The sequence below is a fragment of the Brassica napus genome, chromosome C3 (genome assembly GCF_020379485.1).
Source record: "Brassica napus cultivar Da-Ae chromosome C3, Da-Ae, whole genome shotgun sequence".
NCBI classification, from domain to species: domain Eukaryota; kingdom Viridiplantae; phylum Streptophyta; class Magnoliopsida; order Brassicales; family Brassicaceae; genus Brassica; species Brassica napus.
Genome location: NC_063446.1, coordinates 16858219 through 16930307, shown reverse-complemented (window position 1 = coordinate 16930307; position 72089 = coordinate 16858219). Strand labels below are relative to the sequence as shown.

General features: G+C 31.4%; 2 protein-coding genes and 3 long non-coding RNA genes across 6 annotated transcripts; 2 read left to right on the top strand and 3 right to left on the bottom strand.

The window, feature by feature from the left end:
• The first annotated feature begins 12134 nt into the window (after nt 1-12134).
• On the top strand, nt 12135-14801 carry LOC111206103 (ruBisCO large subunit-binding protein subunit alpha, chloroplastic-like). The gene is made up of 7 exons (XM_048752762.1): nt 12135-12342; nt 12569-12749; nt 12818-12939; nt 13025-13232; nt 13313-13765; nt 13853-14304; nt 14376-14801. The coding sequence occupies exons 1-7, from the start codon at nt 12286-12288 to the stop codon at nt 14661-14663; spliced, it is 1761 nt and encodes a 586-aa protein (XP_048608719.1). The 5' UTR covers nt 12135-12285; the 3' UTR covers nt 14664-14801.
• On the bottom strand, nt 14605-26716 carry LOC125584384. Of its 2 annotated transcripts, XR_007321338.1 has the most exons (4): nt 24610-26716; nt 17439-17497; nt 17286-17338; nt 14605-14971 (listed from the first exon to the last, which is right to left on the bottom strand). It is a non-coding gene; the product is annotated as an uncharacterized LOC125584384 (long non-coding RNA). The 2 variants fall into 2 exon arrangements; XR_007321337.1 differs by having other exon boundaries at nt 17286-17497.
• A 662-nt stretch (nt 26717-27378) lies between these two features.
• On the bottom strand, nt 27379-31220 carry LOC125584383. The gene is made up of 2 exons (XR_007321336.1): nt 27893-31220; nt 27379-27816 (listed from the first exon to the last, which is right to left on the bottom strand). It is a non-coding gene; the product is annotated as an uncharacterized LOC125584383 (long non-coding RNA).
• Nucleotides 31221-51458: 20238 nt separating this feature from the next.
• Nucleotides 51459-53243, top strand: LOC125584382. Its single transcript, XR_007321335.1, has 2 exons — nt 51459-52605; nt 52691-53243. It is a non-coding gene; the product is annotated as an uncharacterized LOC125584382 (long non-coding RNA).
• A 9739-nt stretch (nt 53244-62982) lies between these two features.
• Nucleotides 62983-63588, bottom strand: LOC125584380 (auxin-responsive protein SAUR50-like). The gene has a single exon (XM_048752761.1). It carries the CDS (start codon nt 63421-63423, stop codon nt 63049-63051), a length of 375 nt encoding a protein of 124 aa, XP_048608718.1. The 5' UTR covers nt 63424-63588; the 3' UTR covers nt 62983-63048.
• Between the last annotated feature and the right edge of the window lie 8501 nt (nt 63589-72089).

Here is a 72089-nt window from a genome sequence, read left to right as displayed (position 1 = left end):
CATAATTAAAATATAAATGAATTTAAAACATAAAACATTATAAATACAAACTAGTTTTATTCTTATATGAATGGTTTATAGATTTTTGATAGTTTTAATGTTTTTTAGCAGCCTAATAACTCTGAAATATAATCCGGCTACGTGACCGGTTCATGGTCGAACCAATTATTACACCCAACCCGGTTATGTAACCTGTTCATGGTCGAACCTGGTTCAACCATCAGGTCATTGATTTGAAAACATCTTATAATTATAAAGATGGTGTATTAAAAGATTATGGACAAAATATCTCTATAAACTACTAACTGTATAAAATAATAAAATTTTGAAATCTTAATAGCCTAATGGATAATTAGACTTATTTATTATATAATTATCATTGACATATTTCTTATTTAATGAATTTATTATACAGTTACAAGATAATTCTTATATATATATTGTGTTGCTATCTAAAACTAAGATTTTCAGTCATTAAAAAATAATGATGGTATTTGATTAATAAAACATGTAATAATAAATATTCTTAATATGATCATGTCTACGTGCGCGGACAAAACACTTAATTTTATTGGTATACTGTGAGTGTATAACTTTTCAGTTAAACCGCCAAGTTTCTCTCCAACCCGTTTATGATATTCTTAATGTATGTATATATATAAAATTTATTATATAATTACAAACAATTTAATATGTATAATATTAGATTTGTATATATATATTAGATAATTGATATAAATTAATATAATAAAATTGTCAGAAATAAAAAACATATTTAAAAAAAATTATTATGGGTATGGGGTTGTTATTTGGAAATAATATTTTCTATTATAATTTTTAAAAAATTAAGATATAAACAATTTATAGTAAATATTAATCAAGAAAAAACATTTGAATAAATATATTCTCTAAAATATTTTTAATATGAGAGTGTTTTTACAATTTTCACACAAAATAAGCATATATATATTTTGATGAAAAACTTTGTCATCTATAAATAATTTGATTTTTTGTTCAAAATTTTTGAAAATATAAATAATAACTTATTATGCTGATTTTTAAATTAATAAAATATGACATAATAAGTATTCGTAAAAATATATATTCGCATGTGCAAACAAAACACATAGAGTTGTTAATACCGTTTATACCCTTAATGAATAATGTAGGTAAATTAACCAAAAAAAAAGAATTTAAAATTTATTTGATTAGATAAGTGATTATAATTAATAATAATGAAAATTATCCAAAATCTAAAAAACATATTAAAAATAGAAAGATAATTCATATATATAATGTTTTTATCTAAAAATATCTTTTAATAAAAAAAAGTTAAGCTCTCACGTCGAAAGTTCGAGTGATTAATATCGTTTATATCCTTAAGAAATAAAATATATAAATTAGCCAAAAAAAAAAAAAGAATTTAAAATTTATTAGATTAGTTAAGTTACTAAAATTAATAATAACAATAAAAATTGAATATATTTTAAAATAAAAAAGTGATTCCTATACATATTGTGTTGTTATCCAAAAATATCTTTTAATTGAAAAATTAAAAACAGAAAACACATAGTTAAATATTAATCAATTGTAATAATTTATCATTATAGTATGTTCATTAGTAATGCATATATTAGTAAGTAATTATAAAATGTTTACTACATGGGCGGACAAAACACCTAGTTGTGCAACTATTTTTTGTGCAAGAAAATATCCACTCTTAGAGTTGAATATACAAAATACAATTTAAAAAAGTTAACCAATAATCACAAAACGTTAGTATTAACTAGAATGTGATAGAAATAATATCCGGTTCGAAAACTTGGTCCAAGGTCGTTTAGGCCCCTAAGGAGACAATGGACTTACAAAGGTCTGAAGCTCATGTCGAACTCAAGAAACAGCCCATGTAGAGCTGATACTTTCAAACTACAGTATAATAGAGATTAAAGCACTGAAGATGACCTGAAGTTACATAGTCCTTGCTGGAGACCGCGTTGTCATTATGATCCACTCTTGAAGACCTATAAAAGAAAAAACATGTGTCAAGAAGAAGGGGATTTGAATTCTTCTAAGCAATTTCTATTCTTTCGATACATATATACGCTTTGGTTCTTAGATACCCTTTGTATTTATACTTGAATTCTACTTATATTATCAATTTGATACCTTTTTATACGAAATAATCAATACTAGGTAGAGATCCGCGCCTTGCGCGGGGTAAGAGTGTCGGGTAAATAATTTTATTTAGTAAACATTGTTGTGCTAATTAGTTTGAAAAAAAATACATTACTAACATGTATAATATGTTCATTGTTTGAGCTTTGTGGATTGTTCCTTTGTTGTTTTTATCTGTGTTAATTACTTTCTATTCAAATTAATGAAACTCATGTGTTCAAAAAACATGTATAATATGTGATGTTCAACCCATAAGCATTTTTTTGTAACGTTCAATCATTAATATATTGTACGTTGTTAAAATAAAAATTATTATATTCTCGTGCAAACTCGTCGCTCTTAAACGATATGGACCTGGCCTGGTGACACATGTAATGGGCAGAAGAAATGATTGGCTCTTTTGATATGAAGAAGAAATTATTAGTCCCAACCAATATTAAACCCTAAATTTCTTATAAATTTAGGGTTGTCAATTACTCCAGAATTTATTAAGCTGGCGAATATATCTATTATACAATAAAATTCGAATTTGCAATATCTGCTCATTAAATGGTTATCTACGGATTTTGATCTATGATGGCAATAAACATCTATCTATATATATAAAGAAATGTTTGCCTCTCTCCCGTGAAACCACGTCATCAAGTCGTGCGTTATGGGAGTGACACGTGTCCCATTTTATATTTGGAGCTAAAATAAATGAATGCAGTCAGGGGTAATCGAACCCAACACCTCTAGCACTGATAATTTCTTTTAGAACCACTAGGCTGAAGTCACTTTTTATAAATATGTGGCCGCGAAAATACTTATTATCGTGTCGGCTGGAAGCCCATGCTTCTTCTGCTTGTGGCCAGGGCCGACACTGAACTGACGTCAAGATGAAGATCGTGAAGTTAAAAACTTTGCTCCAAACAGTTTTGCAATGTTTCCAACTTTTATAACTTGACGCATATAATATATATCAAAATACATTTGTTGTACACGTTTTTATTAGTTTTGCTTCTAAAAGAAGATATTTACAGTTATAAATGTTTTGTGCCAGTGAAGTAATGGTTGAAAAACCTCTATACATATGTCATTTTAAAATAACACCCAACTTCTATATATAGTCAATACATATGTCCATGTTATATTATAGACTAAATATTTTCTCTTTTAAAAATATAGAAAACAGTTTTTTTTTGTTTACAAGCAAATGTTGTAGAGCAAGTATGCATTATACAAAATAATATATATTTAAAATTCATACGCAAAAACATAAAAGTTGTTATAGGCCTCTTTCTGACACATGCACACTCCACTATGAATAAGAATTAAAAAGAAAAAACAGTATTGTCATCAAACTTTATCACAAATCCACATTTGTACATCTATAATTATGAGTAGGACAATTAGTTAATTTGATACAATACCAAAGTAAGAATAATCGAAAAACAACTATACCACCGCATACTAATAAATAACACATAACAAATAACCAAATTTTTGAATCTTAAAACAAATTTCAACTTGAACATTTAGTGAATATCAAATTAACTAATATCCCGCGACCCTAGTATTTCATATATTTGCGTGATAGATAATGTTGCTTGCGCTGGAAGTACTCGAAAAATTAACTGCTTACAGAAATAGAAATGGAAAATCGGACAATATGCCCAATCATATATTAAATGTGCAATAAATATGCTAATAAAGTTTCTAAATGCAACATAAAGTGAAATTAAATGTATTTTCCTTACAATGAATATATAAATATAATGATAGATATGTATTTTCTTCATTAGACATTTACAAACTTGAATAACACTTCATTTCAATTTTTTTTGCGGGCATTAGCGATTTAGATATTTTAATTAGATATTTAGGTATTTTTGCTCCTCTCGTATTATTTTCTTTTAGAGTACTAACAAAATCGACGATTCAATTGATGGTACGATTCAATTGATAAACCGACACAATATTAACGTATATGACATTCTCCATGTTTTAATTGTTTTGTAGGACATGCATCTACACAAACGAAATTGTATGATCCATAATACATTCATAGATGCCTATTGTAATCCACTGAAACAACAAACGTATAAATTGTATGATCCATAATAGATCCCTTCATTTGAATCTGTAATGCACTCCAAAAAAAACATCGAGATGAGATGACTGCTAAACACCAAGAAATTTTGATCCATAATAGATCCCTTCATTTGATTAAAATCAACCTATATTTCGAACCCACCATCATACACTTTAGTATAACAAATTGAATCTCAGTGAAGTAACGTGATTATCACATTGTGTAAACCACAGCCCATATCTGTTTTTAAAATGTTCGGTTACATTGGGTTTAATTACATTGGGTTTAATACAAACCGTAAAAAAAACACAATGAACCAATATTAATTACAGATTTCGTCGACTTATATGTATACATTAAAACACTAATACACTAATGGTTTTTAATAGGCATTCTTTATATTTCTCTAGTCATATTGGTCCACTGAAAAAAAGGTTGTGAGAAGAGCTGTGGTGACGACACATCAGCATTAAAACTTAAGTTACAACTTAAAAATGTTTCACAAATAATATATAGGGGATATGTACTTTGACACATTTCTTCTTATACAAAAAACTGAAACCCTAAACTAATTTCTAAGTGGATTTTGATAAAAAGGAAAGAGATTCAACAAAAAAAAAACCTATGAATGTTCCAACGTGAAAACAAAGACCACAATAACTGAACAAGACACATCTAGTGAAACCACAACCAGCGTGAACAACCCTCAGGACTGAATACCATGATTCAACCTGGATGGGACACCGTTCATCCAGACCCCTCATCTTGATTCAAGTGCAAACTGTTCCTCACCTCTCGACGTCCCAAACAACACGATCACCTTCGAAGAATACGAGACTGTCGGCATCGACAAACCTCATAGCGATCCACTCATGATCGATCTTGTAATAAAAGATCTCGAAGTCGCAAGAGTCCTCGTAGATACGGGAAGCACCATCGATATATCCGAAATCACACTAACGCGAAGGTCATTAACTGGCTTCTCCGGCATAACGTCAATTACTCTCGGATCGATCAGACTCCCGGCCATGGCCAAACAAGTCATCGCTGTCGTCGACCATCCAGCCATCTACAACGTGATCATGGGGACACCCTGGATAAAATCCATGAAGGCGGTCTCATAGACCTATCACTTTAGCATCAAGTTCCCAACCCCGAATGGAACTGCCGCAATTTGCGGATCCCAGAAACAGTCACGACTTTGCTTCCTAGCCGAACATAATCTGAGGCGAATCACGACTACTTCAGTGGTGAAAACCAAATGCAAGAAGATAACTCAGCCATCCGCTGAAAACGCTTAGAAAAAGATGACTCATGGTCGTCTACTCAAGCAACAGATAAAATTGGTCACAAATCTTCATCAGTTCAATATATAATCCCCATTATTCTTAATTTCCAATGCTCGTAAATCATTTGTAGCATCTATCAAAAAGGGTTTATGAACATCGATCAGTTATGTAGATGTCATCATATTCTCCTTTTTAGGATCTCATATGTGTTTTGAGGAAAACTCGCTGGGCCTAGTCTTCCTCTTGGATACCAATCTTACTATACTAAAAGCACAATATAGTGAGCAATTAAGCTATCCACGTAGGGAAAAAAAATCAGCCTATCATACATTACGATTTTGCCACGTCATCAGAGCGTCTAATTACAGTGTAGCTAGGCCCAAACGTGTTGGGCGTAACCTAAATGAAGTGATCCACTCCCAGTCAAACCCAAACCCAGCTCCTGGTCCAACTTTGATGAAAGGGATCGCGGACTCTTCATCTTCATTTTCGTCGTATACGATTCATGTGATATACGATCATACGAAGAGTCTTCAAGAGATAATTATAAATAGATATCGATGGATTTGAACCAAAATCAAAAGTCGGCTACCTTCTTCCGACGGATCTGAAGCATCCATTCGTCTTCCACTGATTCCTCATCAAATCGCTCATACATCTCTCTTTTTCACGGTATATTCTTAAAAGACTGCTTCTGATTTGATTTTGCTCTTAATATTTTGTCTCCTATTTTGTTTTCATCAAGATTATTGAATCCAGGTTGTTCTCTGGTGTGGCTAGAGCTGTTACTACTATCGCAGCAGGCACTGTCACGTCTTTGCGCTCTGGGAAGGATGAACAGATGGCTAAAACGATGTGGTGATTACTTCTGCCGGCAAACTTTGCGGATACTCACTGCCGGTGTAACCACAGGTTTAGCAACTTAAAAATCTATATTTTGGGCATTTTAAGTTTTGACGGATATTTGATTTTGATAAAAAAAATCAATCATTTGATTTTATGTGAGACATGCTTACAATATTATCGTTGTTGCTATTTCTTTTATACTGATCAAAAATATCATAACAGAATCTTGGATTAACTCAAGATTGATACTTTATGAAGAGTCAAGATGTTTGGATTTTTGGTGCATATATAGGTTTAAGAGGAGTGGTGACATTGAGGACTAATAAAGAAAGTTTGGAACATTGCATCAGTGATTCCACTGGATAAAATGACTCACTGCTCTGAAAGATGAACCAACGTTAATATGGTACCAGTGGAGGCTCGAGTAGTAGTCACAATGGCAAACTTATGGTAGCAGAGAATGGCTCGCAAGAGGCTGTAAACTTCTCAAACGTACTCGCCAAGGTAACAAAGATAATATATTTTTTTTTAGTTACATTTTTGTTCTTGAATATTTGCCTATTGCTTTGTTACTTTTGCAAGTGATCTCCATTTGAAAAATAGCCATGTTTACACCAACAAGATGAATCAGTTGCAAGATCGTTGATTTGATGAATAAGGTATAAGAGGCCAAATTATTTATGAACAGTGGGTAATCTCTAGCTAGCTTCACATGGATGTGAACTTTGTTATCAAACACATAGTAATATTCCAAATGGCGGGATAAGAGGACAAATCAGAAGCAAAAATAAAGCTGATAAAAAGCATTCTTTATGACAATGATGATGAAAATGAAGTGTTATGGGATCCACATTTGTCTCTTACTCAAGCTTCTTCGTTGAGAATCACGAAATGGAAGACTGTAAAAGGTATACCTTGGCATTGTTATCTAGGCTTTTATAGTGTTAGTTTATTTTGTGATAAAGAGATTTTTTGTTTGTATCCTCTATATATATAGATGTACACATGGGTTTCTGACTAAGTTTGCAACGTCTCAGGAACAAAAAAATTGCCGGTGATGAGGTTCATTATTAGGATATGAAAATTTGATTCTCACTCTATGTTTTCTTCCATGTTTATAGATTAATAGGCGTGAAGCAGCTCTCAAGTATCTTAAAGATTTCAAGTGGAATAGAGTTGAATAATCTAAAAAGTTCACGTTTGAGCTTTTCTTTGTAGCCTATTGCGCTGAAGAACAATGAAATTTCCGATGACGAGGTTCCTTATTAGGATATGTTTTTTTTAAATGTTATTCTCTTTATTGATGTTTTCCCATGCTTATAGCTAAATAAGCAAGAAAAAGGAGCTCTCAGATGCAACCATCGCTATCAATTTCACCACCTCACCCAGTTTGGTAAAATGATTGAAGACTGTTAATCCGGTACCGCTTTAGCTCTTCAGCCTCTGGAGCTACAAACAACTCATGTCATTTGCAAATACGAGATGATGATGGAAATAGAGAAGGTTATTAAGAGATGATGATGGAAATAGAGAAGGTTATTAAGAGATATAAACAGATTTTCATACTCCAGAACAAAAAGAAGCCAACAGAAACTACACTAACTCAAACTTCCCCTCGGAGTTTTATCTCCATTCTCTGCATTATTATTGAAGCCAATATTTTTAATACAATGGAGTATTCTTTTAATCGGGATACCTCCAGTTTTTGCTATAATAGTTTTGAAACTCACAAGGTCGTCAACAATGGTCAATATGATGCACAAATACTTGAATCTATAGCCAACATTGACAATTTTAGCTGTAGAATCGAGAGATATTGCGTTGTAGACCCGCCATAAATACAAAAAGGTATAGATGGTTTAAAAGATCAATCAAGTTATATACTCCTCAAACCACTCCTACCATCTAAAAGGATCTTACTGATTCCTCTGTCTTATTTTGGTCAAGTTTAAATTGTAATAAAAGCAGCACAAGCAACACAAACAAGATCAAGGAAATGAAAATTTAAGCGTATGAACAAAATATAACATTGAGGAAGCTCGAATGACGTAGCGACGGCAGTGACAAGGAAGAAAAATTTTCTCTGTATAATCCTTACTGTGTTTTATATTTAAATTTGTTAATCAGACTAAACTGAACGAAAAAGCCGACTAATAGTAATGGTGATGAATCATCACTGATGATTGTGTAAAACAACAAACAACTAATACTGATAAATAAAGGTTCTAGCGGTTGGTTTTTCTTCTACATTTACTTTTAAAATTATTTAACATAAATAATAATTTAGGATATATTCTCAAACCAAACTTAAAACATTAACCTTCCCATAAAACGATATTAGTCTAATGAAAAATTAATAACTGTTTTAAAAATAATAAAATATAAAAAAGGTAAAAACAAATGTATTATAATTCATTATGATCTTCTCTTTTTCACAACTTATCAAATAAGAACTAACCAAAAAACACTGAATCTCAAGAAATTTTACGTCTTTGGATCAATGCACTCAAAATAGAAAATAAATAATATGCAACCACATTTACAAATCGTACATGATCAAAAAGTATTAGAAAAATTAACTTAGCAAAATAAAGAAAATAAAAAGCTATACTAACATAAAGGTCCACGCATTCCTTTTTAATCATGATTTAAAGATAAACATTACAAAATACATACGCTATATAAAACTACATTAGAAAATGATAAAATTACAAGATAAATCAATTGAAAACTGTTTAAAAGTACATATGCATCAAAATATAAGGACGCATTTTATTAGTCAAATAAACACAATACAAACTATTAGAAGAACTAAAAAGAAATAATGTGAACATAAATACTGACATAAAATAAAACAAATAATTATCAAACAGATATTTTTTTAAAAAAAAAGCTAAATCTAAAACATATTTATAATTATTTATGTATAAACTATTAAAACATCTTTCATGGTGAAAGAAATGAAAACAACACCAATCTTATAGACGCATCAACGTTTAAAATGTTCTACGTTTTAAATAACGGCCCAAAAAAACTACTAATGATGGATGTGCAGGTGATGAGTTGACGAAGGTGATGAGTTGACGAAGTCAACGACTCCGAAGGTGTTAGAGCACCCACAACCATAAGTCCTTAGCAGAAAATCCTTAACAACACTTTTTAGAATATTTCATTATTTTTTTCATTTTTTGTCCAAATTTTTTTTTAAAAAAGAGTGGCCAATCGTGGATTCCCACACGGCAGTGGAACCCACGCACAGTGAAGAGATTATCAGAAATGGGATCCGTAAATAAAGACTGGAAGAGTCAATTGTAGCATAATCTTTAATAAAATGAGGGACCCACTAAATATTTTAATATTACTTTGCTAAGGATTTTGGCATAAAATCCGCTGTTGCGGTTGGTCTTACAAACCGTCGAAGTATCGTCGCCTAGAGTAACGCTTATGCTTGCTATTGAGGCGGATTAATTGAGTAATTGAAAGACATATTTTATGTTAGTCAGTCATAGATAATCAGTTTTTTTGGAAAAGAAAAAAAAGATAATCAGTTAATGATAAATACGGTGAACTAACTTAGAACATGTTTATTATAGGCCTCTTAAGTTAGATTTTTTAGCGTAATATAAAATATGGTTTCTTAGCTTTTAACTAAAAAAGCTGAGAGACCCAACCTAAAAAACCTGCAACATAAGAGACCTGCAATAAACATGCTCTTAGGTCCCCCTTGAGCATGTATTTAATACTATAAACAAACGAACCTTTCAAGTTGTAACTGAGATAGTTAGGAAGAAACCAGGGGCGGACGCAGCATCATAATTAGATGGGGGCACATGACATTTTTCCAGTATGTCTAGTTCTAGAGTTGCAGGGCATTTCTTAATCTGGTACTAATTATTGAAAAAAAAAATTAGATGGGGGCACGTGCCCCCGTACGTTATTACCTGCGTCCGCCACTGGAAGAAACTAGGAGTCATACCAATAGTTGATCCGAGTAAAACAATGGCTGCTAGACGTCAATGTTGTAAACTTCTACATCATTTTATACCATCCACTACCGGCAATACACTGATTCTGTTAAATGGTGAAGAAGTTCTTCTTTAAGAAAAGAAAGTCCCAACCACCACTACTTATACACTACCGTTCCTCCTCAAGGAAAACAAAATAATTTTCCGGCTTCCTCCACTAGCTCACGGTCACACAAAAAAACACACAAAAGTGCAGAGTTTAAAAGTCCTTCACACAATGCCTTTAATTGCATGCCCTCAACCCTCATACCAATGCCACCATTTTACATTACCAAAAAATATCAGATCACACCATCTCACCTTTCAAATAAACTCATACGTTCAAATACATATGAAGTCTAGGTCAATTAACAAAACACCTCCTAACATATACATTAACACTTTTGCATACCCCGCTCGAAGTAAAATTTGAAAGGGGCCGGTCAGTAGCTAACCCGCCCGTAGGGCGGGCCAAACCCTAGTTGTAATAAGGAAAATATAAGCAAACACAAAATTATATGAGATATGGCAATGTACATCTTCACTTTATTCAATAAAAATTCGTTAGACAATGTTACAACAAGACATTGCTTAATGAAATTACTCGACACACATAACTTCTTTAGTTCGACACCCATCTTATCTTTATTTATACTTTCTTACAAATTCGTTAGACAATATTACAACAAGACCTTATTGCTTTATGTAACAAGATGACATAAGAATGACATTTAAACTATGACTCAGATACAAGCTGTCACGACTTCTATTGATCTTTAGAAACTTCATGTGTATAAAATAGTTAAGAAGTGAGTTAACTTTAATCGATAAACTTTGGATTATCAGAATTCTGAGCATTATGATATTTGTAAATGCTGCCACAAATAGAATTCACGAAATACAAATGGTATTATCCACCATTATGATTTTGGTTTTCTTTTCTCTATAAAAATGAAAAAAATAACTATAGGTAGCATTTTTCAAAGGATCATTGATCAGTAGATTTGTAACTTTGTATTTGAAGACATAGAGTGTTATTGGTAATTTTGGAGTAAATGGAAGGAAAATAAAAAGGTGAAAAATAGTAAAAAAGTTAAAATGAGAGAGAGAGAAAAATGGAGTAAATGGGAGAAAAATAAAGTAAGTTAAGTTTTACTCATGTGTATACTAGTGTAACATTTTACTCTATTTTAACAGTAGTGAGAGTAAATAAATAAAAGTATTTGAATTATTATTCATATTAATTATTGTCATATGGGTCCTAGCCTCAGTCTAATTATTGCCAGGGGCTGGGGAGCGGGATGAAACGACTGCCTAAGAGCCCTCTTTTTCAAAAGGAAAGTTCAGCAAAAAATTATTAACAAATGAGCCTCCAATTTCTTAATTTATTATAATTGTGCCCTCAATTTTTTTAATTTTTTTACAAATAATTTTTTTTAGCTTAGGGTCCTCGGAATATAAAATTGTACTGGATGGTTAATACAATATGCTTGCAAGTTATTCGCTTCATTGAACTTTCAGTCGTTGGTAAACGTAACTCTTTTAAAAAACTTACAAGTGTTGATTAAATATCTCAGAGTTTAAAGAAAAAGACAACCAACATCTAAGTTTGTTGATGGGAATTCACAGAGTCGAAAGAGGCCTTCTCGAATGAAATAATAGGACTGGTTTTGAGTTTTGGGCCACAAACAGTGAAACAAAACAGGCCGTTGAAAAAAAAAAAACAGAAGTAGGTGAAAAGCCTTTTTCAAATCAACGATTCTCTTTACGAAATACAAAGAATCTTCTTGATCCTTTCTCCATATATCTAAACCCTAACCCTTTCTTCCTAGCTTTCGTTCTACACTTAAAACCATTTCCTTATCCACAAGGTTTCTCCTTCGCTCCGGTCTGAATAATGGCGTCCACAAACGCTCTCTCTTCCGCCTCGTCCGTACTCTGCTCCTCTCGACAGGTGAAGGGCGTTTGTCTGAGATTAGCCCATTTACGTTCTATCTTACTTTACTTGTTTTGCTAGTCTGTTTTTGATTTGAATTTTACTTAATTATCTATTCAGTTTCTGGGTTGGTGTAAAAATGGTTCCTTTCTCAATTCAGTTGAGACTTGAGATTGATAGAAGAAGATCGAATCTGGTTGTAACGGGTATTCATTCATTCGATTTCTTGTGGGTGTGTGTGCAGGGAAAGCTGAGTGGTGTAAATCAGCAGAAAGGTCAAAGAGTAAGCTACAGTAAAGCTAACAGACGTTTCAGTGTCAGAGCAAATGTAAAGGAAATCTCTTTCGACCAGAGCTCAAGAGCTGCTCTTCAAGCTGGTATCGACAAGCTTGCTGATGCTGTTGGTCTCACTCTTGGCCCTAGAGGTATCATTACAATCTCAATGTCTGTTGTATCTCTCTTTTGTCTTAACCTTGTGGTCTTTTTCATCAAGGGAGAAATGTTGTGTTGGATGAATTTGGAAGCCCCAAGGTTGTGAATGATGGAGTCACCATTGCTAGGGCTATTGAGTTACCTGATGCTATGGAGAATGCTGGTGCAGCGCTTATCCGTGAGGTTAGTGTGCTTTTTTTTTTTATAACTTTTTGTTGTTATTTCTGTTAATGGTGATTGATTTGGTGCGTTTGTTGTGTGGAGAAAGGTTGCTAGTAAGACTAATGACTCAGCTGGTGATGGGACAACAACTGCATCTGTCCTTGCTAGGGAAATAATCAAACACGGATTATTGAGTGTCACTTCTGGTGCCAATCCTGTGTCCCTCAAGAGGGGAATCGACAAGACTGTTCAAGCTTTGATCGAAGAGCTTGAGAAGAAAGCTAGACCTGTCAAAGGTGGTAGTGACATCCAAGGTACTAACTTTTTCCTTCTTAGTCCAATGCTGATTGTGAAAACTGTTTGTTAACATTGTGCTTTTTTGTTTTTTTTCCAGCCGTGGCTACAATCTCTGCTGGAAATGATGAGCTTGTGGGAACAATGATTGCTGATGCCATTGACAAAGTTGGACCTGATGGTGTTTTGTCCATTGAATCTTCTTCCTCTTTTGAGACTACGGTCGAAGTTGAAGAAGGAATGGAGATTGACAGAGGTTACATCTCACCTCAGTTTGTGACAAACCCTGAGAAACTACTAGTTGAGTTTGAGAATGCGCGGGTGTTGATCACTGATCAGAAGATCACTGCAATCAAAGACATCATCCCCATCTTGGAGAAGACCACTCAGCTTCGAGCTCCATTGCTGATTATTGCAGAGGATGTTACAGGTGAGGCCTTAGCAACCCTTGTCGTGAACAAACTCCGTGGTGTCCTCAATGTTGTCGCCGTGAAGGCTCCTGGATTTGGAGAAAGAAGAAAGGCTATGCTTCAGGATATCTCTATCTTGACAGGTACATGCAGATAGATGCATACAGCTTTTGTGTTCCCTCTGTGTTGTGTTCTGAACTTTGTCTCCTCTTTGTTTGTATGTTCTTCAGGAGCTGAGTACCAAGCCCTTGACATGGGCTTGCTGGTCGAGAACACAACAATAGATCAGTTGGGTATTGCTCGTAAAGTCACCATAAGCAAAGATTCGACTACACTTATCGCAGATGCAGCTTCCAAGGACGAGTTACAAGCTCGTATCTCTCAGCTCAAGAAAGAACTATTCGAGACTGATTCTGTCTACGACTCAGAGAAGCTCGCTGAGAGAATAGCTAAACTCTCCGGTGGTGTTGCTGTCATCAAAGTGGGAGCAGCGACTGAAACTGAGCTCGAGGACCGTAAGCTTCGTATTGAGGACGCAAAGAACGCTACATTTGCTGCTATCGAAGAAGGTATAGTTCCTGGTGGTGGCGCAACTTTGGTGCATCTCTCCACTGTGATTCCTGCCATTAAAGAGAAGCTGGAGGATGCTGATGAACGTTTGGGAGCTGACATAGTGCAGAAGGTAAAGATTCCAAAGTTTTAACGATCATTTGAGATTTTTGATCTTATGAGGGTTTGTGTTTTTATATTCAGGCTTTGGTGGCACCAGCTGCGCTTATTGCGCAGAACGCTGGAATCGAAGGAGAAGTGGTAGTGGAAAAGATTATGTTCAGTGAATGGGAGATAGGGTACAACGCCATGACTGATACCTATGAGAATCTGCTGGAAGCTGGAGTGATTGATCCAGCTAAAGTCACGAGATGTGCGCTTCAGAACGCTGCATCGGTTGCAGGGATGGTACTGACCACTCAGGCCATTGTTGTTGACAAACCCAAACCTAAGGCTCCTGCTGCTGCTCCTCCTCAGGGTCTCATGGTCTAATGAAAACACATTATAATCTTATGGTCATATATGTTGTCCCCAGTGATCTCACAATGTTCTTTTTTTTTCTTACTTTCTTCTATGGGGATTTGAGTAGATTGTTTAGCGGCAACAAGAAATAAATTATCTTTTTGATTATTTTGATTGCAAAATAAAACTTGGAATGTTTCTGCATTCAAAATACTATTTCTGTGTTTAGGTGATAAGACGCAACAAGACTTTAGGTTTGATGCCACTTCTTGGACTACCCCTAATCAATCAAAAACTGTAGCATCAAGAACTATTCCTCCACTCTAAAGCTTCTTATCCTGCATTGTCAAAACAAACCTCTCAGCTTTTCTTTAACCTTTCCTTTAACTAGTGAAACTATCTATCTGAATCTTGTAAGATCAAGCGTGTTACTCGAGAACCAAATCCAACTTTATGGAATTCCATCTCTTGGCATGGTAATATATCATCCACTTAAATGTAACGATAGGCTTTAATCTACATCTCAAGAATTTTATTTTCTAACTGTTGTTTATAAAAAATAATACATCAACTTATAATTGGCTATGCAAAACTATGATTACCAAAAAAATCTTTAAATAGTAAATGACAAAGGTGTGTTAATTTGAACATGGTCGTGATTTTCCTTTTTAATTCCAGAAATTAGTAAAATGAGTATTTAATTCTTTAACTAGTTGCAGTCCACATGTTTATCTTATATCTATCTATATTATTATTTCTCTATACTATTTTTTGCTTTGATTTTTTCGCATTCGAGTTCTAAAGTTGAAAGTTAAAACGGTTAAAGTCAATGTTATCCTTAATGAATCATTTATTATAATGATCATAAATTAGTTTAATCCAATAGATCTATATTATTATTTATATTCATTTACTATCGTTCATAAGTTATTATAATCAATACTATTTTATTATTTTTGTATTATATATAATAGAGCGATTTTATTCAGAAGAATATAATCAGAAAATAATAGTATAGATAGATTATTTCATGTTATCATACAGTTCTTTTCAATGGTGATGGTGATCGTATTACATGGTTATCATATAATTGATTTGAAGACATCTTATAAATTATAAAGATGGTGTATTAAAAGATTATGGACAAAAATATCTCTATAATACTAACTGTATAAAATAATAAAATTTTGAAATCTAAATAGCCTAATGGATAATTATATTTATTTATTATATAATTATCATTGACATATTTCTTATTTAATGAATTTATTATACAATTACAAGATAATTCTTATATATGTATTGTGTTGCTATCTAAAACTAAGATTTTCAATCATTAAAAAATAATGATGGTATTTGAATTAATAAAACATGTAATAATAAATATGCTTAATATGATCATGTCTACAAGCGCGGGCAAAACACTTAATTTTGGTATACTGCGAGTGTTTAACTTTTCAGTTAAAATGCCAAGTTTCTGCCAAGTTTCAACTGGTTGGAGAGAAACTTGGCGTTTTATATCTATAATATTAGATATATATATATATATATATATATATTAGATAATTGATATAAATTAATATAATAAAATTGTCAGAAATAAAAAACATATTTAAAAAAACAATTCTTATGGGTATGGGGTTGTTATTTGGAAATAATATTTTCTATTATAATTTTTTTAAAAAATTAAGATATAAACAATTTATTACAAAAATATTAATCAAGCAAAAAATTTTGAATAAAGATATTCTCTAAAATATTTTTAATATGTGAGTGTTTTTAAAATTTTCACACAACAATAAGCATATATATATTTTGATGAAAAACTTTGTCATCTATAAATAATTTGATTTTTTGTTCAAACTTTTTGAAAATATAAATAATAACTTATTATGCTGATTTTTAAATTAATAAGATATGACATAATAAGTATTCGTAAAAACATTATACTCGCATGTGCAAACAAAACACATTGAGAGGTTAATACCGTTTATACTCTTAATGAATAATGTAGGTAAATTAACCAAAAAAAGAATTTAAAATTTATTTGATTAGATAAGTGATTATAATTAATAATAATAAAATTATCCAAAATCTAAAAAACATAATTAAAAATAGAAAGATAATTCATATATATAATGTTTTTATCTAAAAATATCTTTTAATAAAAAAATTAAGCTCTCACGTCGAAAGTTCGAGTGATTAATATTGTTTATAACCTTTAGGAATAAAATATATAAATTAGCCAAAATATAAAAAAAAGAATTTAAAATTTAGTAGATTAGTTAAGTTACTAAAATTAATAATAATAAAAAAATTTAAATATATTTTAAAATAAAAAAGTGATTCCTATACATATTGTGTTGTTATCCAAAATATCTTTTAATAGAAAAATTACAAAACAGAAAACACATAGTTAAATATTAATCAACTGTAATAATTTATCATTATAGTATGTTAATTAGTAATGTATATATTAGTAAGTAATTATAAAATGTTTACTACATGGGCGGACAAAACACCTAGTTGTGCAACTATTCTTTTGTGCAAGAAAATGTCCACTCTTAGAGTTGAATATACAAAATACAATTTAAAGAAGTTAACCAATATCACAAAACATTAGTATTAACTAGAATGCGATAGAAATAATACCCGGTTCGAGAACTTGGTCCAAGGTCCTTTAGGCCCGTAAGGAGACAATGGGCCTACAAAGATCCGAAGCTCATGTCGAACTCAAGTAACAGCCCATGTAGAGCTGATACTTTCAAATTACAATATAACAGAGATTAAAGCATTGAAGATGACCTTAAGTTACATAGTCCTTGCTGGAGACCGCGTTGTCATTACGATCCACTCCTGAAGACCTATAAAAGAAAAACATGTGTCAAGAAGAAGGGGTTTTGAATTCTTCTAAGCAATTTCTATTTTTTCGATACATATATACGCTTTGGTTCTTAGATACCCTTTGTATTTATACTTGAATTCTACTTATATTATCAATTTGATACCTTTTTATATGAAATAATCAATATATGTACTTTGACACATTTCTTCTTATACAAAAAACTGAAACCCTAAACTAATTTCTAAGTGGATTTTGATAAAAAGGAGAGAGATTCAACAAAAAAAAACCTATGAATGTTCCAACGTGAAAACAAAGACCACAATAACTGGATAAGAAACATCTTGTGAAACCACAACCAGCATGAACAACCCTCAGGACTGAATATCATGATTCAACCCGGATGGTACACCGTTCATCCAGACCCCTCATCTTGATTCAAGTGCAAACTGTTCCTCACCTCTCGACGTCCCAAACAACACGATCACCTTCGAAGAGTACGAGACTAACGGGATCGACAAACCTCATAGCGATCCACTCATGATCGATCTTGTAATAAAAGATCTCAAAGTCGCCAGAGTCCTCGTAGATACGGGAAGCACCATTGATATATCCAAAATCACACTAACGCGAAGGCCATTAACTGGCTTCTCCGGCATAACGTCAATTACTCTCGGATCAATCAGACTCCCGGTCATGGCCAAACAAATCATCGCGGTCGTCGACCATCCAGCCATCTACAACGTGATCATGGGGACACCCTGGATAAAATCCTTGAAGGCGGTCTCATCGACCTATCACTTTAGCATCAAGTTCCCACCCCCGATTGGAACTGCTGCAATTTGGAGATCCCAGAAACAGTCACGACTTTGCTTCCTAGCCGAACATAACCTGAGGCGAATCATGACTACTTCAGTGGTGAAAACCAAATGCAAGGAGATAACTCAGCCATCCGCTGAAAACGATTTGAAAAAGACGACTCAAGGTCGTCTACTCATCAAGCAACGGTTTCGGACGACAAAAGCAAGAAAGCATCTGAACCCGACGCTCTAACCCAAACGAAGGAGAAAAAATCGGAAAATACGTCGACCCAGCTACAGTCACTGCAACTAAGGCAATCGACACAGCCACAACCACCGAGTAAAAATATTCGCGGCGTAAACTGAACTACGAGACGGCTTGATATCCGAAAGGTGTACGTAGGCAACTCGTCGCTAGATGACTCAGCTGTCCCCCTCTCTAAAATGGGGGGGGGGGAGTGGGTACGTATACGTATACTCGTATACTCCCACAATTTAAAAACACCCTTGTACTCTATATTTATAAAGCTTTTTCAATAATAAGAAAACACAATATGACTTTCAAAAGTCTCGCAAATCTCTTATATCACTTGAACACGAAATTTCGCAGAATACTTTACGACTACGATAGCATTCCGCGATTTGCTAAAAAAGGACTAAGTAAGATTAAACAATAATCATATAAACCGAAAACGGAAATCATACGATAAATCAACTTATCACAATCAAGTCCCGAATACTTTCGAAACATTCCTCGGACAACATTAAGGCCACTAACTAAACATCTCCAAAACCCGCAGACGTTTCATATAGAAATGCGGTAAACCGAAGAAAACTTCCATACGGAAAAACGTTTTCTAACAAACTTATACACAAACGTTATTCGGTCGCAAGGTCAAGCGCGACCTCGGTGGAAAAAATCCATACAACTTATTCTCGAAAACATAAAATCACTTTACACAAAGAAAAAACATATTTTGGAAAAGCGAGATGTCACAAACTTCCTAAGGTATATTTCGAAACTCGAACAAACCAATAGAATAGTCCATCCACGACTATAAATTAACAACTAAACGAGGACTCGCTCTTACATCACATTCGTCGATTGGCCCCGATGAATACATCAGCCGTCTAAAACAAACGCATATCCCGACCTTCCCTCTCTAGGATTGGTCCTCATACATTCGACAAAAGGATAATAGGGGGCTGTAAAAGAAATCTGAAAATTTGGTCAGCACTTCTAGACGAATTCAAAATTGTCTTTGGAGAGATGTTCGGTTCTCAATCGATGCAAGTCATATAAGCCGAGAACTTATCGCAGACTTCAATATTGAGACATAATCAGGTCGAAAACGCTACGGGTAACGTAAGTCGATATAGTCATCGCACACCCTAAACCATTATTAGGCCTTGGTCTTGCCCTAAACCCAACACACTGGTCTCAGACATATCAAGGTATAGTATCTATACGAGATCCCAAAACTTGTCTCTTCGTTTATATTCGTACGTTCATGAAATTTCTCAAAATTAAGTTTTTTCGAATACTCACACCTAGGACGAACAACGAATGTGACGATTCTCCTGCAACTTGTATTCTTTCCTCTACATTTACTAAACTACTCACACACTATTAAAACAAAAAACATAGTTTATTAGATAAAAGCCGCAGAGCGGCAGGGATTCAATGCCATATGCGGCCAGCCCTGATAATATAGAAACACGGCCACACTTGGCCAAAGCAAAGATAAGCGAAAACATAACATAAACATGGAACATACTCCCTTCAAACATAAACGCCCTTCACGAGTCTAACTCATAATTCCCAGGCATTGAACTCCCAAACGAGTAGTCGCTAGCTATCAATGGGGCCGCGTGCTGATCTTCCTCTCCATCCTCGCATGGGACTCAAGGACCGACTTCCTCCGAATCGGGAGAAACAGGGATTGGAGCCCATTGCTCCCAAATCCTTTCTTCAATCAGAAGGATCATAGACTCCGCATTTGCGTAATTTCTCATATGCCGCGACATATTGGTCATCTCGGCATCATAGGAGTACTCGGGTTCCTGCGTACGCCATAAAACGCCTACGGAGCCCCAGCATTCGCGATAATCACCAATGGAATTCTGAGTCTTCTTCAACTCTCCAAAGTGGGCTGCAAAATCGGTAGAGTGATTCCTCACAAGCGCAGCAACCTCCCGCTTTCCCTCCCTGAACGCACGACGAAGCTTCGAGTCTTGCTTCGCGACCAGATCGTTCTCACGAAGAGAGTTTACCACGGCCTCATCTTTTAAACGAGAAACCTCTTTCTCAGCCTGCTCAGCCTGAAAACGGGCTGTGCGCTCTTCCAAGCGACTCGCAGCAAGGGCTTCGTTCATTATGTGGAGGCCCTGCAAGAATTTTTGAGAGGTAGAGGGGAACTTGGCAAACAAAACTGATTAAGTATGAGAACTAACCCCGTTACACATCCGGAAAGCTCTCAAAACTGGTCCAACCCGGCATGCTCCCTATCAGTCGGGAGCGTATCGAAGTTAGCCCCAATAGAGTCGAAGAAAGCATCGAACCCGGGAGCATTGAACGTCGGCGGATGGACCTGATCGGTACCACTTCCACTAGCCTGACTATTGAAGCATTCACAGTACCACTCCTCCGCAGGCAGCTCCATCCCATCAATGGCGACTTGTTTGTTCTTAGGAGACCTATCCCTTTCCATATCCCTCTCCATTGGAATTTCGTAAGGAACAAACTCATCCATGCTTGGATCCGAATCTTCTTCAACTTGCAAATTGGTCTGAGTTCGGGAACGGTCCAATATCTCAGTTGTCACTTGTTGATACGGATCGAACGTCGATCAATGTTATGGTAAGAACGTCAATCGATATTCTCTCTTAAATAGGCGTTAGCGAGTTGATCGATAGGTTCACTAGTATTGTCTAAATCAGCTTCCCCTTGTTTCTAGCAATACTAGCTCAAAGGGATTACTTCTGGTGCAGAACCTATCGTCGTAGTTGTCCACAATCTTAAGTTCAAGGTTCTAGTTAGCTACTTTAGAACAAAGGCGTTAACTACAATTCGTTGAAGGATATTTATCACCTTAGCAATTCTATATTTTGGGCTAATCCCTCTTAACCTATTTGAACTATAAATCTAACAAGTGAATTACTCAGACATAGGAAAGCAATTCATAAGCATAAACTGAATAAAATGCATAAATAGATTAAGGTTAGAAATACTGGAGTTCCAATACAAATCTCTGGAGTAGTCTCGAATCTTCTCTCCAAATCTACTAAAAACCCTAAGTGTTGTTTGCTGTGAAAAATAGAAAATAAGAAAGCGTGTGTTGCCTAGAACAATGGCTGAGCACATAAATATTAGGTTAAAAGTCGGCCATGAGTATTTCTGTAAATATGTCGTGACTTGGGAATTAAGCCGGCTGGAAACCTAGCTAGGTTTTGCGCGCTTTGTTGTCCATCGATGGCATAGGGTGTGCGTCGATCGGTGTTTGTCTCTGATTGTCGACCCTTAGATAGGTTCGATGGTCAGCTACGAGCTTCCTCTCATTTTATCTCTAAAATGCACCCAAATCATTATTTTTCTCTAAAACACTCTTAAACCTGTAAATGTGTTAAAAGACTCTAAAACATAATAAATAGTTCATAAAACACATTTATACTATTGCTAAAAATGAATAATTTAGGGTTTATGTTGCTTAATTTAAGGAAAAAGAAGACATGTAAGTTACCAAAAAAAAAAAAAAAAGAAGGCATGAAAGTCGAACAAGATGATTAAAAGAGGACCACACAATTAGACTTAACGTTTTCCGTTAACCGTTCAATGTGAACTTTTCAAAAGTTCAATTTTGCAAAGTCAATGCAGATTCGGGGAATTTATTTGTCAATTTCAAATTCTTTGGGAATTAAATGATCATTTTCCCTCTAGTTAAGCTAATTATTCCCAATCACACTCATATTCTCCATATGTACAGAAGGGACGTCTACAGAAAAAAGTTGTTCCAACACTAATTAATTGATAATATAAATTTTGTAACTTTAATCCTTTCCACCATAGTCAGGTCCAAAATATATTATACTTAAAAAGTATCGTCAGAGCTAGAAATAGAAAGAGAAACAATCACATAATTATATTTAGAAATTTTTGACTCAGAAAGAGATAATACAAAAGAGAGTGTGTAGTCAGCAATATATATTTCTCAAATCAAAAACTTAACTGTCTCATCATATACTATTGATAGCTAAAGGTAATAATGTGACATTAAAGTGCTATATTTGTCGAACAAACTGTTTGAATTTGCTAAAATTGTGGATATTACTTTCAAAAATTGCTAGCCATACAAAATACTCGAAAGAATATATTATGTAAAACTCTAAATAGTGTACAAAAGGCCAATTTGGTGATACGAATACATTAAGTGCCTAAAGTTTGAGAAAATTGGGAATAATAAGTACACAGTATAAAGAAATGGTCCTCACATACCCAGCGTTGCGTTTAGTTTCAATCGGAATGGACCACACACATATATTCACCCCTTCAAGCCATTCATTATATACCATCTCATTTTTGTCGGATCTAGATGCGTACAGATTCTAAAGAATTTTTTCTTTTCATTTGTACATAAAATGTTTTAATAGCATTAATAGTTATTAGATCAATGCGAAGATAACCAGAACACATGAAACTATCCCAATAAAACATATCATAAACTCAACCATGCTTATATCGCTTATATCCTCACTTGGTAGTTCTAACAAATACATAGGATATGCATGTAAAAAGACTATGGAGATTAATACATTTCACAAAAAAACATTTCAATTTTCTCAAAAAAAAAACATTTCAATTGCTAATACAGAAAAGATAATGAAAATATACTGGTTTGTCTGGCCTATTAAATATCATCATAATCTGTAAATGGTGGTCATGGGGCATTACAAGAATGAGATGGAATAATTTCGCTACACTTATGTACCGTGATAACTGGATGCAGTTTAGCTCATCCTATTTATCAAAAACCATTTGATTTTTTTTTCCGACAACAAACGGTTATTCTACTACTCAGACTTGAGGTGATCTGGTTAACCAAACTGGAATAGAACAACCAATAAAATAAAATTCTCTATGGAAAAATCCCGCAATTCTAGCTAAAGAATCAGAAATATGATTTTGCGCTCGTAGAATATGAGTGATCTTGAAATCCGGGAAACATATCTACAGAGTCTCTATCCTCTCTAATTCTATTGCAAAACTTGGCCAAACATAGGACTCTTTAATCATGGCAATTAGATCTTTCCATCCGTTCCAAAGCTCTGGCATGTTCCAAACCATTTTATTTATAATGATAGATATGCCTGAAATGATATTATTCATTTTTCGAACAACTAAATGTGTGCGGAGGGAGACACAAAATCTCCGTGACATAGCTAATACATTACTAAACACATAATTACATGTACTACGTTTTAAACCGAAAAAAAGAGGACGATTATTTAGAGTTTGATTTGGACAATAAATATGCCATGTTTCTACAGCTGATTTTTTCCTCTTAGTAAAAACCACAAACTCATTTCGATGGATTGGTTTTGTCTGAATCGAATTCATCAATATATAGATATATCTATGATGATAAAGATTATACTAGGCAACCTTAGTATTATCGTATTAAAAATAAGCAAAAAAAGAAAGAAAGTAGTTTTGCTCCATTTTACATATGTAGAAGAACATCTAAGGGTGTAGACAAGTAATGAAAAGGAATAATGCATTCTGTACAATTCATAATTTCTTTTATCATTTACAAGAAATTGTTTTTCCTTTGCTTTCATTCTCATTCTTTTTATTTTAAAAGAATATAGAATAAATTTGTTCCTCACTAAAATTTGATAAGGAATCATTTTCATTTTCTTTCCTCTAATATTATTCATCTGTATTTTTTTTCTATTTATTTCTAATGTTCTTGTAATGGTCACCAGTTAGACCCTAAATATGTAAATAGAGGGAACAAAATAGGTGGGACTGAATATGCCTAATCGATCTACAATGTGTAAGGTCCACCAACAAGTTCCTGTTTGATTCTCAGTTTGAATGTATTAGCTAACAGCTTTAAGCAAAAAAAAATGTACTAGCTAACACCAACCAACAAAAAAAAAAAGAATTGACAGTGTATCTTGGAAACCTTTCTTTGCTAGAAACCAATACTTTCATATAGACCCTTTTATATTATCTCAACTTCCAATATCATTACCATTTTTATTGTTCTTTATTAAAGAAAGAATATTTTGATGTTGGGGAAATCCAAGCTGAGATTGGCAATAACATAATTACCTTAATTTGATCAATTGGTGATATGACTCTTGTTCACCTATGGATAGAAGAAAACTCGTGGATCCACTCGTATATTGTGTGAAAGGAAGTTAGCAACATGAAAATTACTGCGAAAAACTTGAGATTCTGGTCAGATCTTTATGTATCAAAAAGTTATATGTGGAGAGAATAGGTTAACATAAAAAAGAATAAAGCAAAAAAAAATTCAAGCAGACAAGACCTACCTGAAGAAGATCTGGATCGATTAAAAACTATAAATTTAATAAAAAGAGAGAGGAAAAGGATAGCCGTTGATTACCGATGCAGCATCATCAAGATTCCCATTTTCACAAGAGAACTTTGGGTAGAGTGAACCACCACCGTCCATCAACGGATGTGAATCTTGATGATGCCACAGCAGCAAACAACGACCGTGGCTCCGGAAAGTAATCTTCAGTTTCGTCTAACAGTCTTCTTGTAGTAATCCTTTGCCTCACAAACTCAAACTTGATGACTAACACTGACATATTTCTCTAAATAGTTAATACTTAGCCTCCTTATTTATAGACCCTGCAAAATCGTATATACTATATATCTGTATATATATATATATATATAGGAGGATAAAGATTGTGGAATAGTCGAGATGGCTTGTTATGATTGGATGAGATGTAAAGTAATTACGTCTATTTTACTCTCTTCTACTTAATTGGAACCAAACCAAAAAAAGAAGAAAAAAAACAGAAGAAGCGAAACCCTAAGAGAGAGAGGAGAATGAAAAATCCTGAATACACTCTGAAGTCTGAACTTGGTATTATATACAGCTAAAACAGTAAAATGAAACAAAACAACACAAATTTTGATTTGCAAAAAAAAGTATGACGTATATATTACATGTTACCAGATCGTGGAAGCCACATACTAAGCAGAGAAGACCTGATGAGATCTAAAACAGAGAGATGGAGAGAGAGGAGAGAGAGAGAAAGAGAAAGCATACAACTTTGTGTGAATATACAAGAGAAGTGTGTGTGTATATATAATAAATAAATAAATTATATAATGTATCCTTTATACTTGTGACAAAATGTTAATTTTCTGGATTGGTTTAATGGGCATAAGATATATATTAACAAGAAAAAAATGTTGGGTAGAGAGCAGATTGGCAGAAGGGGCGCTACCGTCTTGGAGTCCACCTCGTGATGGAATATCCCACTTTTTTTTTTTTTTTGTTTACATTCCAACTTATTTTCTTTTCAACAAACTAATTATTGGATGCAAATAGAAGATAAATAAAATTTTTTCTGGTTAAATTTACAAGTGGTCAAAAGCTTACTGTCCATAGATAGTATAAGATTTACTGTTCATGGATAGTAAAAAACAGTCGTAGATTTTTTTTAAGAAACTTATTCGCAAACTGATTCCCTAAAACATTTTCATTACATCATCTTGCAAAAATAAAAAGAACAACTGAATTGTTTTTCGTATTTCTGTAACCAACAAAATGTTCAGGTATATTGCATAGTTTAAATTAATTGACTATTATTCGCGTTTCGGTATATTTGAACTTGGCCTCCTAGTTTTAGTATATTGTGTTTCCAGTGGTACTTATTATTTATAGAAGTTTGAATCTTACATTATTGAGTATAGTAGAGAACTAAGATATTGTTTGAAATACTCTAAGTTAGCAAGCAGTTTTCAAAAATACTTTTAATCAAAAATACATTGACATTTGAATTTAGGGTTAGTGATTATTTTTTTATGGAATACTATTAATGGGTGGCGTCGGGTTTACAACTTTTATAAATGATTAAAGAGAGTTAGTTTAATTTTTCATCATAAATTTATAATATTTATAAAAATAGTTATCATTTAAAAGTAATTTCAAATTTGTGATAAAATTAAAATTTTCCTAGAGAATGTGGATCTTACTTTGTATGTAAGGGTATTTATTATCCTTTTTGGAGATTCTTCCATAGGCATTTGTATTTTGAAGCATTTTTAGATATAATCTCCTTTCCATTTCATTGAAAGAAATTCACATACTTGAAAAAATAGTAAAGTAGAGAAAAAAATGTTTTGGTTAAACAGTCTGCAATTTTTAAGTTGCGAGAACAGACATGCGGAATCTTTATATATCGACGTATTAAAAAATATGAGGCAGAATAATATTGTGTGTAATAAAACTAAAAATTAATTTAGAGAACTTAGTTTGTTTTTCTTCTTCCTTTTTTTTTTTGAAAGGAAGAGGACTAGTTTGTTTAATGATACAAAGAATTAAGGAATTTCTTAAAAATATGCGAGATTTCTAAATTGCAAGCAAGATGAATGAAGTGAGAATGTAAAGAGAAATAAAAGCAAAAGTTGAAAAATGAAAGCAGATTAGTGGTGAACACTAGAAAGTAAAAGCAAATTGATGTAATAATTAATAGAAAATTAATGACAGATTAAACCCAAACTAACAATATTTGGAGATATAATCGTTGTTAAAATTATGAGTACATGCAAGAAATGATGAAGAGGCTAGACGCAAAGATTGGAAAACAAACACTACCAGAAAAATGAGTTTTAATAGCGGGCGAATAACGCTATATAACGATACTATAGCAGTTTTTGAAGCGCTGTATCATCGCCCGTCATAATAGGTAAAGGACATTACATAGCGGTTTTATGCTCTGCTATCTTTTCTTCCGATACGATAGCGCTTTTTTGTATGTAATTAAATATTCTTTAAAAGCGTGTTTTTATTGTTATTATTACATTATTGAAAAATTAAAAAAAAATAGAAAAAAATATTTTAAATATTTTAAATTGAATTATTCATAAACTAAAACCTGTTTACATATAAAAAAATAAACCAAAACTAAACCAAGCTTAGACCTAAACCAAGCTTAGACCTAAACATATTTGCTAACTAAACCTAATAACAAAACTACGCCGCTTTCAAGCTTCTTAGCTCCGCCGCCGTCAACCACCATTTGCTGTGACAACCAAGCCCTCGCGTCTCTCTCTTCTTTCCTTCGACGTTGGAGATGACGACGGAATCACCATGGCTCTTCCCACTCACTGTCGTCGAGCTCGTCTTCGGCTCACCACTGCCAAGCTCATCCCATACACCACCGTCAAGTTCGTCTCCGGCTTATCTATCCTCTCCGCGCACCTTTGTCTCAAGCTTCAAGATTTTCTATTCACTGACCATACTCCACCAACTATAGACAGCAAGCTCTCCAACTAATAAAGAAAAAATAAAACGATTTAATCAGTTCTAAACCCTAGAAATCGATTTCAGATCTATATTGATTTCTACCTGTTTCTGGATCGATGAAGCAGAAGCAATGGAGAAGCAACGTATTGAAGTTTCTGTGTGGATTGAAGACCTTCGCGACACTTCTTGAGCAAGCTCTCCTACACTTGAATTTCCAGATCTCGACCATGTTGTCTTCTCATCCTTCCTTCTTTGGAGTCCACCGCCATTCGAACAAAAGGAATAAGAAGAGACGGTGGTGGTGGTGGTTTAGAGAATAAGAAAGAAATATGTGCAGAGATACAGAAAAGAAGAAGAGATATGTTGATGGCGTAGGGAAGAAGAACAAAATAGAAAGGAAAGAAAAAAAAATCTGAGGCAGAAATAAATTAGAAAAATTGATTAATTAACTGTGGCCGTTGGATCAACATTTATCAAAGGCTGAAAGTAGCGATCTTTGTCACCCCACACTGACCAATCAGAAAACGGTTAGTGGATCCCTAACTTTAGATCCAAAAGAAGATCGTGTGATTCGTATATAACCATTAGTCCAAGTCCAAAATTTTTAAACTGTAATATGAAATTTTTTTAAAGGTTTAAAGTAAAAGGTTTAAAGTAAAAGAGTAAAAGTAAATGAAATTAGTTTAAAGGTTTAAATGTTTGAGTATAGGATTTGAAAAGTTTGTCTTTAGATTTTAGATTTAAAGTTTGAGTTTGGAATAAAGGTTTGAGTATAGGGTTTGAGGATTAAAGGTTTAGAGTATTGATTTAATATTAATTTTTGAAAAATAAATAATTTTTGAATTTTTATTTAGTGTTGATATTTTTTTTAATTAATTTATTTTTAAAATTTTGAGTTTAGAATAAATGTATGAGTATATGGTTTAAAAGTTAAAGGTTTGGGATATTGATTTTAAGATTTGAGATAAATTTTTGGAAATGATTAATTTTTGAGTTTATATCTAACATTTGAAGTTAAATTTAAGATTTGATGTTAAAATAGAGTTTAAAATTTTTATTTAGAGTTTACGGTTAAAAAACTTGTTTTAGGGTTTAGGGATTTAAAAACCAAACATAGCGTTTTTAATCATGTTTTGCTATCAAAACCCAAGTGATACATATAAAACCATATGTTATCATAGCGTTTCCAAATATACCACTCTATCATAGCATTTTCAAATATACAAACGCTATCTAAAACTAACGGGTATGTCAACTATAGCACAATCGTAAAAAACGCTATTCCGGTCTGCTATTAAAACTCATTTTTCTTGTAGTGAAAGATACATTAGTGGCAGATATTTAAAGCAAAGGCAGATTAACAAAAATTAATACAAGGAATGATGAAGAGGAGATCCGCCGAATAATGAACTGAATATTAGTGGTAATTGTTGGCAAAGTAAAGACAAATTGATGACAAGTTAATGGAAGACTAACACAAACTGTCAATATTTGGAAACATTACTTGTTGAATTTATGAGTGCGCATATAAGGAGTGACTCTTTCATTGAAGAGACTAGCCACATGGGTTGGAAAGTGAAGGAAGATTTGTGAAAAACATTGGCAGAGTAGAGAAAAAATTCTGGCAAATTAATAGGAGTTTAATGGTAGATTATAAGAACAGAAACTAACAACGTTTGAAGACAGTATCTTGTTGAATTTATGAACGCATACAAGAAATGATCAAGAGGCTAGCTGTAAAAATTTGAAAATAAAAGCAAATGAGTGGCAGACGCTGGCAAAGTAAAGAAAATTTAATGGCCACGCAAACTAACAACATTTTGAGACATTATCTTGTTGAATTATAGAGTTTGCATTCAGAGAGAAGTGGATGATGTTAGTCTCTGGAAAGGAAGTTCTGGGTTTAAAGAAACGTTCTCAACAAATGATACTTGGCGAATGATGAGAGGGTCCAACGAGCAGTTCAATTGGGCGCGGGGGATTTGGTTTTCTATGGCTACCCCGAAGTTTGCATTTTTATCTTGGTTAGCTATGCTGGACAGGCTCTCTACTATGGACAGGGTATCAAAGTGGTGCAGTGGAGCTGATACTATCTGCGTGTTATGTAAGGCTGCTGCAGAAACCCGTAATCATTTATTCTTTGAGTGTGCTTTTTCATCGCAGTTGTGGAGTCATCTCAGCAGTGGAATTCTAATGAATTCTTAATCTAACGTCTGGTCTTCACTTGTGCTGATGATTTCAAATAGTAGAGGTGATAAGAAGAGGTTATTTTGTATTAGATATGAATTTCAAGCTGCAGTCTATACAATTTGGAGAGAAAGAAATAAGATCAGGCATGGGGAAAAGCCAATTCCGCTGTCTATGATCAAGAAGCTCACGGATAAGGGTGTTAGAAACAGGCTCAGCCTGATGAGAAGGAATGGAGGAAGGGGTATGGTGGGAGCTCTTCAATTTTGGTTCCAAACAAGAGTATAGGAATTATATGAGTAGTTAAGGTTGCTGGAAGTTTGTATTAATCAGGTCCACACTTAGTTGTAACAAGGTTTTTTGATTGAATAAAAATTTAACATTCTTTCAAAAAAAAAAAAAAAAAAAAAAAATTTTAGATTTCAATTCACGGAGTGATGAAAAGGCTAACTATAAAGTCTGGAAAATGACGGCAAAGACGTGGTAGATGTTGGCAAAGTAAAGGAACATAATGGCAAATTGATGGTAGTCTAACACAAACTAACAACATTTGGAGAAGTTGTCTTGTTTACTTATGAGTCTATACGAGGAGTAATAAAGAGGGTAGCCAAAGAGATTTGAAAATGAAAGCAGATTAGTTGCAAATGTATGTTGACAATGTAAATACAAGCAAATGACAAATTGACGCAAATTAACAGAATTTAGAAAATTAAATTTCCTAGCGTCAACCGTCTCCCCGCCCCCATCCAACCTTTATACTCATCGATGAGTTTGAGATTCACCTGGTCTCTTCTGTAAGCTTTGTTGGTTTTAGAGTGGAAAGTGCTTGTTTGAGTGTCAAATCAAGTCAACTAGGGCTTCGTTCTCTCGATGTTGCCTAGTTCTGGAGTTTCTCACCTACAGTTCTTGTCGGCCAATATCCCAACCGTTTTTGGGTGCGTCAAAGTTGTGTTATTCGACTATCAATTGTTTTTTCGAAAAAAATCGCTTTAGGGACAAAGTGGAGCTTCCCCACAGTTTTTTTTTCACACTGCTGAGAATGACTCGCACCTTATAGGCTCTATCTCTCGATTTGATCTTATGCTTTCTAGTTATGTTCTACTGTTGAAAAGGTCTCCAGAATTTTGTATTTCGTTTGTAAACTTTGATGCACCCTGAGCTTTTATAATATAGTTCATGCAAAAAAAAAATCCTAAGATGACACTACAAATTTTTTTATCATAAATATAACACTTAAGGGTAAAAGTGACCAAAATATTTCATTAAAAAAGTAAATAAACACTTATACTCCTACAATTAACTAATTTATATTTAAAACTTAGATTTGATGGATGAGATTTTTGGGAAATAGTTTAGGATTAAAAAATAAAAATAAATAAATATTTAAAATAATTTTTTTAAAGATAATTTAAAAAAAGCTTGAAATTTTGTTTTGAAAAACAAAATTGAAAAAGAAAATTATAAAAGCGAACTCAAAAATATATTTTTCAAAAAATTATAATATTTTTTTTTTAATTTTTATTATTTATTTAAATATTTTTTTATATTTATATGTATATATAAAGTAGGGGTAAAATAGTCTTTTACCTTTTTAATTAAACATCTTTTGATCTTTTACCTCTTTGTATGTTTTTTCGGTGACAAACATATTTTGTTGTCTTTTGAGAGAATTGTCCATTTAGAAACATTGTCTTGTTGAATTTATACACGGGTTTACGATTTGGTTTCAACTTTGCAAGACGACAGGATACATGGCAGTTTAGAATTTGGTATGAACTCAATAATAATATGATAGAAATCTGAAAGAGTACGAGCAGACTTAGATTAAAAAAAAGATTAAAAGGGTAACGATCCCATAAAAACATGGAGTAACTGTTGCATTCAACTTTCTGACGTAATTTTCTTATTACTAAATAAATATAAATAATCATTAGTCGTTACCATGTATGGGCATTGGGCTAGGGAAATTTGGGTTTGAGAAGCTATGTCATATAATTTAAAGTCTAGGGTTAATAAGAGAAACTCCAATGTACATCTTTATATAATTTTTTGTAACATATTTTTTTTTAAATAGAAATCTTTATTATATATGTGAATTTTCTCCGATGTATATCATATAACAGAGCTTTTCTGTTTTAGAGGAAAATGTAGAAAAATCTTAATTTTTTGTCTCTATATTTAAAGATTAAAATAACAATTCTCTATGTTTTTTCCTAAAAATAGATGAACTTTATTATATATGCACATATTGGAGAAAATCCACCTATATAATAGAATTTTTTCATTTTAGGAAAAAATGTAGAGATAAAAATAGATGAAGGTTGGAAATGGTCTACGGGTGGTTGATCTAGGTTCTATGTTAGGTTTCTTAAGGAAATGAGCAGCATCCGAAGACATTGTCTTATTGAATTCGTGACTCCATACAGGAAGTGATGAAGAGGCTACCTACAGGGTTGGTAAATGAAGGCAGATTAGTAGCAAATGTTTGTAAAGTAAAGTAAAACCAATAGCAGACTAGCAGCAGATAATGGACGACTAACACATCAAGACTTCCACAAGGGTGAGACTATATAGATTTCTCAACAATAATATTTTTAATTAGTTAAGTATATATTATTTGTTTTTAGCATATTTAAACCACTGTAAAAGAAACATGTGTCTTTGGATTTCTTAAGAATCTAGTGAAATTTCTTTTTTGAGAAACCATGTTTTCATCTCTTTCTTTCTTTTTTTTACAAAATTTTCTAATTAGTAAAAAATTCTACAAAAGATCCCGCTTGAAAATAGTCTAACAACATTTGGAGACATTGTCTTGTGAAATTTATGAGTAAATACAAATAGTGACGAAGAGGCTATCTGTAAATATTGGAAAATGAAAGCAGATTAGTAGTGGCAGACGTTGGAAGGCAATTTGATGGCATATGAAGAATAACATAGTCACACAAACTAATATTGTCTTGTTGAATTTATTAGTTCATACAAATAGTGATGAAGAGACTATCCAAAGATGTTGGGAAATGAAGACAAATTAGCGGGAGACATTAAAAATAAAAATAAAATTAATGGAAGACTGATAACATATTAACACACGCACAAAACTTCAGTTTTTTTAAAAATGACATAATACTTTTGGTCAAACACAAAACTAGTTTAAGAACATTTTGACATTTCCACTCTAACATATCAACTATTCACAAAAACGTCATTACATCCTTTTAATTTTTCATTCTAACATAACATATAAAGTTGATGTTTAATAGTATCTTACAAAATTTTAAACTACAAGACTCCAAAACACATACAAGTTAAATAATATTGCATCAAGAATAATTTACAATCAAATATTTTATGAAAATAATTTAATACAAAATAAATCTGATTTAAAAATATATAGCTCAAAAGATTTTTTTTGGAGTTTTCTTAATTATTCATTATATTGATAACTTATATGAAAAATCTGGGCAAGTTTAGGGTTACGTTTGCTACGGATTGTTCTCAATTGATGAAGATGGTTTCGGAACCAGAGGAATGGCCAGCATTTGAAAGTTAGTTGGAAGACATTAAGCTTTTGAGAAGAAGCTTCACCAACTCAAATATCGTTCATGTACCTAGGACGGAAAACATAAAGGTAGATCGCTTGGCACGCAGTGCTCGGAAACAACCGTTTTTCGTCGTACATGGATGTAGAGTTACCACCTTGGTTTACAGAATTTACATGAGTCCGTGAATGTTTGTTGTAAAAAAAAAAATAACTTATATGAAGTCAACATATAAAGTTTGTCCGAAAGCTGCTAATTAAATGTACTAACGAGGACTGCTAATAAATTCTACTGCATCAAATTCATATCTGAAAATTTTTGGAGATCTAAAGAATTTGCGTATCCAAAAAAAGATAAGAACAATTTGAATATAAAATATTGTTCGAAACTAGTAATTTTCGACAAAAATAATAACAAAAACATATAATCACATTGACTTTGAATAAATATCTTTTTTCAGATATAAACACACACAAAACAAATAAAAATATCTAAAATCTAAAGATCTATATCTTACCTTTTTAAAGGGAGAGATGAAACCATGAAAGAAGACAGAACTTTAAAGCTAAAACAATAAGAAACAATCACATTGACTTGAATAAATAACTTTATTTGAATTTAACACAAAAAAAAAAATTTTTTGGTAAAAATGAAATCTTACCAGCTTTTGCAGACTAGTTCGAGTGAATTCTACTAATGACATCTATTAATGAAGTATGATATATTTCCCTCAGTATTGAAAAACTCTATATCCAAAACGTTGAAAATTAGTTCATAACAGAGAAAATTGTCAAAGATAAAACTTTTCAAGTTCAAATAATAAGAAAACAATCACATTAAAATAAATCTATTGTTTATTCGAATTTGACACACAATAAAACAAAAATACACATCTAAAATCTACAGATCTACTTTTTTACAAGTGGAAGATGAAAACCGCATAATGAAAAATATGCAGAAACCAAATAAAATTGTGAGAAATACATAAAACAAAGAGATGAGCAGTTTATATAAAGTTTTGTGTCATTAAGTTTGGAGAGGATATAGAGTCTTAGAGAGATACAATTAGATTTTTGTTTAAGAGATCAGATGAAAAGGTCTTAAACAGGTTTGGAGATCAGGGATTTGGTTCAATAAGCTTAGGATTCGGTTTAGGTTTGTGTTCGTTTGAGAAAGAAAAAGACAATGTGTAAATCTTATATATATATAATGTATTATTTTCTTTTATTGATTAATCTATTTATCTTATTTTTTGAGGGAAATATGAAACCTTGAAAGAAAATGATTCTTTAAGCTTATTAATTCATGTGTATTAGTCAATATTAGGACTTCTGAATGAAATCATAACTTACTTGGTGATAATTATGAGATTTCAAATATTTATGTTTACTAATATTTCTACCTAATCCGAAAAGACTTCTTAAAGAAAACTTCTTAAGAAGTCTTTTACGTTAGATTTTCAAGAGTGTTAAGTAACTTCAAGATATGTTTTGACTTTCAAAAGTGTTAACTAACTTCAAGAATATCAAGTCATGTGGTTCAATGTGTCTTTTTAGATCATAAGATATAATTTTTAACTTACATGAGATTTAAAATTTCAACTTTCACTTAAAATTCAAGTTTGATCTTTTGTGAATTTGAGTAAGTTTTCTTGTGAAGTATTCTCTCTTAGTAAATTTGACTAAGTTTTTGCGTTGTTGTGTTTTGTTATGAGTGGGTAGAATGGTTAAAAAAAATTCTAGTATGTTGTATCAATAACTTCAATAATGTCAAGTATTTGTGGCAAAACGTGAACATATTTACCAAATTCTTTTGGTTAAAATCTCTTCAAGTTTACAAAAGAATTCATAACTAAAATAGTACACATACGAATCATAAAACATACCTTAAACAAAACTATTACACTTGGAGCTAGATATCATTCCTCAACATAGATAAGCATGGATACAATTTGACATCATTCCTTTGTAACACTTTGGGCAAAAGAATTTGGAAGACTTACCGAAGACTTCCCACGAAGTCTTTCGAGAGTCTTCTGAGAAGTCTTCCAACGTCTGACTCAGATCTGAAAAAATGTGCATATTCAAAAGCATTCAAATGGCTTCAAAACAGAAAAAAACTTCAAAAATATTTTTTTATGCTTAAATAATAAACAAAACAATCACATTAGGTTGAATTTATAACTTTTTGGAATCTAATATATAAAACACACAGAATACTATTCAAAATTTGTATCACTTTGGGCAAAAGAACTTCAGGAGACTTCCTCAAGATTTCGTGGGACGTCTTCTAGCATAAAATGCATTAGAATACTTCCCAAGAAGTCTTCTCAGAGTCTTCCGAGATTTTTTCAAGAGTCTTTTGAGAAGTCTTCCCAAATTTGACTCAGGTCTGAAAATTTTACATATTCAATAGAATTCAAATGGCTTCAAAACTGAGAAAACTTCAAAAATATATATTTATGCTTAATAATAAACAAAACAGTCATATTAGGTTGAATCTATAACTTTTTAGAATCTAATATATAAAACACACAAAATACATATCCAAAATTTGTACCACTTTAGGCAGAAGACTTCAAAAGACTTCATGCAAACTTCGTAGGAAGTCTTCTAGCATAAAATGCATTAAAAGACTTGCCTAGAAGTCTTCCGAGAAGTCTTCCTAGATTTTCTGAGAAGTCTTTCAAAGTTTGTCTCAGATCTGAAAAATTTGCAAATTCAAAAACATTCAAATGGCTTCAAAATAGAGAAAAATTCAAAAATATAATTTTATGCTTAAATAATAAATAAAACAGTCACATTAGGTTGAATCTATAACTTTTTAGAATCTAATATATAAAACACACAATAATACATATCCAAAATTTATAGATCTACCTTGGAATGAGTGAAAGATGAGAACCATGTAATGAAAAACCTGCAAAAATAAGATAAATTAGTGAGAAGACATAAGAAAAAAAGAGAAATGGATTTAAAGTTTGGTGTTTTGAGAGAAGTTGGAGAGTTTTATAGCGAGAATCATTACATTTTTGTTGCAGTCATTTGAGAGGAAGAAAGAGAATGCGTAAATTTTCTTTATATATGGAGACAAAAATTTCAATTATGTAAAATATTTTCGATACAGAAGACTTCTCAAGAAGTCTTCTAGACCCTACAATTAAATACATGAGAAGACTTGTGGAAGACTTCGCTTTAGGCGGAAAACCTAAATTCTACTAAGATTTAGGCAGGAAACCTAAATTCTATATTTATGCTTGAATATGTTAGAAGAAATCTTCTTGGGAAGTCTTCTGGAAGTCTTCTTAGGAAGTCTTCTGGAAGTCTTCTTAGGAAGTCTTATAAAAGTCTTCCAAACCATAACTTAATCAAATAACTAACTAAATAGCAAAAAATAATTCATTAAACTTAAAATAAACTTATAAAGTGTTAAATATACACAAAACTAAACACATGTAGGTCCAAAAAAAAAATTAAGTTAAGATTTCAAAATCTAAGCCTAAGTACAAACAATACTATAAAATATGTTACTAAACCGTGAACCAAAGTCTTCTTGGAGTCTTCCAGACCCTATAATAAAATAACTAAGCAAAAAACACTTCCTTAAACTTAAAAGAATTAAACTTAGAAAGTGTTTAATCAAGTTATTAGATAGTCACTAAACGCATATAGATCAAAATAAAAAAAATAGAAAAAATAAGATTTTAAAATCTAACCCTAAAAATACCAACAATACTATAACATATGTTACTAAACCCTTAACCAAAAGCTATCATGAGTCAATCTACATTCACAAATTTATGTTAAAAATAATTCAATTTTAGTAAAATTAAATTTCCATCATTTAGAAATGTTTATTAATATATGATTTCGATTTTTTATAAAATTTATTAATTACTTTTAAGATCTAATACATGAGAAGACTTGTGGAAGACTTCGATTTAGGCAGGAAACCTAAATTCTTTTAAAATTTAGGCGGGAACCCTAAATTCTACTAAAATTTAGGCGGGATATGTCAGAAGTCTTTTGTGAGTCTTCGAGATCCTATAATAAAATAACTAAGCAAAATACATTTCCTTAAACTTTTAAGATTCTTAGAAAGTGTTTAAATCAAGTTATTAGATAGTCATTAAACACATATAGGTCAAATTCAAAAAAAAAAAAGAGATTTCAAAATCTAACCCTAAAAATACTAACAATACTATAACATATGTTACCAAACCCTAAACAATGACTATCATGAGTTAATCTACATTCACTTATCTATGTTGAAAATAATTCAATTTTAGTAAAATTAAATTTACATCATTTAGAAATGTTTATTATTACATGATTTCAATTTTTTCCCATCAAAATATTTTTATAAAATTTTAAATTATTTTAAAGAATTACTAAACGAGAAGATTTACAAAGAAGTCTTCTCTGTGGAGGGTTATAATGGTAAAACTCAATACATGTTTTTTGTTTGTTCAGAAGGAGGTTGTTTTAATTTCACTAGCTTTTTGAGTTACTTTTGCATTTAATTGAATTTGGGGTATATGTTACCAAACCCTAAACAATGACTATCATGAGTTAATCTACATTCACTTATCTATGTTGAAAATAATTCAATTTTAGTAAAATTAAATTTACATCATTTAGAAATGTTTATTATTACATGATTTCAATTTTTTCCCATCAAAATATTTTTATAAAATTTTAAATTATTTTAAAGAATTACTAAACGAGAAGATTTACAAAGAAGTCTTCTCTGTGGAGGGTTATAATGGTAAAACTCAATACATGATTTTTGTTTGTTCAGAAGGAGGTTGTTGTAATTTCACTTTCTTTTTGAGTTACTTTTGCATTTGATTGAATTTGGGGTATAATGTTGTATTCAAAATCAAGTTCTGAGTCATTTTTTGACAATTTTTGCTATATAATAAAAAAATAGTTACATTGATTTGAATCTATAACATTATACGGATTGAACAAAAAAACATTTTTGGTAAAAATGAAATCTTACCAGTTTTTGTAGCCGGTGTAGCAGATTTCATGCATAATCCGAGGGAAAGTCTGCTAATTAGTTCTCCTAATGAAGTATGATAGGTTCAGATATGAAAAATTTGCATATCCAAAAACTTTAAAATTGTTTCAAAACAGAGAAAATTATCTAAAATAAAACTTTTGAAGGTGAAATAATAAGAAAACAATCATATTAAATTAAATCTATAGTTTTATTCCAATATAACACAGAAATATACAAAAATACACATGGAAATATATAGATTTTCATTTTTAGGAGGGGGAGAAGAAAACTACGGGTTGAAAAAGCTGCAAAAATAAACTAAAATTGTGAGAAAGACATGAGATAAATAGATGAGAAATCGATGTAAGGTTTGATGTCTTCAAGTTCAAAGATATTGGTGAGGTTAGAGAGGTTTATAGAGAGAAAAATTAGATTTTTGTCGTAGTCGTTTGAAAAAAAAAGGAGAATGTATAAATTTCTTTATATAGTGAGATAAAAATCTCAATTAGGATAAAAAGTTTTAGCAAACCATGAATTTTATATATATTTTGTTTTAATTAAATTTTTCTTAGTTTAATTTTTGTTATATTTAAATTGAAGGTAAAATTCAAAGTTAAGTAATAATTTCAATTTTGAAGACTTCTTTTGGAATCTCATAAACCCTAAATCTACCCTTTGTTCACTAATATTTCAACTATAGTTTGCTAGTGCATAATTGCTTGGCATACTTCTTTGTGAAGTCTTTTAACCATAATTTTTTTAATAGTCTTGAAGACTTCACTTGAAGTCGGCTAGTGCATAATTCCTTGGCACGCTTTCTTATAAAGTATCTTAACCATAAACTCTAAAGTTAAATAATTGAACTAGGTAGCAATACATACACCTTTCATTAAACATAAAACTACTTTTAAAATGGGGAGAATTTCAAGTTTACCCCATTTTTTGTACCACAATTCATGTTTACCTTTGTTAAAAGAATATTTTCACAAATATTTTCTTTATTAAAGAGGTAAGAGACTTCTCTATTTTTGCTTTATAGATATATAAACAATAAATAATAATAATAATAATAATAATTTTTTTATAATTTTTGAATTGTACATTTTCAATTTGAGTTTTTTATAAATTTCTTTTGTGAATTTTATTTTCTGATGTTTATTTCAAATTTTCTTTTTTAAATTCAAAATTTTTCGTAATTATTAAAAAAATATTTTAAAAAGTATTTATGTATATATTTATTTAAATCTTAAACCCTACACTTCAAAACTTCACCATTCAAATCTGAACCCTAAGTTTAAATTAGTTAACCATGAGGTTATAGGTGTCTAATTACCTCTTTAAAGTCAAGGGGTAAAAGTAAGTAAGGTATACATGAAAAATAATATTAAAAATGTGGTAGTTTAAGCAATTTCTCTTTAAAATGCTTAATATATACTCATTGCTCAACACATATGTCAAACTAACATTTCAAAATTATAATTTTTAATCCAAAATCTAAACTTAAAAATACCAACATTACTTGAATTTAGTCATTTACATTGCCAAACTCTAATTAATAGACAAACATGATTTACAATCTATATTTTTCATCTAACTGATAACTATTTAGTTTTATTGTATTTTTATTTACATATTTCATATATTTTATTTACAAGATTTCCATTTATTTTTCATCCAAATATTTTTTCACGGTTTTATATATTAGTTATAAGATCAAATTCATAACCATACCTCTTGGATAAGTCTCTTCATAAGACTCCATTGTTTTGTGCGTACTTCTCAGCGTTATAATTGTAAGCGTACATTCTAATTTTTTTGCTTGGTCATAAAAAGTAGTTGTAATTTGCATTATTTATTTAGGGAAGTTTTGCATTTATTTAACATGAATTATATATTTTAATTAAAAAATAAATTATTAATTAATTTTGAAAAGTCCTCCAAAAAATATTTATTTTATATTATCTGAAACTGAATAATAATGACAAACATGCCTATCATTTTGAAACAATTAGTCAATTTTTAACAACCAAATAATGGACAATTTTAACAATAAACCATAGAGAATCTACAATCTTATTAGTTTTTAAAATAAAATATTTTAACAGATCTTCCTATTTAGTTTCATTTATCATAACTTTTTGTAAATATATTCGATTAAAACAGAAGTATAACAGTAACATTTTAGTGTATAACATATGATTTTCCCGCTAAAAATAATTGATTTTTAGAAAAATTCTCATTATTGGCAATAATGTTAAATACATTTCTAACCAACTTTCTTTAAAAAGAATTATATTTTTTATTTTGAAAAATAATTTGTGTTTAATTTTAAATTTCAAATATTTGCTATTTGGGTTGGCTTTTCCGAGTAATTTGATTTTACTATTATTTGGCTTGTCTGAATCAAGTATTCGTTAATCAAGTATTCGTTATATATAAAATACCCGAAAACAAAATTAATATTTACAAGTTACTTGACATGATTTGTTACTTGCGAGTATCTGAAATTAAAATACATATTCTAATGAGGAACAAATACTTTTAACTTTTAACGAGTAATAAGTATTTTTTAACAAACAAATAGTACTTATTAACGAGTAACAAGTAGTTTTTAGTGGGTAATAAATATTTTATAATGAGTAGCAAGTATTTTTTAAAACAAGTAACGAGTTACATGAAAAAAAGGGCAAGTAACAAACCAAGTATTAGAAATGTATTTATCTATTTGGAATTGCTTAAGAGATGTTAAGCAAATGGTTGGTAGTGGTGATTCTGGTGAATTGTTGTAAATATAGAATTATCTTTGGATATGATGCTGGTATAAGAGGCACTAGACCATGATCCGCGCCAGCGCGGATTTGAATTTTTGGTTTTTGGTTATTTATTTAACTAAATAATGTATTTGTAATATTTGATGTATTATATTCACCACGTAAATAATTTTTTGGCATCTTAAACCATCTATTTACGATGAATATTCGATATCATATAAAAAATTGAACAAATAGACGTAATTAGAGAATTGTAGACGATATATAAAAACAATGGTTATTAATGTAAAATATGAAGAAATATTATATTATGACTTAGTATGGCATAAAAGATTATAAATTAGTTATACATGTTTAAAGAAAATAAAATGATTTTTAAACTTATATGAAAAATTTAGCATATAAAAAAGGGCGATGAATTAGTCATCAAATTGTAAATAATTTCATAATTTTATTAATAATAAATTATTTATAGTCTTTGTTTTTCGTCAAGATAATTATTAAATGTCCATAACATTAATATGTTAAAATGTCATATTATGAAAGCCCATGTTGTAACCATTTTTTTTCCGGGAAGTGTAACAAAAAAAATTACATTTAACTTTTCGTTTTGTTTAAGTTTGTGTCGGTAAAAGATTAAAAAAAATCTCTCTATCTTTTTCAATGTTCAATTTGAAGCTAATTATGCGGAAATAATACGCAAATATAGGCAATTGGTTGGAATCTCTATATCTTTATATTCTTATAAATTTTAAATTTATTGTTTCCTCTTCTGCAAGCAAATCAATTACCGAAGTAATAGATCAATTGGTTGGAATCAAATCTATTCTTATAATTAGTGTAATTATGGTTACAGTTTCCATATTTAATAGATACATTAAAGATACGACATTGAAGATATTCTGTTTTGATTAATAGAAGATATTGGATTTTGAGTTTGTATTTATTGATTTGTTTTTTTATAAAGCTTAGAAAATCAATGAGATGATTGGTTGGTTGATACATCCTATAAAGAAAACGAAAACTATAGGTGGTTTGAATATTGTACATCGATCGATTCATGATGTAAGTTGACTAATAAAATTTGAACATGATCATTTCAAACCAAAGTATAGGTAAGTTATATGCATTTGTTATATTGTAGTTAATATATTTCAAATATTACATAAGTCAAGTGATTCACGTTTTCGTAAAAATAAAATTCAAGTTCATTATTGGGCCGTACTCGTACGTAATAAGCTACGTTAAATATGATGTATTTTTAGGTTCATTTAATGACATTAAGTTTAAATTTGATTAGGGAAAACTCATTAATTTAACTAGAAAAGACAAGCATTAAAATACGTAGGTTTATTTAATGACATTAGATTTAAATTTGATTAATGAAAACTCTTTAATTTAATTGGAAAAGACAAGCATTAAAATAAGTAGTTTAATTTAATTCTCAGTGGCATAGAAGTGTAAATAAGTTAGAAAACTTAGGGGTATTTTTTAATGGGTACTTCTTTTTTAATAATAGAGATAGGACCTGATTAATCAAAATAATTATACTTTTTTTCTTAATAACAATACGATTCATTTTTTTGTTGTAATATATAATATACAAATTCAGAATAATTATTTACTCAACGGAAAATATGTAACATGGGAACCATATCTTTTTCTAGTGGATATGCTCATGATTTGAAATTTATTGTGGAACACGAGATTAAAGAAAAATGTTTGTCGACTAGAAAGTATCAAAAGGGGAGATTCGCATTAGGCCCGCCCAGTCCACCTGAAAGAAACCCCAAATCCGTACGGTCTGACATAGATAGGTGTAGATCTAGTGAACAAATTGTTGGCCACATGCCATTTATGACGTGTGTCAGTCGAATCATTCTGATTTTTCAGCACATTTTTTCCTTTCTATTTTTCATTGAAATTTCATTATTCTAACAATTATTACAAAATTAGGTAATATCAAAAACTTAACACAAAAAACTGATGGACAAAAACTATTCGGAAGCAAACAGCCCAGCAAAGAACACAACAGACGCAATAAATCCTTGAAGACAGAACAAAATTTAGCTAAAACATATGTATGGCACGAAATGTTTTTATTTTTTAAGAAGAAAGCCACTCTCACGACCGCTTGAAAGAAAATTATAGGCGACGGTTATAATTGAAAGACAAGAGCCACACAAAAAACAAACTGCTAAAACATTTCCAAAAAGTTAAAAAAGAAAAAAAATACAAAGAAGGAATCAGATAATGAAAAAGTAAAGGTTATTTTGCTCTATATTCATAAAAGGGGGAAAAATTAAGAATATACTCATACTACAGTTAAAAGCAGCAGATGAGACAATTTGCGCACAAACATGACCAAACGTTTCTTTAAGGTGCGTGCACGTGATATTGACACTCTAAAGCTAAAGTTGTCACATTGTACTACATACCATATAGTATAATCATATAAAGAATTAATTTAGTTAAGAGGTTGAATTTCATCCATTACGTGACTATAATATATATGATTATAATATAGTATGAAATACTTGACACAAGCACATAAGCTTTTTATTTCTGTGTATGCCCATAATACCTAATTAATTGAGGGGTCAAAGTTAGTGTGATAGATTGAGAATGTTATACTAAACTATACTATATCTATTAAATAGATATGAATGAACAATATATTTACACCAATAGTACATCACGAAGAGGAAGAATAAGAGAAAGCGAAAGAAAAGAGAGATGAAAAAGAAGATGAAGAGAAAAAAGGATGAAACACAAAGAGATATAAAGTTATAGTCTTATATATAAAAAAGTTTTCGAGCATTTTTCTTAAACTGGAAAAAAGAGATCGTAAAACGATAGTTCGATTCTATTTTTCAAATAGAATAAACCAAAAAATACTAAATTTGAGTGTGAAAGGTGAGTATTAAAAATCATGAAACTTATGAGAAAATACAATTTGCAGAAGGATTGAAAGGTGTTGCCATGAATGATGGAAGATAAGAACTACCACAAAAGGTGGAAGAGGAGAAAAAGATATGTTGGGAAGAGGTAAAGAGATTACGGGTGGCGATGGTGGTGGTGATGAAACAATTGAATGTGGTGATGCTACATGTGGGATCTTTTGTAGTAACTGATGGTGATGGAAGAGGAGGAGGAGGAGAAAGAGGAGGAGGAGGACAAGACGTGGAGATGATGCAACAATACATGTTGCGTTGTACAATTTTATGTTTATAAAATGGAATAGTACAACGCAACGTGTAATGTTCATCTTCTCCGGTAGTTCTACGCATCATCCGTTTCTCAATCCACATATATCAAAAGTAGTAAAATTGTTAACCCAAACAAAGATATGAAGAAAAGTGATCAGACACAATTGTTGGATCAGATGATTGCACGGTATGCGAAGTATCACTTTCCAAGAATTTCATAAAAATCGTAAATGATCATGAGATAAAAGAACGAGAATAGGGCCTAAAAGAGAACAAAGATCAATATAAATTTTGGAAAATAAAAAATAGTTTCAGAAGAATGAGATCAACGAAGTAAGTGAGAGTGAGAATGAAACAGTGGGATGAAGGACAATTTTTGTCTTTATACATATTATACAAAGAATATCATAGCCAAAGAATTATTATGGTTATAAACTTGATTTTTGGTATCCCCTAGACTATATTTACAAAGTGATTTTGCCACATGTCTTTTCTACAATCAATTTCACAAACCAAATATGAAATGGCTACTGAAATTGATGACATGTCTTATAGCTTAATATGACATGGACAATTGCATTTAATATTAATTTATATTTTTGGTAAACTTTTAAAAATATGGTAATAACTCATATATAACATTTAATGTCAATTTATATTTTTGGAATTTTTTTTAGAATATGGGAATAACTCATAAATCATTATTAAAATAAATATATTCAAATATGGCATTATAAATTTCGAAATATAATTTAATTATATATTTTTATATTATACAATTTTATTACTAAAAATTTCAAAAATGTATACAATTTTTTTTAGAAAGTTATAAAAATTTAATCGTAATATCATTATTTTCTTATATATCTACGCTCAGCCGCAAGGGTGGAATTGATATGGCTTCAGTTTCGTCTATGCTGCATAGTGAAGGTGTTTTGCTTTACGTTTATGTATGTTTGGTTATTGTCTCCTGGAATGTCCGACTCCTGTCTCTGGTTCTTATCCGACTTTAGTTTCCTTAGTCTTGTTTTGTTGATCAATACTTTTTACTGTAGGATGGATTGATTTTTTATAATGAACTATTTTCATTGTCGTCTAAGTGAAATCCTCAGATGACAAAATAAGATCAACCCTAGTATAGCTAAACCAAAATAGCAAGAGAGCCCAATTTTAGTAAATCATATCTGTATAATTGTTAATATACTCTGGCTTTGCATCTAAAACTTGGTATACTTTTGTTTGGTCACTTTGGTGAGTCATAATAGTTATGGAGTTCTGCTGGTGTTCGAGAATACTTTGGAGTTCCAATTAAAAAATGAATAATAGTTATAGAGAATACATTCCAGTGCACAGAGAAACCCGTACAAAAATGTAGATTTTATAGTTAAATAAATAATAAACAAATATAAAATATAAAAAATAAAAATATTACATTAAACATCTATCTTAATATTACCATTTGATATAAAAACAAGAAAATTAGAATAAATTTGAGAAATTCTCTAGTATAGTATTTTTTAAGTTTTTAACACAAAAATATCCTTCGATGAGAAAAATAACCGAAAGATTTTTATCAAAGAGTAAAAATAGATTTATACCCTAGGATTAACTAATCTAGACTTAGAATTTAGAGTTAAAGGTGTGGTTTTGAAGATAGAGTTTCAAATTTTAAAAGATAAAAAATTAAAATTAAAATTAAAATTTTCAAAATAAAAAAGAACTATTTTGGTCATTTTCTTTATTAAAGGCTATTTGTTTTACAGAAACTTAAAAATTGATATTTGAGGGAATTACTCTAAAATATAAGAAAAATAAATAATAAGTAAATATACAATATAAGAAATGAAAAACTATATATCAAACATCTATCTGAAAAATATATATTCTGTTTTTTTCTTTTAAGGAAATATATATTCATACAAACATACAATTCAGAAGATATAGTTAACATTTGAAAATCAAAATAGAATCGCACGTGGCGCGGATTAACTCCTAATCTATACTAATAAAAGAGACTTTTTGAGACTCCATGTGTCTATCTCAGCGAACAAAATACTCGCTGATGTGGATGCTCTATGAAGCCTCAAAAAGTCTATTTAATTATTTTTCCTTATATTTTATATTTACTTATTATTATTTTTTATTTTTTAGTAACAATGCCACATGTCATCTTTCGGAAGAAGTATTTTTCGTTGATGTGGACGCTCTATGGAGTCTCAAAAGGTCTCTTTTACTAGTATAATTCTTCTCAAAAGGTGATATTTCTATTTCTTATATTGTGTATTTAGTTATTATTTATTCTACTATATATTTTTCATATATATTTTTAATTTAGTTTTTTTTATTTCTTAATTGTATATTTACTTAAAATTTATTTTTCTTATATTGTATATTTACTTATTAGTTTAATGCAATGTTTCTGTTTATTTATTTACATATTATTTATTTTTTCTTATATTTCAAATTTACTTATTATTTATTTTCTATTTTTTAAATAATAATGACACGTGTCATCTTTCGGGTTCAGAAGAATTGTTTTCGCTGATGTGGACGTTCTATGAAACCTCAAAAAGTCAATTTTATTAGTATAAATTCTTCTCAAAAGATGACACGTGGCATCGTTACTAAAAATAAAAAATAAATAATAAGTAAATATACAATATAAAGAAAAATAAATATTAAGAAAAATATACAATACAAATATTATATTAAAAAAATATGTAAATGTACTATCTAATAAAAATAAAATAATAAGCGTTGTTACTAAAAAAAAACGTAAATATACAATATAAGAAAAAATAAATAATAAGTAAATATATAATATAAAAATAGTAATATTGCATTAAACAATAATATGTAAATAGTAATACTACATTAAACATCTATCTCAAAAATCTATTGTTTTACATTTTTCTTATTTACAAATATTTTTATAAGTAAATATATATAAAACATAGCAATAAATAAATAATAAGTAAATATACAATATAAAAAATAGAAATGTTACATATTAAAATAAGTAAATATAACATATAAGAAAAGATAAATAATTAAGTAAATATAGTATATAAGAAACAAAAATATTACATTAAATATATATATCGTAATATTATCATTGATATAAAAGCAAGAAATTTAGAATAAGTAAATATAAAAAATAAGAAAAGATAAACAGTAAGTAAATATACAATATAAAAATAGAAAAACTAAATTAAACATCTATCTGAAAAATGTATAGTTGAATAAATAATAAGAAAATGTAAAATATAAGAAATAAAAATATTGCATTAAATATCTATTATAATATTACCATTTGATATAAAAACAATAAAATTAGAATAAATAAATATAAAATATGGAGAAATTCTCTAGGATAGTCTTTTTAAGTTATTTCCACAAAAATATCCCTCAATGAGAAAAATAACCAAAATTTTTTTTATTAAAGAGTAAAAATACATTTACATCCTAGGGTTAACTAATCTAGACTTAGGGTTTAGAGTTAGGGGTGAGGTTTTGAAGATATAACTTCAAATTAAAAAAAATAAAAAATAAATATTAAAACTTTCAAAATAAAAATGAGATATTTTGATCATTTTCTTTATTGAATGCTATTTTTTGGCAAAAACTTAAAAAATAGATATTTGAGAGAAATGCTCTACAATATTAAAAAAAATAAATAATAAGTAATATACAATATAAGAAATTAAAAACTATATCAAACATCTATTTAAAATTGTATAGTTTTTTGTTTTCTTTAAGGAAATATTCAGTCACGCAAACATACAATTCAGAATTTTGTTGTTCAGAATACAACGTCCAAAAGAAAAGCTATATAATTAACATTTGAAAATCAAAATAGACTCGCCCGTAGCGCGGATTAACTTTTAGTTTTATATATTAAAGTAATGTTTATTCTTTTCCGGTGATGCCATATCATTGAATAGGATGAGGAGAAAGTGACACGTGGCATTGTTTTTAGACTTAAATTCTCGGATGTTTCTTGGTGGGTTAGGTATTTAGATAAGTGATTTTTTCGATATGGGCCACTATTGAACGTTTTTATGGGCCATGCATATTCTCTTTGCCTTGGAGATTCCCATCGTTACACTGATGTGATGATCGTCGCATCCGAAGTCCAAAGCCAGTTCATCCTAACGGCGTCGAATCTTGGTCAGTGTTATTGTGATCGATTTATTTCCGACCATATTAGAATCTAGCACCGCTGTCTTATCGAATGGTTTTGTACTTACCGGCGAAAGAAATCCCTGAACGTTACAGAAGCCGTCTGAATTCGAGCGTTGTCTTTAACTCCCTCATTAACATCAATTCTCCACTCTTCACACGATTTTTCATTGAATGCCTCCAACGTAATTCCAATGTGTGAATCTTCAGAGTATAAATAGGTAAGTCTCAATCTGAGAAATTCATCAGTTCAAGGAGAAAGAGAGGTAAAGCTTCTAACTTTCACATCTATGCTCTTTGGTTTCAGCAGTATCGATCATTTATTTATGATTCTCAAAAAGATGATTGAGGATAATGATGATTATGATGATGATGACCTTCTCTTTCCTTAAATCAAGTGAGTTCATTTTATATTTCTTGATTATAAAAGTCTTAAGACTTTGAACCAATTTTTATGGTAAGCTTCCTTCTAGTGTATGAAATAGATGCATGAAGCTTTTCTCCATGGCGAGAATGCTTGGGAGTAAACTGTTGGCAAACTCTAGCATTCGGAACGTTACAAGAAGAATATTTGTTATCTCAAACTTTGGTAAGAAAATGTAATATTTATCTTCTAGCTTGCTCTGATTTATTCATTTTATGGGACATTACTATAGAAAAATCCTAACTTCTGTTCTATATATAAACTAGAGCTTGACTCGCACGATTTTGAGTTTTTTTTAAAAAAATGATATTTGTTTTTCATCATTAGTATCATATATTTTAGATTTGTTACTATATAACTAAATGTATATTGGTTATTTGAATATTTTAGGTTCATATGCATCATAATCGAATCCGGACCAAAACGGATAATTACTTTTGATTATTTGATTATTTTAAGGTTATTTTTAGTTTGGATACAAAATATATGAATTGAATCAGGTAATATGGTTATTTTTGGTACAAATATTTGAAGTTTAAGATACATAATGAATTTATTGAGTTTATTTGGTCTAGTTAAGTTAACTAACGTTTATGTGGGGGTGGGGGAGTTTATTTGCATTGTTACACTGGATTAAATAAAGAAAATGCGTATGTTTGTTTAATTACAACATAAAAGCAATATCAATAATAGAAATTTATTTTTAATTGATTGCATAGAGTATCAAAATATGGTAAATTTATTGGTTAGCTAGATTATAGGAAGTAGTTGTTTTAATTCTAATTAAATAAGGAAAATATAATAAATACTTAACATTAGATTTATTAATTATTCCAGTGGCATATGATTGTAAATAAGTTATAAGTTTAAGGGGTAATTCTTATTTGTACTTATGTTTTAATAGTTTATTCTTATTTGTACTTATGTTTTAATAGTTTATATATACGTTCCACATAAGTCTAAGGTGAAAACCGCCAATGAGATTTTCAGTATCGGAATATCTAGGTAATGTTCTTCATCTTGGATTCTTGGTCCTCATCGTAGATTAATTAACATTCAGCTTTTATCACATGGTCTGCTTCAAAAGTGTTAAAATTTAGGCAAAAAAGCAAAGCCTATGGAAAGTTGAATGATAGCTTACAAAAAATTCATGGTGAGAACTATGAAAAATCTCAAACAGCTGATGAAGTAAGAGGCTTCTTCCGTTTTTGAACTGTTAACTTTCTTTATGCCCTATGCTTCTTTCCACATGATACTTGGTGATTCTACCTACCAGCAGGAACAAAAAGAAAGTGATACCATCACATTAACTTTAACCTTTGAAAATCACTGAAAGTTTTTGATAAGTTCCCTTACATGATAATGTTTTCTATAGATACAGGAAGACAAGCGGTAGGATCACAAACAATAAACCCAAAACCTAATCAGTAAGTGATTCTGCATTCTCCGCTTTCTAACTTTTAAGCATGTACAAACTTCACTAAAAACTCTTAATTTATTGTCAATTCACTATGATTTGTGCAGCTCATCCAAATCACATTTTCCTACCTGTACAACACAGGCAGACAAGTCAAAACCATATTTTTGTTCTTGGGTCAGGCTGGGAGGCATTGCAGAGAGGAACAAAAAAAAACAATTCTTCACCTAGAAAATGGACAAACATTCAAGGTAATATAAAAATCTTGCTTTGTGGTGTGCCTCTTTTTAGTCTGGTAATATAAAAGCTAACATATTCTTTGATTGTTTGTTCCATTTAATTATGTAATTTATATATATTTTACGATGTTGTCGTTTTTGCTATGTTAAAACTGAGAAAGGGATATTTGATGAGATATGAGTTACATGCTTTCACTGAATACAATCAAGTGTATCAACTTTAAAAAAGTTACGTAATAGTTACTTCTTCAAGCTTTAGTTGATGAAGAGACAAATGAATTTCATAGAACATTTATATGCGGTTTGGTTCATCTTGATTTCCATAATTTGCGTAACAGACACTACATTTAAGTATATTTTTGATTAGTTACGGTATGGTTCACTCTAATTTCTTCAACTAAATGATTTGACATGGAGGTGATATATAACTAAAGTAAAAATCTGCTGGAAGTTTCATATGAAAAAATCATCAATCCCATTTTGCGCTGTTGGAACATAAAAAATGTTGAATATATTTCATTTAATACTTGACAATATTTTATATATTCCACCCCTGCATAGATATATTATATTTCTTTGTATCACACGATTTTTAGATATACAAAAATTACTTAATATAAAAAAAAAATCAAAATCTATATATATATATATATATATATAATTGTTTGCCTCACTCCTAGGCTATCCACCTGGAAACTCGAACTCTGAGGGGCTGACACGTGTCCGACTTCTTCCAAACGCTACGTATCACTTAAGTTTTAATACTTCATTTTGGGCTTGAGTTTCATTATTGGTATTGGGCTTCGGTTTTGTTGAGAGAAAGAGATTGAACCCTAATTCCTGTGTCCGAAGGTCAGGAAGGGAGAAGGAAAAAATGGCACGTGTCCTCTCCGTAACCATCTAAAACTCTTTTCTATTCACTTCTTTCGACCATAACGATCTCTTTTCTTTCTCTGAAACCGTAGGCGACCGAGCTTCCATGCATTCACGATAAGCCATCAACTCAAGCTTTAAATCAGGTCTCATAAACTCTTTTCTCCTCATTTATCATTTGCAAAAAAAATTATATACAGTGAGCCTTTGATTTGCTTCAGATCTGAGAAGGCTGTCGGCCCCAATATCAACTCCTATACCGTTTAAGAATCGTTTGATTGGAAGAGGCAGTATTTAAGGTCTGGCTAGATCGAAGATTGATTTTTAGGTTTTGCTTTCATCATACTCTGATTATTTTATGAAATCTGATACAGGCTCTTCAAAAAGAAACAAACTTCAATACTTCAAGCGATTCGCTTTTTGAGGTTTTGTTCTTAACCTTCTTCTCCGACAATTTTATGAAAATCTGATGTTATAACTTATAATGCTTTTAGGGTAGATGGGAAATTAACGGCAAGTCTTAGAAAGAATTTGACTTAGAATGTTGAACAAGTTCAAACATTGCAAGGCAGAACAAACCACTTTGGCCTCTAAACTACCTTCTTCCCAACTTAATTATCCACAGCAACACAATCGCAGGAAAAGTAAGCATCAAATAGAGAGAAAATTAGACACATTACAATAATCGAATTTTTATAGGTGATCGATTACTTATTAACTGGGTTTGATTGTTGTAGGACATGTTCTTTCACATGTTAACTGTTTTCTGGATTGGTAAGGTCAAATATGATTTGGTTTCCATAAGATTCTGGTTTCCTTAAGTTTCTGATGGCAAATCCAAGGAGGTTGTTGATAGCAGCTTCCGATAGACTGATATTCGTATATAATTATTGACAGAAGGTACTTGCAAAAAGAGTGGTGTTGGCAAGCCGATGAAACTTTTGGATTAAATTAGTGCATTGTTGAGGTATCAAGATTTTTTCAAGTTAAGTTTTGCCCACAACGTTTACAATTTCCCAGATTTGTTATTGTTTTTCTTTATTGTTGTCAAGCGTATGTTGCTATTCAAGAAAGAAAGAGTGTTATGGAGTGTTCTTTCTCACCTATGATCTTAAAGCTGTATCTATCTCTCAAGTCTCAAACCATCTGCGTCATATGGAGGTAAAAATTGTTTTTTTTTGCAGTGATATCTAAATGTGTGTGTTTGCAGGAAGAGGAGACAATTTCATGGAAGAACGTCAATGTTTTGTGCTCGGGCTGTGATATGTTTCTACTGTCTTGGTTGCTTTAGAAGATCGTCTGAGAATCATAGGAGGGCACTTGAATCTCGCAGCTGAAGAAAAAGCTCCCAAGAGAAGTAAGCCACCCAGCACGACTCATGTCTTAGACGTGTTCTCCAGCTGTAGGTGTTGACGGAAGTGTGGCATGGTGTTACCAGTCCTTCCTTTGTTCATGCAGATGTAGGAGTGGTCTGGTCCACTAATAAAAATGGACGCGGTGGACCACTAATGGATCTGGTCGATGATTTGAATCCAGGAACATAATGTATAGTTGTAATTGTAAGAATTGGAAATGCTTATATAATTGTATTTTTTTGTATTATAATTGTAAGCCTTACTTCTAAAAAGAATGACAAATCCTTCCTATTGAAAATATAAATTACTTTCCAATCAAAGTAAACTAATCATTTTGAAATACTCAATAAAATTGATAATATATTATGTAAAATTTTTAGTACGGACGGGCTAAACCCTAGTGAGCAATAAACTAACGGGCATAGTAGAAATCTCACAGTTACTGTTTACAAGGTATGACACCATCCTCATCACTAACATTAATATGAATGGTATTTTAATATATGAAGTTCCAAATCTTATAATGAATGATAAATATTAAATTATTTTTTCCGTATGAACGAGATGGAAGATTAATCCAAGAACAGATCGTTAAACATATTTCAGATTTGTTAAATAGACATATTCCGAGAACTTTTGTTTCGCTAACAATTTTGAAAATATTTACATTCTTATGTAATCATATTTATTTTTCACTTGTTAAAATAAATTATTAAAAATTAGCAAATAGAAATATTATTTTATTATATTTTTAATCAAATTACAGTTGATGTTTTTGAAATTTTAGTTTTTCCAGGTTATTAATCAAACATGTAAAAATATTTATCAAGTACAAATTCGAAACTGTTTAAACAAACATATTAACTCATTTCCACTATAAATACATTGAAACAAACTCTAACCAATTCAAAGCTAAGTCAAAAGAGGGATGATTACAATTTAATTTAAATAGCCGAAATGAAAATAAAATCAATGTGAAATTGTTAATAAATGGACTATTCCATCTCGATTCTCATGTAATTATATTTATATAAATTTTGATTAAACTATATAATATTAAAACACAGATAAACTTTTCACAAGATCAAACGTTTAATTATATTTGGCATACAAACTAAAGTTTTACAAGGTCAAAAATATTTCCAAGCTTAAAATCTTAGACCATATAGATACCATTAAAATAAATAATGTACACAAATTTAAACATAAAAATATATATATAACACTTAGATTATAGAAATTTATTTTTGTTATATAAATTTTTTAACTTACAAATTAATCATTCGCTTTCAAAGTGTGATCAAAATATATATTTTTTCTTTTAAAACTGCAGTGTAAATTTAAAATCCCAAAAAAAAAATCAACAAGAAAGCATTAAAAAAAAGAAGAAAAACAGTTACACATGTTCAAATTCAATAATGTTTAACTCGAGAGAATTTTTTTGTTCATTGGCGTCTTATGACCCACTCTCAAAGTTGGCCATACGCTTGTAGGATAGAGCCAGTTTAGCTCAATGTTTGCCCGACATGTTTTTCCAAGTGGGTCACCCTTACCAATTTGCATACATAATAATTTTCTTAAATAATACTCCCTCTGTTCCTGAAAGTAAGATTTTCTAGAGTATGCACGCTTATTAAGAATTTAATAAATGTTTATAATTTAAATTACTTTTTACTTTATTATACACTTTCCAATAACTTTCCACCAATGAAATTTAATCAATTCAAATATTCTCAATTAATGTTCCTCAAAAGTATAAAAAGTACCTTAACAATATAGAAAATCTATCTTTGTGGAACAAGAAAAAAATCTAAAACATCTTACTTTCAGGAACGGAGGTAGTACTACCATCCTCCATCCTCCATCCGTTTCTACGTTATCCAAGTTTAAGAAAAATATTTTATTTCTAAAAGATCAATATTTTATATTTTTAATGTATGTAATAATATCAAATTGTAAAATTCAAAAACATTAATTGTGTTTACTGAATTTTGACTGGTTAAAAATTATAGGAAATAGCTAAACACAGAAAGTATTATATTTATCATCAAAAATTTACGTGTTTTCGTAATAAGTGGGAAAATTCTAAAGTATTGATAATTCCAAAACCGAAAGAGTATTCATAAGCTATTGTGATTGCGGAGAGCAGTAGGGCACGACCAAAAAACATCAATTTATTTATATTATTATTTCAGTGCCACTTTAAAGCATACATGTGGTTTGAATGTCCTTGACTAGAATTTAACGTTTACAGTTAGGCTACGTGGCTGACAAGTAATAGGGTTTACAGCTTTGATTTTTTGGTCTTCGTGATATTTTGAAATTATACAACAATAAACGCAAAGTATAGTCCCCTTCATATATGCATATATATATATAATATATATTACTTCCCGGTTTTATTAAGAAATTTGTAAGGTATGGCCAGTGCCTTTCTTGACATTTTAAAAGCTACAAATAATTTCAAAAAGTTGTCCTTGTACCGAGTTTTGAAATTTTCATTAAAATAACATAGACACGAGTAATTTCTTTTAAAATCTTGTTTATCAAAAAAAAAATTGGTGGACTGGAAGCTAGTGTCTTTTGTGGTTCCCATCAGAGTCGACACTAGGTAAGGTATGGTATTCTCATGGTCAACATGGATCTCAGTGTTCTTCAACTCTAAATTCATCCCAAAAAAAAAAACTCTAAATTCATGCCTTCTTATAGTTATTGTCAGGGCTGTTAGGCTTTGTGATTATCGTTGTAGTGGACGCCATTTATTTCTTTATCTTGCATCTTTCGTTTGGCTTTGTTCTTTCCAAAATGTCTCTTATTTGGGTTCTTGGTTCTAGAAAAGTAGATCTTGCCGAGTGCAGTGACAGCTGAGTGCAGTGACATGGTTTAAAGTTCTTTCCGAGCACAAAGACTTTTCAAAGGTCTTTCTCGAGCACCTGAAAGTACTGATTGTTCTTACTTTATTCTCACTGTGACTTTTATTTTAACTTTTGACTTTGATTTTACCAATACCAACGATACAATTCACATAATACCTCATTACCTCTATAGGAGCAAAAAATTTGTCGGTTTGTGAATTTATCATCAATTCTATGAAACGACTGTAGACCATGATTAACCACTGTCCGCTAACTAGAATTTTTAACTTCGGTTAAGAGACGGTTTTTAGCGTTTTTTAGATTTTAACTAAGAAAATCTAAAAACTGTCTCTTAAATAAGATATATAAAAACCGTCTCTTAACCGAAAAATATAAAAAAGAATAAAAAAATATCAAATAATGAGTTAAAAATCCGAATAATGAGTTAAAAATCCCACCTAAGAGATCTGGGTTAATCGTGCCTTTATGAATGCATTTTAGAGAAACTCCGTTGCCAAAAAAAGTGTATAAATTCTGATTTATTAGTTTCGCAGATTAATGCCAACAGGTAACGTATGATCTTTCTATAACAGTGTGAGTTGTACAAAAGTGCACATTCAATTAACACATATTTCCAAATATAAAGATTCATTCAGGGGATGTATTCAATTTAACATTTGATGTAATTTGATTTTTAATGGGGTTTTAGATGATTTCAATAAGTTGTAGAGATTTAAGTGTTTTTTGTTAAAGTACTCTAGAATATCACCTAAAACTATAGGATTTGGGTTTTAATTTTTTTAACTAAGAAATCCTACCCAAATATCACCTGAAAACTTTAAAACTCCACAACTTAAAATATTTTCAATAACATTAGATTTCAGAGTACTTTAAGAAATGTCAAATTCAATAACAATGAATTTTAAATGAGTTTTTAAAATTCATGTTTCAATAACAGTAGATTTGTCATTTTGATACAAATCACATGAAACTTTCGGTTGAATACATCCCTAGTGAACTAGCAAACATCAAACCTAACTTTTTGCTTTTTGTATTATATAATATGTTGTTGATTTTAGAAGAAAGTCTTATTTTTTTTTCCTATTAAATGTCCCACATCACCTATGTTGATGATTCTGGGGTAATATATTTGTATATGGACAATCTTATCATGAACTAGTTTTTAGGTATGAGTTAGACCCATGTTATATTACTAATATGTCTAACTCACACCTAAAACTATCTCATAAGTGGATAATTGGTCATACACATATATATTACACAAGAATCATCAACATAAGCAATGTGGAACATTTTAATAGCCCTTCTCGAAATGTGAGTGGGAAACGGTCTAGCGGAAACAGTCCAAGCCTAACATCTTAGAAATCATACGCTAGACTTTCATCATAAACTCTGATACCATACCAGTTAGGCTCATAGTTTCTTTAAATATATTTTTAAACACTAAGGTAAAGATTTTGATTGAACTTATTATTAATCCCCTATATATTATTTGTGAAACATTACAACTTCTTTTTGTAGCCACGTGTCATCACTAGAATAATTCTTAGAATAATTAGAGAAATATGTTGGTCCATCTAATTATATAATAAGTTTTTTATTAAACTAACCATAAATTCATTATTAATGTCATTTATTATTTCCTTAAATAAAGATTACGGAATTGCCTAATGTGGCTAAAGTATATATGACAATTAATTATTTTGAATAATAAAGATTTGATAAAAAAAATAATGTATCTTCTATCAAATTTTTTTAATTTTAAACTATTAAAATAATTTAAGAAAATCACAATAACCATATTATAAAAATTTAGATTTTTCTGTATATGTTATATTTTGAATTTAAAAAAACGATTATAAATTACTATATCTGTTAAAAATCTCACATTCAAATTTTGCGATCCATTGTTTAAAATTTTTGTTATGAAAAAATACAAATGATTACAAAATCATATAAATAAAAGTCTAATTTATTTAATCATTAAGATTTAAAATATATATGTATATATATCATTCTAAATTAAACTATAAACCATATTGAATAAATAAATATTTTAATTTCAAAATTTACTTTGAATAATTTTATTTGATAAAAGTTTTAAACTAACATTGATAATTGTTTTTAAATTATAAATTACTAAAATTATTAATCCCACAAAGAAAATTTTGTTACCAGTAATTTAAAGTTTTTGCTATTAAAGATGCACATGATAAAAAAACATATGACTAGAAAATATCATTTAATAGACATTAATATTAAAAATATATTATGTATGTTAATATCATTTAAATTTAATTACATATCCTATCAAATTTAAAAAAAAAATTGTTTGGATTAATAAAATTGATTTATACGTTCTCACCAATTTAATTATATATGTAATAGTTACTGCCTTTTAATTATTCAATATATATTTATTATTTCATAATATGTAATAACATATAATAAATAAAATAATTTATATATATAATGTTTATTCTGCGCAAGGCGCGAATCTTAATCTAGTTATTTTTATTTCCCAAACTTTTTCACTTTCACCTCTCTTAACTTTGTTTCGTTTTTATAAAGAGGTTATATAGTACAGGAAACGCCGAGCATAGCTACAAATTTACTTACATCCCAAACCAGAATCCAAATTGGTATCAAAAGGTAAAGGAAACATGTACACTTTTGGCAGTTTAGGCGTCCATAGTGACTAATAGAAAACCACGATGGTTTTATAGAAGGGGAAACTCGATCCCTGGCTTTCATATACATGGTGTATCCTTTTTTTTTTGTCAACTTGGTCTTTACCTATTCGAAATAAGATTTTGATTCATTCGAGAAAAAATAAAAAATCACTATGACTGTAAAAATAAATCTAACCTTATTTGAACACCGCAATTGTGGAGGACTGATTGTGATTTATATTTGAAGAAAACACCACATATGATGTGATTTCGTTTGAAGAAAACACACCACTATTATATTTAAATTTTAAATCAAGAAAATCAAGAATCGAATCTTATTATATATTTATATAGGCGATTAAACTTTAAAATAGTGCCCATATTTAGACCGGTCCACCCAGGCAGAACTGCACCCAGGTCATGTGTAGTGGGTGCACTGATTGAGAAACTACAAGTACGGATTAGTGTACATTGTCCTACCTTCTCTATTGGCTTTTGTACATTGTCCAACTGTCAACTTACATTTATGTAAATATCAGTATATATATTTAATAGGGAACATAGATATCTACAGTATTTAAAACCATGAATGACGTTTCATATCTCCTCTCCACATCAACTTTTACTTTTCCTGCGCAGCGCTACCAATGTAGAGTTATCAGCTTGAACCAAAAGCTAGAAAAAATATCTGCCCCACTTTCATTTTGATTAATCATTTGTACAAATTAAAGTTAATATTTAAGCCTGTATTTAAGGTATCAATAAGTTGTAAAGTGAAAAAGATAAGTTTCAAAAAAAAAAAAGTTGTAAAGTGAACAAAGTCTCCGTTAAGACGTCGAGGCTTGTTTGTGTAGCTTCGTATCCTTACATCATAAGTTGCATTGAAACAATAGGTGGTTTAATTATGAGGGTTAACATACTAAACATTGTTATGTTTTACACACGTGTCACAAAATAATAATAGTGAGAACATTGTATTTTAATTCTAGGGTTCTGCTACCAAACAAAGATATAAAAAAATAAAAAAAATTCTTTCTAAATTTTCTCAACTCTCTCTTGCTTGATCATTTGCCGTTTCTCTCAGACGAGTCGTGCTTTCTCCAACGCCGGAGGGCTCCTCCTTGTTTCCGGCGTGTGACTTCGTGAGGTTGCTCCTTCGCCCTGGATCTGCTCGTCTACCGCTATTCTCTCTTTTCGGTGTCTCAGTAAAATGGTGCATCAGCGTGTGTTTCTCGCTTTCACTTGGTGTCTCGTCAAAAGCGGTCTCTCGATCTGCTTCTGCTCGGGAGGTTGCGCCGTGGTTTGTTCCACGTCGGCGTGTTCCATGGCTCTCTGATTCTCGTCGTGTGGCGAGCCGGCAGTTCATGATTTTAGCGCATTCACCTTCAACCTGGTTTAGGACAACGAGTCATCTATAGCTTTGGTTTTGGCTTGGTTAAAGTGGTTCCTCCATGTCTTCCTCCTCTCGCGGCCTCTCTCTCGTAGCACTTGTGGTGGTTTGACAATTGACACTGTGAGTTTCCTCTGGTGTTTCTCCTTGCGATGTGCTTCATTATCTTTTTTTTTTGCTTCGTTTGCCGGTCAGTCCTCTGGTTTTGAGAATCTGTCCATGGTGAGTCATATCTTCTCTGATTGGTCATTCGGTTCAAGTAGGTGCTCGTGTCTCCGTGTGTTGATCACATCATCCCAGCTCTAGAACTTTCGCCATGACGATGCAGTTCTGGTGGATGTGCTCTTTCGGCTTCTTGGTTTGGTTGGTGCGGAGAGCTTTGTGGGGTTTGGCAGCTGTCTCTCGACCCTCTTTTGTGTAGTTTTCGTGGACTTTTCAGGTTTGTATCTCTACAGCCTGTTTGTTTGGTGATTAAATCAGGCTTGGCTGGCTAGTAGGTGTGTTAGTTCATCAGTTAGATGTCTGTGCGTGTTGGAACTGGATAAGAAGGTCATCAGCGAGCTGTTCTTGGATGCGCATATCATAAAGACTTGTTCATCGGGTACACTGACTTATACCGGGCTCAAGGTCTCGTATTCAATGCGGTTCATCCTTTTGCGGCCAGCGACTTGTGCCGACTCTGATGGGTCCTTCGTGTGGGGTCTTAGTTGGTTGTATCTTCCCCTCCTTAGTTCAGTTTGATTTGATATTTAGTTAGTGTAGTTGCTTTAATGTTTTTTGCTTCCTATTATCTTTGAAGTTCTGTATTTTTTTTTACAACGAACAACTATTTTATTATTCAAACTTGAGGTGGTCTAGGTAACCAGACAGGAATAGAACAACCAATGTAACAAAGTTCTCTATTAAAAGATTGTGCAATCTTAGCTAAAGAATCTGAAATTCCATTTTGGGCCCTCGGGATATATATGAGGTATCTCAAACTCTAGAAAACATATCTTTAGTGTCTGAATAGCCTCCAATTCTTTTGTAAAACTTGAGAAAATTTAAGACTCCTTTATCATCGCGATCAGATCCTTGCAATCAGTTCCAAAGCGATGACATGACGAATGTTGAAGCATGCTCTACATTGCCCATCGCAATGCTTCTACTTCCAAATGTAAAGCAGTCTCTCGCCTCCTTAGCTGAATCTTTCCAAAACTATCCTTCAAAACCCATCTACAACCACTGAATTGTGCTGTGGAAGTCCATGAACCATCTACCATGCAGATATTATCCAGGCTTATGACCTGGAATTCTTCGCCACTATGCTCTTGTGGAGCAGATGGAAGGATCCTTTCATTTTCATTAAACCATGCTTCACATTCACTCTCTGCATATCAGACTTACTCCAACGGATTCCTGTCAGTCCCCCAAAATAATGTATCATTTCGAGCCTTCCAGATATACCAGATTAGCCAAATATAAGGATCTCTGTCTAGTTCGGGTTCAACAATGCTATTATTTTTCCAGAAGAGGTAGTCCATATTGGCATAAATGCTTTGTAATGGAAAAATGTTTTGGCTAGATGGTGTTGGTTATAGGGACGATACTTGAGTTGGAGAGCATTCAAATATGGCATGAGTAACAGTTTCCTCTGGTTCTCCACATATGGGACAATAGTTGTCGCATCTCATATTGCAGCATTTCAGATTTTGCGTTACATCCACATGTCATGTTATCACTTGCCACATAAGATGACATATCTTCGGAGGTGCTTTTACTTTCCAAGCAAAGGTTTGGAGCTTGGTTTTACCGGGCTTCAAAACCTCAGTCTCTTCCTCATTTTTCAATAAGTTCTGAGCTACCTAGTATCTAGATTTAACTGTGTACTGTCCATTTCTAAAGTAGTTCCAGCATAATGTATCACGACGATGAGTCGAGCTTATGGCAAAACTCCTTATAAAAAGTATATCATTGTGGGCAACATAATCCTCCAGTAATCAAACATCTAATTCCTTCAATTCTCGATTAACAAAGTCCATGACTCTCATCTTTGGATGCAATACTGGGGCAGAGGGTCAAGCAGGCCTAGCTAGTGTAGTGGGGATCCACGGGTCCTCCCACACCCTGACTTCGTATCCCGAATGTATCTTCTGTCAAATTCCCAAAAGTAGTAGTTTTTGTGCCGCTGAAATACTAGTCCACACATAGGATGTGCTACTTGCATATATTGTTCGTAAAGGCAAACTTATTCTGTAGTATTTTCTCTTCAAGACTCGAGCCACTAACGAATCATGAATTGAACTAGTCTCCATAATTGTTTTGCTAGTAAAGCCAGATTGAGATCATAGATCATACATAAACCAATCTCACCCTTCTCTCTTGGTAAACATAGTTTTTTTTTTTCTCATTTTGCTCAGTGAATTTTTTTATTTGGTGGATTTGAGCTCTACAAGAATTGTGCAATGACACTTGCAAGGTTTTCACATATCTCCAGCGGGAGCAAGAAAGTCAACATAAAATATTCCGGAAGAGCTAGCAAGATAGATTTATCTCTATAGTTCTGTCAAAAACTAAAAATTGGTAATGATAATTTTAACATTTTTACCAAAAAAAATTATACGAAAAATAATATGAAAGCTAGTTTTGACTAAATACCGTTTCAAGCGTAACAATTGTCAATCTGAAGTTTTTTTTTTGCAACGAACGACTATTATATTATTCAAATTTGAGGTGGGTAAGTAGACAAGTCAAACTGAAGTCGAGGAGCACTAAACAACACACTTTTAATCAGTTGTTTAAAATATGAAAAAATATACCAAAACACTGAGGTTTAGGTCATTTTACTAAAACAATTCAGTTTTTTGAGGTTAGTTAAAACTATGACATATCAAATTCGCCGGATGATTTGCGTCTTAACTGTCGAGATGCAAGTTTAAGGCGTGATAAGATAAATTATTCGTTAGATACCCAAACATAGCATAGTTTTTTTTTTTTGTTAGATACCCAAACATAACATATATCCCCAACGCATAGTTAAACACTAGAATGAATGCTTTAGAGTCCCTCTTGTAACGAATCCAGTTTTATTATATTATATCAAGTAGACCATGTATATAATCACTACAAATAAAAGTTCTAACACCACTGTTCGGTCAATATCTTCCGGAGGTGGCTTGGCCGGCATGGTACCATGAGTGCTCCATCGTGATTGAACCCATACTCTTCCTCCGCCCGTTCGAGAAGCTTCCTGAACATCGGGTGTTCTAGAAACATTAGTGGGACAACAAATCTTTGTGTAGCCTCATGATATCCATCAACGGCTATCACCGCAACATGACCTTCCTTCACATCTTTTGGGACACAATCACGGCCGTACTCCTCGGAACAGGGTTTCTTGGCCGAGGAAAAGCCTTTAATCTGCACCAACCTCTCTACAACATTCTTGAGCTTCACAATTCCACCCACTTTCTTCTTTGAGGACTCAACTGTGATCATTATTTGCCTAGCCATGATAAAAACTAGGTTCCCTTTACTCTTTTGCTTTTTTTTTCCTCGGGATTTTAGGGTTCTTGGAAAAGTATATGTTTGAGTATAGACATGTAAGAAGGATTATTTATAAAGAGGAATGGTACAAATAGGATAAGAAAGAAGAGGAAGAAGTGAGAAGGAGAGTATAGGAGACCAAAGCATGTGGCTCGTTTTCTTCGCTTTGAATTTTCCACAAAAGCGTTTCCACTGTAAGTTTTAGTTTTGCTTTCATTTGTTTTTTTCTACTTTCTGTACAATTAACATCGACTATCGATAATAACTCAACCATGACGACCAATAAAAACACTTAAATCATGAGTTATATTCATTACTCTTCAGGGCAAGATTTAACAATTTCCACCTCCAAAAGGTCTGAACTATAATCCCTATAGAGCTTTTTATTACTTTAGACACACACAGTTTAATAAGTATTACAGTTTAATTATAAATAGTTTTACCTAAAAGCACAAATATTTAGAAAGTGGTTATTTAAAAAAATATATCATTTAATCAATAAAATAGTGCCCACAGCATAGTACTAAAATAACGGCGCTAAAAAGTAGTTTTTGCAGTAGTTTATACAAATCGGACGAATGAAGAACATTTTGCTCAATCAAATGCAACTTTAGTTTTTGGTTTTTAGATTTTAGTTTTTGGTTTTTGGATTTTAGATTTTGGTTTGGTTTTTGGTTTTGCTGTATTTTTTTTTTTTAAAATTAATCAATACATTGCTTTAAAATAATACAACAAAATAACAATAAATATTTAGATTTTACAATTAAAATTTATCAAAATACTGTGATTATTATTTTAAAATTAAATAGTATAACATATTTAAATTATTATATTTTTAAGAAAAATATATTATAGTAAAATATAAATCATAAAATATATATAAATTATGAAAAAATAAAAATATTAAATTTCGAAACTACTTAGAAATTTTTCTTATATAAATTATTTTAATTTTTAAAACTTCAAAAGCAATAGTTTTTCTTATATAAATTATTTTAATTTTTAAAACTTCAAAAGCAATAGTTTTTCTTATATAAATATTATAAATTATACAAAAATTAAGTACATAGAATTTTGAAACTAATTTTGAAAATCTTGATTGGCAACTCAAATGGTTTTAACAAAAACAAAAACAAAAACTAAAAACTTGATTGGATAAAAAATAGTTTCTACAAAAACAAAAACCAAAAAGTAAAGCAAAAAACACAAACAATAACCTCTTAGTTTCTTTGAAGTACAGGCTGTAGGAGAGAGAGCAAGAGAAAGAGAAACAAAAGAAATACTGTATATAACTTTGACCCAACTACACAAAATATTTAAGATTCGACTGGGGACATGCATCTGCAGCCATAACATTGAGTTAATATAGGATCCATCCTCGTATTAAAATCAACTTAGCGACAGATGTGTTGAAAACGTTTTTATAGCATGGCCGTAAATTTTGATCCATGAAGGCTCGATGATAAACATAATTTACTTGTATAGTAGTAGGGTATTCACATGTATCCATAAATTTTTTGTTTTCCTTATAATTTTTACTTGAATTGAGAATTAATTGTTTTGGCATGATTCATAATATGGAAGGAACTGAAACATAATTAATTCAAAAAATTCAGAAAATTTTCAAGCAAGTTTGTGATGACTGCCTGAACGTTGATCTGTATTGTTGTTGGGGAAAATATGTCAAATATACTGTTTTATAGTTCTATATATAATCAGTTGTGTTTCTTTTTCATATGTTTGACTAGGAATTTCGTAAAAGCGTAACACTTTTTTGTATTAACAACTTACATTTTATAAGATTTGAATATGGATATGTACACATTGGCGATACTATATATAGTACATACAAATCACCTAAACTAGTATATTCTAGTCTTAACTTTTTTTTTTGTTAAGCTTTATAATGGGAACCACAGTTTGCACTCAACAAAGTTTAAATACGTATAAGGGATATAGTTAATTAGTTATCATAACAATGATGAGGAATACATAATAGCTTAGTATTAAAATTTACAAGTATTCTTTTCAAATTTTTTTTTTACAAGTATAGTGACCCATCAAGAAAGCTTTTCTACAACGTTATCAACTTTTTTTTTGCACGGATCGAGGACTCTTTTCCCAGTTTTTTCAATCAACTAAAACTTGAAATTTAAAAAAAAAACTAGAACCATGCCTTAGGTTTCCCCATATTGTGTCTAAACCGGACAAGAGATCTCCACAATTGAAGGTTGATATGTCATTTCCATATACACACATTATCGTGTGTCTTTGTGAGTTATGACCTGTGTAATAGTTGATATGTCATTTCCATATACACACATTATCGTGTGTCTTTGTGAGTTATGACCTGTGTAATAGTACTGTGTTTTGTATCTATGCATGCAAAGCCGTGGTCGGTTTCGTACTATATTGTCATTAAAGAAATTTAGATGTGATCAAAATAATCAGTGTTTCCAATTCTATAGAACAAAACATCCCTAGACACTACGATATTTAGTGGCCCGGCCGTTTGAAATTATAGTGATTCATCTCTTAGTGTATAAATTCCAGTTTAGTAAGGCAAAAATCAAGGCCAAGAATGAAGTAAATACCATTATTGAAGTGAAATGTTCGGATCAAAGTCAAGCTTATAGTCAAACTTATTAGAGACAAAGTCTCTCATAAATTTGGAAACAATCTTAATTAATATATAAAAGAGATGTATAATCCACTTATCACCAATTGGTTATAAGTTAAAAGTCATCTAACTTAATATAATATCGGAACCCGATCTAAGCAATCCAAATTGATACAAGCAATCCAACTCGATTCACATCGATCCGGCCCAAAAGTTAGTCTATCTATTTTTATCCGAACATTATGAGATTGACGTTCAAAGAGTCATTATCTCGAAAAGGCATATTAGAGAAAAAGTTTCACACATTGAATGTTAGTAAAAATATATATAAAAGAAATAAAAGAATTTACTTATCACCAACTAGTTTTATGTTAGAACTCCATCTAACTTAGCATAACATACTTATGCGGACTTAATTAACACCAACTCCCGAACAGATAAAATGATTATTCAAGAAGTAATTATGTATGTTGGCTAAAAAAATTTAAATCGATCGAAGTAAATATAAACTCACACTTCTTACTCATTCTGTATTAGAAAAACATAGGTTGACAAACTATTAATCCGGGCACCCTTAGAAGTCCATAACTAAAGGTGAATATTTTGTTGTTGTCAACACCTTTATTATTATTACTAGATGATAACCCGCGCCCTGCGCGGGATGAAAAGATTTAAAGAGATTTTTGAATCAATAGGTATTAGAAAGTTAATAGTGTTAGAAAAAAATATTACATGTTATATAATAAGGGGGATTCAACGAAATTGTGTATGTCTATATAAAGTAAGCTTGGATTTAAAAAAAAAACTTGTGTATTTGTTTTATTAATTGAAGTATATTTCGTGGAAATGAATCTATAAGAGTAAGCAAAAAACTTATATAAAAATAAATTATGAAGCAAAGATAAAAACGAAACAAAAGCAATAAAATTATTGTTTTCATAAACTAAATTATAAATATAAAATAAAACGAAACATAAGCAAAATAATACTAAAATATGAAAAAACAAAATATAAGGATACTACTTTACGGATGAGGAGATGTAATCATACGGCCTTGTATTTATATATGCAAGACGCGGGCCGAGGGCAATTATAGCCATTTGCCATAATTTTTTCCGTAAAATCAATTAAAATTATGTCCAAGGCAAAATATTCACATCCCCTTTATATTCAAAATACTGAATTTTGAAAACTTGCCTTGATCGTTGCTATGCGAATTTATTGGAATAGTATAGGAAACAAACTGAGATTCTAGTCAACTAAATTAAATTCAAAATTAGTCAGTGAAGATCAAAAATATGATTATATGATTCGGTTTCGACGATGAATTTCCATTACCAAATTCGGCCAATATTAATGAGTACATATATAACCGGAATTAGTGTTATATTTAGCTTCATATTTCCTAATTTGAAATATTCATACGGCAATCATGCATTGTCACTCAAGTATTGTGTGGTTTACAATGCCTTTATGATCTTTCAAAATTATATTATGGCAATCAATACCATAATTGCCATATTTTCTAATTTATTGCATTGATAGATGGTTATCAACATTGCCAAGGATCTCGAGTATATCATTGATTATTTTCATATGTGATATAATATATAGTGTGATATATTCGATATGAAAATGAGATTCCTTAGTATTTTTTATGTAATATAATATATGGTAACCGGTTTTAAAATGATATAAAACACATTAACATAAAATCGAAAAGTAACACAACAAAAGCAACACTCGGTTTTGATATCATCTTCATTAAGATCACATGTAAAGATACATTAAACCGATTTCAAATTATAAATTATAATCTTCATTAAGAAAAATACATTAAACCGATTTCAAGTTATAATCTCATTTGATATAGTGTGATCTCGAGTATACATTTAAACAACATTCGAGTATAGTAGTCATATGTAATATAATATATGTCAACCGGTTTTAAAATGATATAAAACACATTACCAAATAACCGGTTACTTCTTTCGTCTACACTGAGATTGTACGTTACCAAAATATACTATTAAAACATTATGTTAAGCTATAATTAATAAATAATGGCAAAGAATGTAATAAATCTAGTAAAAAGAGGGTTTTTAATTAGAGAGTGTGAGAGTGAATATGGTGCTGCCATATAGGAAATGGCATGTTGGTTAATAATACATGAACATAAGGTTAGTCTTAAAAAATGTTCTTCTTTTAATATAAAAGGGATTGAAACCATTTGATTACATAGCCTTGGTTCTCTTTCCAGTTAGCTTAGCTAATTCATATACATAGATTAATTAATTCCTAGAGATATATTGAAAGGTCTGTTGCACTTTGAATTCTCTAGAATGTCCTGCACCATAGAGGATATCTCACTGCTGCGGACTGCTTTGATGCTTGAATCAAAGACGAACTGATTCCATTCATCCACCAGGGGTCTGCAATCATTGAGGAAAGTGATTTGCTTATATCCCAATCTTCTAAGTTGTTGTACATCCATTAGTAAAGCTTGTGCTTCGCCTTCAGTGACGTGTTAGTTGGCTTTATGGAAGAAGAGCCTTAGAAATGACATATGCTTTCTCTGCTGTTCAAGGACCATTCACTACAAGAAAACAGCGGTATTCTGACGGACATTCCGACAGAAAATGAAATCTTCGGAATATCCCGAGGAATTTCCGAGGAAATTCCGAGGAAACACAAAATTTGGTTTCCTCGGAATTTCCTCGGGAATATACCGACGGAATTCCGAGGAAATACAAATCCGTCGGAATATTCTTATGGAATACCGAGAAAAAACGTATTCCTCGGAAAAAACCGATGAATTCCGAGGAAATATTATAGCCGTTAGAGAGCCGTTGGGGGATTTTAAAAATTCCGAGGGAATTCCGACGAACTAGCCGTTGGCGCCGGAATTCCGTCGGAATTTCCTCGGTCTGTCGGCAGGATTTCAACTATAAATACAAGCACCCCTCTTCCTCTTCATTCACTCCATATCTTCATCCTCCCTCTTACTCTCTTTAGACACGGATTTGATTCATAAAAAACATGTCTTCTTCAAATTATTTTCGTTCTTGGATCAATCGACCTCATTTGGATCCGAACACAAGATTGCTTACGGAAGAATACCAATGAGGTATAACCGAATTCATGGGGTTAGTTCACCGACAACCGGAAGCAAAAACAGGTATGTTAAGATGTCCTTGCTCTAATTGTAAAAATAGAAAGGTTATTAAAGAGTGGGATGTTTGGACTCATCTATATTTGAGTGGGTTTACACGAAGTTACAAAATTTGGTATCATCATGGGGAAACTGATTATGAACATGGTAGTACTAGCGAACCTCAGCCAGCGGTTAGATTAGAAGAACCAATTAGAACGGATGTAGATTATGGTGTAGGTACTGGGCAGATGGTAAATGATCATTTTAGAGGGGAAGATTTACCCAATGCACAAGCTAGGAGATTTTATGATATGTTGGATGCTGGAAAGCAACCACTGTACGAAGGTTGCAGAGATGGTCATTCAGCTTTATCAGCTGCTACAAGATTGATAGGCATTAAAACAGATTATAATTTGGCTGAAGACTGTGTGGATGCTATTGCTGATTTTGTAAAAGGTATTCTACCCGAGGATAATGTAGCTCTTGGTTCATACTACGAGGTTCAGAAACTCGTAGCTGGTCTTGGTTTATCGTATCAGGTAATAGATGTATGCAGGGACAACTGCATGATTTATTGGAGGGCGGATGAACAGCGGGTTACATGTAAATTTTGTGGAAAGCCTCGTTATAAAGATGCGAGTGGAAGAGTTCCAGTGCCATATAAAAGGATGTGGTATTTTCCTTTGACGGAAATGTTGCAGAGGTTGTATATGTCTGAACGCACAGCGCAACCAATGAGATGGCATGCGGAGCACTCAACAGATGGTGAGATCAGACATCCTTCAGATGCAAAAGTGTGGAAGCATTTCCAATCAAAGTATCCTGACTTTGCGTATGAGAGAAGAAATGTCTACCTTGGATTATGTACTGATGGTTTCAGTCCGTTTGGCAAGAGTGGAAGACAGTATTCTCTATGGCCCGTCATTCTTACACCATACAACCTACCCCCAAACTTGTGCTTGCGACGAGAGTTTTTGTTTCTCTCGATTCTCGTTCCCGGACCAGAGCATCCTAAAAGATCACTTGATGTGTTTCTTCAGCCACTAATATATGAGTTACAACAACTATGGGCTCAAGGTGCTGAAACATACGATGTTTGGTGTAAAGAAAACTTTCAAATGCGGGCATTACTAATGTGGACAATAAGTAATTTTCCAGCATATGGTATGTTGTCTGGATGGACAACGCATGGAAGGCTATCATGTCCATGTTGTCAAGAAAACACTGATGCTTTCCAACTAAAACACGGAAGGAAAACGTGTTGGTTTGATTGTCACAGGAGATTCCTATCACCTGATCATCCATATCGTAAGAGTAGGAATTTGTTTACGAAGAACAAGAGGGTGTTTGACAGTCCACCTCCGAAAATTTGTGGGAAAGATTTGAAGATACAACTAAGAGATTTTGGTGCAGAAAGGACGCCAGACGTCGGTGGACATGAGCGTTTTCCGGTAGATGCTGTTGGAGAACTACATAACTGGCACAAAAAAAGTATTTTCTGGGATCTGCAATACTGGGAGGATCATCTGCTAAGGCATAATTTAGATGTCATGCATATTGAGAAGAACTTTTTTGACAATCTCATGAACAGGATCCTTATTGTTCAAGGTAAAACAAAGGATAATTTGAAGTCAAGACTGGATTTAGTCGATATATGCGCTCGTTCAGAACTTCATGTTGATGAGAATGGTAGGGCTCCTTTTCCCATATACCGACTTGATGCAGAGGGAAAAGATGCGTTCTTTGATTGGATTTCAAACGATGTAGAATTTCCATACGGTTACGCATCAAATTTGCGTAACTGTATCGACAGAAAGGAAAGAAAGTTTACTGGCTTGAAAAGCCACGATTGCCATGTAATGATGCAGCGCCTCCTTCCGTTCGCCTTCAAGGAACTATTACCACGAAATGTTCATGAAGCAATTGCGGGGATAAGTGGTTTCTTTCGCGATTAATGCACGAGATCAGTGACTCTTGAAGGTATTGAAAATTTGAAGACTAACCTTGAGAAGATATTTCTTCCCTCATTTTTTGATGTTATGGAGCATCTTGTTATTCACCTGGCAAGAGAATTGGAACTTGGTGGTCCTGTGCAGTATAGATGGATGTATCTGTATGAGTGGTATATGTTCTATTTGAAGAAGATGGTGAAAAATTTAAGTAGGGTGGAAGGTTCTATAGTCGCACAGATGATCAATCAAGAAACTTCAAACTTTGCCGAGTACTACTTTCCAACAAGAGTTCAGACCAAAAACAGAAGACCTGCTCGGCATGATGATAGAGGCAAACAGGCAACATATCATGTTACGGTTCCAGACATTTTCACAGACGTTGGACGACTTAGCGGAAAACCAAAGGACCGTCGACTTACTGAGCAGGAGCGCAGTCATTTGCAAACATATTTGATCACCAACTGCAAAGACGTTCTTCAATATGATAGGTAAATAAATTAGCTTACAAATTTTTATTTTAACAAGTTTAAATTTAAATCTTAATTAATTACATTATTGCCATTATATACAGGATTTTCATGGCAGAAAAGCAGTTCGAGTATAGATACGCCACAGAGAACGAACTAGAAGAAATGAAGCAGAGAGAATTTACTGGATGGATGTTTACTTATGTGAGTGCTTTAAACAAATTAAAATATATTTTATCACATATTTATACTAATTCACATTTATTGATATAATATATATATATATATGTGCTATTAATAGGTGTCTGCTGGTTTGGCCAGAGGCGAAACATTTGACGATTGGATACGTGAGATGGTCGTTGGACCAAACTTTGTTGTGAAGTCATATCCGAGATTTTGTACTCGAGGATATGCATTCACAACTCAGAAGAGGAGACGTT

What these genes read in the sequence shown, in the direction of transcription:
- LOC111206103 (XM_048752762.1), top strand. Translation starts at nt 12,286, where the DNA reads ATGGCGTCCACAAACGCTCTCTCTTCCGCCTCGTCCGTACTCTGCTCC. An exon ending in GTGCAGCGCTTATCCGTGAG is followed by an intron (nt 12,940 to 13,024) that starts GTTAGTGTGCTT and finishes GTGTGGAGAAAG; the next exon opens with GTTGCTAGTAAGACTAATGA. An exon ending in GAGCTGACATAGTGCAGAAG is followed by an intron (nt 14,305 to 14,375) that starts GTAAAGATTCCA and finishes TTTTATATTCAG; the next exon opens with GCTTTGGTGGCACCAGCTGC.
- LOC125584380 (XM_048752761.1), bottom strand. Translation starts at nt 63,423, where the DNA reads ATGGCTAGGCAAATAATGATCACAGTTGAGTCCTCAAAGAAGAAAGTG.